The 72,089-nt window shown below is 38.4% G+C and overlaps 6 protein-coding genes, 1 long non-coding RNA gene and 1 pseudogene across 7 annotated transcripts; 3 read left to right on the forward strand and 5 right to left on the reverse strand.

The window, feature by feature from the left end:
* Positions 1–18,536: 18,536 nt before the first annotated feature.
* LOC141588669 (uncharacterized) lies at positions 18,537–19,466 on the forward strand. The gene is made up of 2 exons (XM_074410100.1): positions 18,537–18,671; positions 18,822–19,466. The coding sequence occupies exons 1-2, from the start codon at positions 18,537–18,539 to the stop codon at positions 19,464–19,466; spliced, it is 780 nt and encodes a 259-aa protein (XP_074266201.1).
* Positions 19,467–20,617: 1,151 nt separating this feature from the next.
* On the reverse strand, positions 20,618–25,539 carry LOC141588670 (thaumatin-like protein; annotated as a pseudogene).
* LOC141587279 (uncharacterized) lies at positions 21,436–25,070 on the forward strand. The gene is made up of 4 exons (XR_012519738.1): positions 21,436–21,790; positions 22,974–23,136; positions 23,518–23,785; positions 24,809–25,070. It is a non-coding gene; the product is annotated as an uncharacterized LOC141587279 (long non-coding RNA).
* A 9,455-nt stretch (positions 25,540–34,994) lies between the features above and the next one.
* Positions 34,995–35,675, reverse strand: LOC141588671 (uncharacterized). The gene has a single exon (XM_074410101.1). The coding sequence runs from the start codon at positions 35,673–35,675 to the stop codon at positions 34,995–34,997; it is 681 nt and encodes a 226-aa protein (XP_074266202.1).
* Positions 35,676–45,116: 9,441 nt separating this feature from the next.
* Positions 45,117–49,909, forward strand: LOC141658997 (uncharacterized). Its single transcript, XM_074465700.1, has 3 exons — positions 45,117–45,495; positions 45,683–45,871; positions 49,075–49,909. The coding sequence occupies exons 1-3, from the start codon at positions 45,351–45,353 to the stop codon at positions 49,404–49,406; spliced, it is 666 nt and encodes a 221-aa protein (XP_074321801.1). The 5' UTR covers positions 45,117–45,350; the 3' UTR covers positions 49,407–49,909.
* A 2,150-nt stretch (positions 49,910–52,059) lies between these two features.
* LOC141588673 (protein FAR1-RELATED SEQUENCE 7-like) lies at positions 52,060–53,052 on the reverse strand. The gene has a single exon (XM_074410102.1). It carries the CDS (start codon positions 53,050–53,052, stop codon positions 52,060–52,062), a length of 993 nt encoding a protein of 330 aa, XP_074266203.1.
* A 292-nt stretch (positions 53,053–53,344) lies between these two features.
* Positions 53,345–53,854, reverse strand: LOC141588674 (protein FAR1-RELATED SEQUENCE 5-like). The gene has a single exon (XM_074410103.1). It carries the CDS (start codon positions 53,852–53,854, stop codon positions 53,345–53,347), a length of 510 nt encoding a protein of 169 aa, XP_074266204.1.
* Positions 53,855–56,402: 2,548 nt separating this feature from the next.
* Positions 56,403–57,313, reverse strand: LOC141658998 (protein P21-like). Its single transcript, XM_074465702.1, has one exon. It carries the CDS (start codon positions 57,257–57,259, stop codon positions 56,582–56,584), a length of 678 nt encoding a protein of 225 aa, XP_074321803.1. The 5' UTR covers positions 57,260–57,313; the 3' UTR covers positions 56,403–56,581.
* Between the last annotated feature and the right edge of the window lie 14,776 nt (positions 57,314–72,089).

Genomic DNA, 72,089 nt, shown 5'->3' on the forward strand with positions numbered 1-72,089 from the left:
CCCCCCCATTTGAAGTCTTTATTTCCTTCAACACTTTGAAGAATGGGGTGCTCTTGTCGGCTGACCGAGAGATGAAACAGGCGAGAGCCGCCATCCTCCCGGTCAACATCATAACCTCTTTTCGATTCCTCGGCTCCGGCAGTCCAGATTGCTTGGACTTTTTCGGATTGGCATCAATTCCCCGGCGCCGACAAGCACGCCGAGGAACTTACCGACCGGACACCGAAGTTGCATTTCATTGGGTTAAGTTTCATCTTGTATTTCCTTAGTGAACAAAATGTCTCGTGTAAATCGGCTAAGTGCTCATTTGTCGGACTTGCTTTTTACAATAGCATCGTCGACGTAAGCCTCAATGTTTCGCCTTTTTGATTTTGGAACACTTTGTCCACCAGTCTTGTGTAAGTTGCGCGCAAGCATTCTTCAAACCGAACGGCATCATTTTATACATGTATGTGCTGTTACCGGTGATGAATGCGCATTTAGGCATGTCTTCTTCAGCCATGAATACCGATGATACCCGAGAAGGCGTCCCAGCAGCTCAAGATAGTGTAGCCTCTTTGTGGCGTCGATTAAACTATCTATTCGAGGCAAGGGATAGCAATCTTTGGGGCACGCTTTATTAAGATTGGTAAAATCTACACACATCCTCCACGCCCCCGATGATTTCTTCACCATTACAACATTAGCTAACCACTCAGGATAAGTACAAGGCATGATAAAGCCCGCCGCTAGTAATTTATCTACCTCGGCTTTGATGGCCTCATCCTTCTCTACCGAGGAGTTCCTCATCTTCGCTTGACGGGCGAGCGGTGGAGAGTACGTTCGGCTTGTGAACAATTACCTTCCGGCTCACACGGCATCTCGGCCGCCGAGTAAGCGAAGATGTCTTTGTTCTTCCTCAGCAGGTCTAGGAGAGCGGCCCTGAATTTTGGCTCCAGGTTGACACCGACAGTTACGGTGCGCCCTTGGTCAATTTCCACTTCTTCGGTCTCGGCTCCTTCGACCATGCCGACAGTGGCATCCATGAGGTCGCCCTCCTGTTGTAAGGATGGGCTTTTCCCCTTCTCTGACTTCTTTGCCACTTTGAGGGATTGCATGTTGCACCCTATGGCAGATATCTGGACGTTGACTACTTCGTCTTTTTCGTCCTTTGAGACGAGCTTATGCGCTTCCCCCCGGTCCGAGACATACATCAGTGTCAGGGCCCGGATGGACATTACTGCATCGGCCTCGCTCAGAGTGACTCGGCCTATGAGAAAGTTGTAGGCGGACGAGCCGTCAATGACCACGAACTCAGATAGGACATTTTTAGCCGCATTCCCCTTGCCGAACATCACCGGCAGTCTGATTGACCCCAGGGGTACCAGGCCGGCCCCGGAAAAACTGTACAACGGATTGGTGCAGGGGCTCAAGTCCTCAATCTTCAGACCGAGATTGAGAAAGCACTCCCTGAACATGATGTTCGTGTAGGCGCCTGTGTCAATCAGGCACCTCTTGACCAGGTGGTTGGCTATGTCCAAGTGGACTACAAGTGGGTCATTTGTGCGGGGCGATGACTCCCTCGTAGTCCTTCTTCCTAATAGTCATATCGGGGATGTTGGAAGCGGGGATCGCTGTTTTGGGCACAAAGTTGATGGCCTGATATAGCTCGTTCAGGTGCCGTTTGTGCCCATGAGCGGACCCACCGTTCTCGTTGCCCCCGATGACAACATGGATTACTCCTATCCGTTCAAAGACGGATTTTTTATTTGAGCCGCCGGTATTAGTCTTTTGGCCTCCGGCAACATATTTGCTGAGGCTCCCCTTCCGGATAAGCTCTTCAATGGCATTCTTTAGATGCCGGGAGTTGTCAGTTAAGTGACCGGTGTGGCCGTGGTACTCACAGTACTGGCTCGTGTCACCGTCCCCCCTCGCCTTGGGAGGCCTTTCCCACTTCTGACCCTCGTTCTTGCTCAGGGAGAAGACCTCGGCGGCAGATACGACCAGGGGGGTGTGACCATTGTACCGCTTTTGGTAGTACGGTCCTGAACTCCCCGGCGCCCGCCGAGTTCTGTTTCCTGGCGGACTTGTCAGACCGTGACCTATTATTGTCACGGCGTCCTTCATCCGGGTTGTCCTCCCGGCGGCTCTTACTCTCTGAGTACCCGGCCTCGCTGGGGCCTACCCAGGTTTTGTGATAGTCCTCCACCTTTATGGCTTGGTCGGCCATCTTCCTGGCGGAGTCTAGGTTCAGGCCTCCGCACTTGATGAGCTCGTTTTTTAAGTCTCCTCTCGGGAGGCCTTTCATCAGTGCGAAGGCCGCCAGTTCGCTGTTCAGCTCACGAATCTGCTGAACCTTGGCGTCGAACCTCTTCACATAACTTCGGAGAGACTCGCCTCCCTCCTGTTTGATAGTCAGGAGATCCGATGTCTCGACGGCCCTTCTCTTATTGCAAGAATACTGGGCCAAAAATATGTCCCTTAGGTCGCCATAACAGTATATGGACCCATTGGGTAGCCCCTTGTACCAACTTTGTGCCATCCCATGCAGGGTCGTTGGGAAGACTCGGCACCAAACCTCATCAGGCTGCTCCCACACCGACATGTAAAATTCGAAAGCCTCGGCATGGTCGGTTGGGTCGCTTTCTCCTTTGTATGATATGGGCGGCAACTTTAGCTTAGTCGGCACCGGGACCTCTAGGACATAGGGGTTGAGGGGTCGTCTGACCACGTGTCGAATGACACGCGGCGATCGGCTCCTCGCATCCTTAGTCCGGCTCCTCTCCCCGTGGTGGGAAGGGCTTCTTCTCCGACTCTGGTGAGTCGGGCTTCTTCTCCGACTCTGGTGAGTCGGACTTCTTCTCCGACTCTGGTGAGTCGGACTTCTTTCACTCCTCTGGGGCAGGCCTCGTCGGTGCTGCGGCGACACTGTCCTCCCGCGAATGCGGGAAGGACTCAGGTCTACCACTGGCACTCTGGGCTCCCCCGGCGTCTTGACATGGTCAACTTCCTCCAATGCTCCGTTTAAGTTTCTCGGAGTCACTTTTTGGGCCCTGGTCTCTTGTGGGGGTGCCGCCGCTCTTGTCGTTGTGACAGTGTGAGTCGGCGTGCTACCCATTAGTTCCAGGAGTAGCTTCAGTTTAGCTGCATCAACCACATGTCCCATGGTAGTGACTTGGTCGGCGGGCAGCGGTGTATCTTGTTCCTTTGGCATCCCGTTCGTCGTATCAGTGATACGGCCGGTGGGGGACTGCCCGATTTCAGAGTTGTGGAATGTGTCATCTTGGTAGAATTCAGTTTCCACAAGCACCATCTCTGGTTGTTTCGACATCTTTTTAGCTTGTTGGGTGGGTTTTGTTTTGTTTGGGAATGAATGTGACTAGCTTCTAGTATCTCTTCCCCACAGACGACGCCAATTGTTCCGGGTGTAATTCCAGAGCAGTGTTGTTTACCACGCAAGTTTGGTGAATGGATGTCCTTCCTTGCCTTGACTCTTCCTCTCGGTCTCTCCTGAAACGATGAACAAACTGAGGGCTCGGCTTTGCACCGAGCGTACTCACTCCGACGCTTAAGTCAGTGAACTTAAAGGGATTAAGTTGTATGTTACTTGACAAAGTATATTGTAGAGAGATAAGGGAGTTTATACCAGATGAATAGTGAGTTTTAGGTTAGATTGTGGATCCTTTCCTCAATGACGGTTGAGGAGTATTTATAGACTTCCACCTTTTGTCACGTAGTGGCCAAGTGGCCAAGTGGCTAGCAGGTGGAAAGACTGATCTACCCTCGGCCGAGGGACCCATGGCAGGCCGGCGGGCCCTGTTGACTCCATGCCGAGGGGTCTTGGATATGAGTACGCGGATATGTGCCCCGGCTGGCTAGTTGTCCCAGCCGAGACCCAAGAGACAGGCCGACAGGCTGCGTCGGTTAGACTGTCTAAGTCGTTGACTTGCTGTGGATATCTTTGACCTTGCTCAATATGTTGACTCGGTCAGCGGGTGCAGAATATGCCCCATCAATAATTCTTTGTATTGTACGGATTATGTTTTATGAATAAGTGAAAAAAAGGAACATACATTGTACTACCTCCAACTTTTTTATTTTTGAGCATATATGTATATTTTTTGAGCTTATTACCTCAAGCTTTATTTGTTTTTGAGCATATATATATTTTTTTTGAGCTTATTAAAATTTATAAGTTAGATTTTAATTTTCTTCCATCAAAATTAAAATTTTACTAAATTTATATGTAATGTTTTTGAGTTTTATTGTAATTTTTTTAGAGCTGAATGTTTAAATGAATAAACTCAGAAACTTTATAGTAAAACTTGTAACTTTTAAAACAAAACTCAAAATTTTTATTATAATGATAAAAAAATATAGAATTGGTGGTAATACATTAAATGTATGATCCATGAAAACCATCAAACCTCCATTGATGAAGGAGAAGATGAAGATGGCTATTACAGTAATATTGAAGTATTTAGAGAAGGAAAAGAGAGAGAAAGCTTTGTATATTATTGATACAATATTATGTGTAAGATATATGGATTACAATGAATGATCTTGCTTATATACTAAGACCTCTAACCGACTAACAAACTTAGTTGGTGGTTAGTTACATGATCATTGACTAGTCAACTAACACCTAACTTATATTGTCTACATTCCCCCCTCAAGATGGACTACAAGAGGACAATTGTAGGCCAAGCTTGGCAGCCAGAATATGATGTTCACTGGTACCCAGAGGTTTAGTCATTATGTCAGCTAGCTGCTTCTTTGTGCCAACATGCTGAGTTTTCAGAAATCCTTCCATTTGCTTGTCCCTAACAAAATGGCAATCAACATTGATGTGTTTTGTCCTCTCGTGAAACACAGGATGCTGAGCTATGCACTGTGCAGCTTTATTATCACAGTACAATGGAATTGGAAATTTAATAGGAACTTGTAGCTCTTGTAACAAACTAGCAGTCCAAACCAACTCACTTGTTGTGTAGCTCATACTTCTATATTCTGCTTCAGCAGAACTCTTACTCACGGTCTTTTGCTTTTTAGTTTTCCATGAAATTAGAGAAATACCTAAGAAAACACAGTACCCACTCAGGGACCTGCTGCTAAATGCACAGGTTGCCCAGTCTGCATCAGTGTAGGCCTGCAATTCCAGTGAGGCAGATGCTGAGTAAAACAGTCCTACATTAATGGTACCCTTCAAGTACTTGACCAAATGTTGTGCTGCAACATAGTGTTCATCTCTTAGAGCACTTAAGAATTGACTCAAATGTTGGACTACATATGAGATGTCAGGTCTGGTCAGACTAAGATACAACATCCTACCAATCAATCTCCTATACTTCTCTGGTTCTGATAGAAGTCTCCCTTTGTCAGTGGACAACTTAAGGCCTTTCTGCAATGGAAATGATACTAGCTTGGAGTCTTCAAAACCAACATCTTGAATTATGTCAATGATGTATTTCCTTTGATTTAATAAGATTCCACGTTCATTTCTTGCAACTTCTAAACCCAAAAAATACCTCATTAAGCCCAAGTCTTTAATTGTGAATTTGGAATGCAACTGATCCTTCAACTGTTGTATTGTCGCAGTTGTCTTCACCAGTCACCAACACATTATCTACATAAACCAATACAACCAAAAACTTCTTTGTAGTTGAATCAATTCTTGTAAATAAAGAATAATCCAATTTGGACTGAATGAATCCCAAATCTATGAGATACTTAGTCAACTCAAGGTTCCATTGCCTTGATGCTTGCTTAGCTTAAGGCCATACAATGATCTCTTGAGCTTACAAACTTGCCCCTCCTTTGCAAGTGTATACCCCAATGGAGGCTTCATATACACTTCTTCATCCAAAAAGCCATAAAGAAATGCATTGTTAATATCAAGTTGGCGCAATGGCCAACCCTTAATAGCTGCTAATGCCAATAATATCCTTACTGTTGAGAATTTTGCAACAGGAGAGAAGGTCAATTTATAGTGTCTATCCTTGACTTGATTATAGCCCTTTGCTACTAACCTTGCCTTATACCTCTCAATAGACCCATCTGGTTTATACTTAATTTTATAAACCCATTTAGGCCATGTTCTTTCTGGCTTTTTAAAGCCGAATCGAATCAATCGAATGGAGCCGAGCCGAATCGAAACTCGAGAATAATCGAATCAATGGAGTGAATCTGAATCTGAATCAATCGAATCGAAAGTGAATCGAATCGAATCAAGCCGAGAAATTTGAATCGAATCGAATAAAGTCAATTAATTTAATCGAATCGAAATAATTATATTAATAATAATAATATTTAATATTATTGTTATAATTAACTATAATAATAATAATAATAATAATAATAATAATAATAATAATAATAATAATAATAATAATAATAATAATAATAATAATAATAATAATAATAATAATCATAGTATAATACTAATATTAATATTTATAGGAAAAAAACTATAATATTATATATGAATAATCATAAATTATAATAATGAAAAAATAGTAATTTTTACTAATAATATTCTTAATAACAATAATAAATAATAATGTCAATATTAATAATGATATTGGTAAAAATAATTGTTTCGATTAAAAACACTCAAGTAAGCGTTGCTAGAATCCGGTCAGTCAACGCGCTCCTTTCGAGATGACACCTCGAGCCTATGCTTGCTCTCTTCGAATGGATCTTGCATGCGTAACAAAAAGGGCCTCGAGAGGGTTCGCAAGAGGTCCTTCTCTCGATGCCTTATGGTATTGGTGGATAGTCGGGACCTTGCTTGAAGCTAAGGTCTCTGTTCCCTCTCATAGTAGCTCGAATAGTCTTACTTCTAGAGAGAGGAAGTTGTTGGTGAGAAGTATTTTACCATTAATTGGTGAATAATGAGGTATTTATAGTTTTCTATGTGTACCTCAAGTGATGGCTTGTCAAGCATGGTTACCAGATTCGCTATGAATACGCCTTACCTATTCGCGATTCGTTTATAGAAAATGTGTTATATGTATTTTCAGTAATCAACTTGATAGAAGTCGCTTTTAACGATTCGTGATTCGTAGGATACCAATTCAAGCGAATCCGTAACCATGTTGGCAAGTGTGTTGACTTGTATGACCCCGTATTGGCTAGTGAGTCAAGTCGGTTGGATGTGCCCCATCAATAATATTTATAATAAATGTTATTAATTTTAATAATAATACAAATAATAATTATAATAACAACAACAATAATAATAATAATAATATTAACATTAATAACATTATTATTCATTTTAACAATAACAATAATAATACCAATAATAATTATAATAATAATAACAACAACAACAACAACAATAATATTAACATTAATAACATTATTATTCGTTTTAATAATAATATTCATAATAATAATGATAATAGTAATTATAATAAATAAATTATTATCAATAATATTATTAATTATAATTATAATAATAATAAAGAATAAAGAATAATAATATTTAAAAAATAGTATTATTGATAATAAAATTAGTAATAATTATTAAATTTAAGATGAGTAAAGCTGAAATGAGCTGAACTTAATAGAGTGAATCGAATCGAATCGAATCGAATCGAATCGAATCGAATGGAGTTGAGCTGAGCTAAATCGAATCAATGGAGCTAAATGAATCGAATCGAATGGAGTCGAATCGAATCGAATCGAAATGAATCAACTAAAAGAAAGCCGAAGCCGAATCAAGTGGGTGAATATAAGCTAAAAAGAACATGGCCTTACTCCCTATAGCCTTTTTATTTGAAGGCAAGGTAGTTAATTCCCAAGTGTGATTTGCCTCAAGTGCCTGCATCTTTTGATTCATTGCTAGAACCCATTTATCATCTTTACAGGCTTGATGATAATAACTTGGTTCATGTGACTCAACCACATTACACAAGGACATGACATAATCCTTGTCAAATGTAGTCAGCTCGCTTAGAATAGTTGCTTGAAAAGCAGTGGATTTCTTTGTCTTCTGTGGAGGGCAATGATAATCTGAGAGTAAAACAGAAGGAATCCTGGGTCTAGCAGACTTCCTGATGAGCTGACTTTGCTGATTAGACATAGGAGCTAAGCAACATCATTATCAGATGTGTTGTTGTCCACAGTAGTTGTTGTGACAGACAACTCAGCTGTTGTGTACGCAGCAGTAGAGACTTCATTAGTCATAGTAGTGACCACAGGGTCTTCTAATATCTCAGATGAACTATAAGAAGCTTCTGTGTTGATAGATTGTAAAAACTCAGCTGGCATAGCATACTCTGCAGAGGAAACAGTAGGTGCTTTGGCCTGTATTGGAACTTGAAAAGGATACACCCCTTCCCTGAATATGACATCTCTGCTGGAAAAAATAGTGTGTGTATCTAAATCATACAACTTATAACCCTTCTGGTTATAAGGATACCCAATAAACAAAATATTTTTTGGCTCTCTTTTGAAACTTGTCCATTGCTGTAGGAGGCATAGAAGCAAAGCACAAACTACCAAATATCCTAAGTTCATCATACTTAGGTTTTTCTTTGAACAAAATCTCATAAGGAGTTTGCCAATTCAATACAGTAGTGGGCATTTTATTAATCAAATAGGTTGTTGTCAGTAAACACTCACCCCAAAATTTAATAGGAACTTTAGACTGTAATTGGAGTGCCCTGGCAGTGTCTAATAAGTGCCTATGTTTTCTCTCCACCCGTCCATTCTGTTGTGGTCTACCAACAATAGATCTTTGATGCACAATCCCCTTACTAGTAAAATAGTCATTACAATATGTTTGAAGAAATTCTGTCCCATTGTCTGATCTTATCACTCTAATGTTTTTATCAAATTGTGTCTTAACATAAGATATAAACCCTTAGCCATAACAGAATTGACTATCCCTTGAACAAAATCTGGTGAAACATGAACATTAGAAGGCACTGATTATGCCAGAATATCCCAAAGAACTTCCAAAGAAAGATACTCATGCATCGGTGGTTGTGCAAACGAAAAGGGGGCAACATCCCGATAGTGGCAATCTTGTTCGGAGGAAACAAGTTCAAGATTATGAGCGACTTTAGAAAAACCCGCTCTATATATATTCGAATTACCCTTCTTGGCATTATAAGCTTTAAACTTATAACATCGTTCTTTGATATGCCCTTTAGTGTTGCAGAAAGTACAAGTCTTGCGTCTCCAGCACTCATCAATAGTGTGACCAGACCTGCCACAAAACTCACAGTATTTGTCATCCTCAGAACCAGCATAAACATCATCTTTAGCACGTTTCTTGCTACCCTCTTCTTTAGCAGAGTAACACTGAGTTCTTTTCTTAGCAGCATAAGCAACTGACTCCACAGCAACACCAGAAGTTACATCATTAATTGACTTCTGACGTTCAATATTTTGAAGCATCCCTAATGCTTTGTTGATGGGAGGCAAAGGATCTAGGGTGAGAATATTAGTCTGCAGTTGTTCAAACCCATAATTTAGCCCCATCAATAGCTGGATTAACTTGGTCTGAGTTTCCCTATCCAACAACCTTTTAAGCAATTGACATGTGCAATTCTTCATGGCACCACATGTACACTGAGGAATAGGGTCCATAGTATCAATATTTTCCCACAAATTCTTGATTTTACCATAATAATCAAGAAGTGAGGAAGTATCTTGAGCAATGTTACTCAAATCCTTTTTAAGAGCATATAAATCCAGGACATTCAACTGACCATAACGCTCAAGAATATCAGACCATAAAGATGAGCGGATGCATCATACTGTAGATTGTTTATTAAAGGCTTAGCAATTGAGTTTTTAATCCAACGAGAGACGAGAATATCGCATCTTACCCAGGCATTATGCTTCTTATCAGAGGCAGGTGGACAAGAAAATTCTCCAGTTATGAACCCAACTTTGTTTTTGGAAAGAAGAGCAGAGATGATCTCACGCTGCCACTGAATGAAATTGGAGCCATCAAAGAGAAAAGACGATAAAATTAAGCTCGACTGATCAGTTTGAGAAAGAAACAAAGGATTGTCTAATGGCGAATACAGCGTCTCCTCAGACATGATTAAGGAAAGAGTGATGTAAACTGGAAGAAAAAAATAAGAGATTTATGAAGAATTTATTGTGCGGAAGCGTTAAAGAATAGGATCTTATAAGCTGATACCATGAAAACCATCAAACCTCCATTGATGAAGGAGAAGATGAAGATGGCTATTACAGTGATATTGAAGTATTTAGAGAAGGAAAAGAGAGAGAAAGCTTTGTATATTATTGATACAATATTATGTGTAAGATATATGGATTACAATGAATGATCTTGCTTATATACTAAGATCTCTAACCGACTAACAAACTTAGTTGGTGGTTAGTTACATGTTAGTTACATGATCATTGACTAGTCAACTAACACCTAACTTATATTGTCTACAATCCACCTACTGTGAATAAGAGGTTACCTTAGGGGATCAAAGACTCGGAGAGGTATTTTGAACACGAGTATGATTTCCTATATATAAGGAATATAATATTATTCTAATTTAATTGAAGTCATAATATGGTAATATTGTGATTGTCTTAGAACACAACAATATAAATTTAGAAATTATCTTTAGATATTCTATTAATTATAACTTTCTATTTGAGTTAACCTTAAGAAAAGGACCTAAACTATTGATTTGTTTCCAGTTAAAGATCTCAACTATTAAATTTTCCAGTTAAGGACTTCAATGCTTAAAGCGTCAACTTTCCGTTAACTAATCTACTTTTTTGTGTTTAGAGCATTATTCGTCACCTTGATAATTCTGCTTTTGAAAAATGTCGTTGATATCACATGCTATTATAGTGCATTTCTTTAATGAGTTCAATTATTCATCTACTCTAGAGAAATGTTCATATTACTTGTCAATTAATTTCTTTGTTTCATCTTTTCAATACTATATATTAATTTAAACTAAGGAACTTCAATGTAATTAAAGAAAGTTATACAAATTAATTATACTATATAGTTTTAAATCACTAGCACCGTGCGATGGACTTGAACAAGGGACTTCAATGTAAATATTATATAGTTTTGGTTGAAGTATAAATTTAGAGAACCCGGAATATGGTAGTTTTCCTTAAAATAAACATGGCCCACTTATGTTATTAATTAGTATAAAGATGTTAATTATTTTAAAATAAACAAATATAATATAAGTATATATTATATTTTGGAAACTATTAAAAAGTAAATAAATCAAGCTAAATTTCCAAAGAATATAATATTCCACAATTATTTCGACTTAATTAATTTAATGCATATATGTAATATATTTACTGCATATATGTAATATATTTAATGCATATATGTAATATATTTATTTTGAGTAGTGAGAGTAATAAAAGTAACCTTAATTGGATATAGTAATCACTCATTGGATACTGAAAGAGTAAAAGTAATTATGTTAGTAGTGAAAAGAATTGTAGTAACATTAAATATAGTAATATGATAGTAATCACTCATTTGAATAGTCAAAGTAACATATTAGCATCGAGCGGGAGTCGTGAAAATAACAGAAATAACAACGGGAGTAGTGAAATTATCAATACTAATGTACAAATAGTGAAAGTAACAATAATTAGGTAACAATAATTACGGCGGGAGTAGTGAAAGTAAAACTAATAATAATGAATGTAATAAAAGTTAACTGTTGTGCGGAAGCGATACGGAGTAGATGCAAAAATAAAAGACACAAAGATTTAAAGTGGTTCACTATCAATGCGATAGCTACATCCACCAGGGCGAGGGAGAATAATTCACTATGTCGGGAGAATTACAGATTACAAAAGATGAGCACAGAGTTTTTCTAGATCTGCCTCTTAAAACTCTCAATGTGTTTGCCTCACAAATCTCTCCTTTTAAAGAATAGCTAGGTTAGGGTAGTGTTTATATATTAAACTACCCTAACAAAGACCAATACGATTAGGAAATATAATAAACAAACTTATTAAAATAACCTAAGGAACCGTCGTTTAGCCAAGCTAAAAGACCAAAGACAAAAAACATAGGAAAAAGTCTAACGGGGCCCACTAACTTTCCTATAAGCAAAGTAAAGTTGCGTAGCAAGCTAGAGTGCATGAAATAAGTCTTCATTTACCGAAACAGGTGCGACCCGCAGCACTATCGCCCATCTTTTATCTTATTTTCTTCCTTAGTCTAATTTTCCCATCTTTAATCTTACTCCGACATATTCCTGTAAGCGACATACGAGTCACATACTAACAATTCTCCACCTTGACTCGCATTTAGCAAACGACTTCCAAATCACTCGACTACTATACAAGTCACTCAAGTAGACTTATATCTGCCATGTTCTAGCAAATTGAGCTCTCACACTAGAACACCATAGACTCCACCTTGAGTCTATAACCATCCAATATACCCTGGACTGGGTCTGCCGTCCAATAAGCCCTGGACTAGGCCTGCGTCCATTTAGCCCTGGACCGGGCCGCTCAAGGATGCTCCACCTTAAGCTCAACACCCCGAAGGGTCAGAGACTTCTTTTGTTTTATGAACACTCTTGCTAAATTTAAATCTGTGTTTCTTACCAAACACACGCTGCTCATTAAACTCAAGGTTATTCACCTTAACACCCTTAAGAAGATCCCTCTTGCACACTTGTTGTATCCCTTTATCACCCATATGACCAAGCCGCTTATGTCAAACCTTAGTCTTCTTCTTGTGATTTACGGATGCACAACTTGCAAAATTAGTCAGTGTTTCACCTTGTAATACATACAAGGAATTTTGTTTGACACCTTTCAGCACCAAACTAGAACCCTTCGTGATAGACAAAATCTCCCCTTTATTCTGGAACTCATATCCTAAATCACTTAATAAACTAAGTGATATAAGATTCTTCCCTAAAGCTGGAACATGTCTCACATTAGTCAAAGTACACTTCTTACCCTCAGCCGTCTTCACCTTGATTGACCCAATACCCACTACCTCACAAGTAGCATTGTTACCAACAACAACGCGACCCTCATTAAAGGACTCATAAGTATTAAACCAATGCTTGTGTGGACACATATGATAAGAACACCCCGAATCTAGAATCCAACGATCAATAGGACGAACAGAATCAACCACAAGTGCATAGTCCGCCTCAGAATCGTACTCCAAATTCTTACTTTGAACTACAGCCGCATTAGACTTAGCTTTCAACTTAGGACAACTAGGTCTTTTATGCCCGGGTTCTTTACATAGATAACAGATAACAGAATTATCAGCAGTATTGGTGTCTGGAATACTAGCCTTAGCCTTTTTCTTTCGAACTCCACCCTTTTTAGTATTATCAACAACTAAACCTGCCCCTGGTCCGTTTTCTAAGTCAACAGTTGCTTTTTGTCGCAACTCCCTAGTGCAAAGTGCTGACTTCACTTCCTCTAGGGTCAATGTTTCTTTACCAAGAACAAAAGAATCCACAAAATTCCCATATGACGCAGGTAAAGAAACCAACAGAATTAAAGCAGCATCTTCATCCTCAATCTTAACATCTATATTACGCAAATCTAGTAATATAGTATTATATTTGTCTAGATGATCACGAAGTGACATACCTATCTGCATCTTGAAAGAGAACAGACGTTGTTTCAACAACAACTTATTGGTGAGCGACTTTGTCATGTACCAACTCTCTAATTTCAGCCATAACCCCATTGCAGTCGACTCATCGGCTACCTCAGTTAGGACATCGTCTGACAAACTCAACAAGATCGATGAATGAGCCCTCTCCTCCATTGTTAACAAGGCAGGATCTTCCGTCTTAGTCACCCTAGATTCAACACCTGCAGCCGAAGCTTCAGTCTTCGTCACCTTCGTGGAGAAACCCGGCGTCAAGGGTTTCCAGATGCACCGCTCCTTTAGCAAAGCCCTCGTCTTTATCTGCCATAGTGCAAAACTATTCCTCCCGTCGAACTTCTCAATCCTTATAGTGTCAGTTGCCATCTTCTCCTCCCTGGATTCAAAAACCTAAGCTCTGGTGCCAATTGTTGTGCGGAAGCGATACGGAGTAGATGCAAAAATAAAAGACACAAAGATTTAAAGTGGTTCACTATCAATGCGATAGCTACATCCACCAGGGCGAGGGAGAATAATTCACTATGTCGGGAGAATTACAGATTACAAAAGATGAGCACAGAGTTTTTCTAGATCTGCCTCTTAAAACTCTCAATGTGTTTGCCTCACAAATCTCTCCTTTTAAAGAATAGCTAGGTTAGGGTAGTGTTTATATATTAAACTACCCTAACAAAGACCAATACGATTAGGAAATATAATAAACAAACTTATTAAAATAACCTAAAGAACCGTCGTTTAGCCAAGCTAAAAGACCAAAGACAAAAAACATAGGAAAAAGTCTAACGGGGCCCACTAACTTTCCTATAAGCAAAGTAAAGTTGCGTAGCAAGCTAGAGTGCATGAAATAAGTCTTCATTTACCGAAACAGGTGCGACCCGCAGCACTATCGCCCATCTTTTATCTTATTTTCTTCCTTAGTCTAATTTTCCCATCTTTAATCTTACTCCGACATATTCCTGTAAGCGACATACGAGTCACATACTAACATTAACAATTCTAAGAACAAAAAGAAGTATATATGAAAAATTAGCTAAGCTATCGATTTAAGTAAAATATTAATAGCGGGAGCAGTGAATTTTTCTCATAATTTATTTCACTGTAATTTTAAGATATACTCCGTATCATAGAAAAATATATTTATGATATTTATGAGTTATGCAACTTTAAAATAGTTTTACTTAATTGAAAATATATTTTAATGCTAAATACATGTAGCCCGGAAAAAGCCGGGTACCCATACTAGTCAATTTTAATTATCAAAACCACTAGCCACTCTCTAATACTTTTAGATATTAGGGCAACACGTCGAAACCCTGAGTTGTGACCTAGTTACTAAATTTTGAGATTAACTCGGCGGCTACATTTTGCCACGCATTTGACCATTGCCCTATTATTCTTAAGACTTCCCTTCCCCTTCACCCTGTGATTAAGTCCTTTAAATTTGAATCCTTTTGGACGTGCGAACCCTCTTTTTACCCTCTTGTCGCCCACACCTGGCCCTCCCTCACTAATAGTATCCCTACTAAGCTTACTAACCTTAGTCTTACTATTTCTGACTGGGCTAATGTGGTTTTTGGAAACCTTCCCAGTATGAAGCGTAAGCTTTCCTCCCGGCTTCTCGGGGTCCAGCGTAACCTTTGCATTCACCCTAACTCTGACTTCCTTCGGGGTCTTAATGATGCTCTCACTCAGGAGCTCAACTCCATCCTTGACCTGGAACACTTTTATTGGAAAGACCGGTCCCGTATCAGTTGGCTTACTGATGGTGACCGCAACACCTCCTTCTTTCAAAAATCTGTTACTCTTAGAAGAAGCTTCAACCGCATCCTCTCCCTTACTAATGATGTCGGCCTGGTTATCACTGGTCATGAGGCTTTGAATAAACACATCACCAGTTATTTTACTAAACTCTTCACTTCTGGCAAGGAGATTGCCTACCTCGTCCCCCCGGGTAACCCTTCTACTGCTGCCCCCCCCCCCTTCATCACCACCTTTCAGATCCCTTCTGCCGATGACATTCGCGAAGCCCTCTTCTCTCTTGGTTCCAGTAAGGCCCCCGGGCCGGATGGATTCCATGCCGGTTTCTTTAAGAAATGTTGGCCCATCATCAAAACTGATTTTATCCCCTTCATCCAAAGCATTTTTCATTCAAAAACTATTCCTGATTCCATTAACCAAACTTCCATCTCTCTCATCCCTAAAGTCCCCTCTCCTCAGTCCATCATTAACTTCAAGCCCATTAGCCTTTGCAACACCACCTACAAGACCGTCACAAAGATCATAGTCAACCGTCTCAAGCCTCTTCTGCCGTCCCTGATCTCCCCTAATCAGGGGAGCTCCATTCCTGGAAGAGGAACCGATTCTAACTATATCATTGCTTCTGAGATCCTCCACACCATGCACACTTCCAAGAGTAAACTTGGCTGGTTTGCCCTTAAACTTGACCTTGAGAAGGCTTTCGACAGACTCGAGTGGGACTTTGTCAGAGCTTGCCTTATCTCGATTAACGTTGACCCTGAAACTATCTCTCTTATTATGAGCTGCATCTCTACGGCCTCTGCCTTTGTGACTTTCAATGGCACACCCCTTGATACTTTCTCACCTTCTCGCGGAATTAGACAAGGTGACCCTCTCTCCCCTTATCTCTTTATCATTTGTATGGAAGCCCTCTCTCGTCTCATCCATCAAGCCTGCAACAGCAGTGAGTGGACCCCCTTTCCTCTTGGGAAAGGTGGTGTCTCCTTCTCTCACCTCCTCTTTGCCGACGACATTCTGGTGTTTGGCAGAACTTCTGAGATGAACTTGTGTGCCCTCCAAGACACTATCCTCTCTTTCTGTTCCAGCTCTGGTCAAAAAATAAATTGCTCTAAGAGCAAGATAACCTTCTCCAAACTCACCCCCCCTGCTGAGGCCACCCTCTTTGAAGATGCCCTTGGCATCAAGAAAACTAATAACCTCGGCACTTATCTTGGTTTTCCCCTCCTCAGTAGGAAACCTAAGAGATCTGATCTTCATTTCATTCTGGACAACATCAAGTCTAAGCTTGCCTCTTGGAAATCCCGTTTTCTCTCTAGAGCTGGTAGGATCTGCCTCATCAAGTCTACGATTAATGCCATCCCAAACCATGCGATGCAATGCATCCGTCTCCCCTCCTCCATCCTCCGTGACATTGACAAAACCACCCGGAATTTCCTTTGGTCTAGTCAGTCTGCTCACAAACTCCACCTTGCCAACTGGGATCTTGTCACTCTCCCCCTCTCTCTCGGCGGTCTTGGGATTAGGGCCGCCGAGCCACTAAATGACGCTCTCTCTTCTAAATTAAGTTCAAAAATCTTTCTGAATAAATCCTCCTCTGCCGCTAAGGCCATTATCAGCAAATACTGCACACCCTCTCGTCGCTCTTTCTCCAGGGGCTCCCATATTTGGAAGAATCTTGGACGAGGGTGGAACATCCTGAAAGATCATCTCATCTGGTCCATTGGAGATGGCTCCGCTATCAGCCTTTGGGATGACCCTTGGCTTGACCTTGGCCCCCTAAGAACCCTCGTTCTTGGCCCTCTCAATCTTTCGTCCTCCTCTGCCAAGCTTTGCTCCATTATATCCAATAGGACTTGGTCTCTTGGTTCCCTTGATTTCGTCCTCCCCGAGTGCATCATCAGCTGCATTCTCACCATTCCCATCCCGACTACCCCCAGACCTGATATCCTTACCACATCCCTTGCTCCAAAAGGAAAATTCTCTATCAGTGGCACCTACTCCTCTCTCTGCCAGCCTATCCTCCCTCCTACCCCTTCCTCCTTCCCTTCTGACCTCGGCTGGCTCTGGGGCCTTCCAACCCAACCTCGTATAAAAATTTTCCTCTGGCTCGTGTGGTGGAACAAATTGCCCCACAAAGCTTCCCTCTTCGCCAGGAGTATCTTGCCCAGTTCGTCTTGTACTCTGTGTCCCAATCCCTCTATACCTGAGACTTCCCTTCATGCCCTCCGCGACTGTAGCTTCGCCTCTCTCTCTTGGTCCGCTTTAAATGTCTCTAACTCTTTCTTTGACTCTGACCTCCATCATTGGATTTACGATAACTGCACTTCTCACCCCCCTAGTTGGACTACCCTCTTTACCTTCGTCCTCTGGCGTCTTTGGCTGAGACGCTGTGACTTGACCTTTTCCACCTCTAGCACCCCCGTCACCTCCCCCTCCACCTTCTGCGCCTCTGTTGTTTCCCAATCCTTTACCTGGACCCGCGCCTCTGACTGTTCTCACTCTGCCCCTGTTACGATTACCACCCATCATGATGCCTTTAGCTATCCTTTGAGCTGGGCCCCTCCGCCGCTTGGTTGGTTTAAGACCAACGTTGATGCGGCTTTCTCCCCCTCCTCTTCTTCTGCTAGCCTGGGGTGTGTCATCAGAGACGGTTCTAGTTCCTGGGTATTTGGTTGGTCCACCCGCTTCCTTGGTCATAACCCTTACCTTTGTGAGATCCTTGCCATTCGGGATGGGCTTTTGCGTTCTAGAGTCCTTGTGAACAATGTCTTAATTGCTTCTGATTGTCTTGATGCGGTTACCACTATTTTATGCCCCTCTGCCCCCATTGGTCCGTTTACTAAAGTCATTCTTGAGTGTAGGGCCCTCTTGCAGGATTTCCCTCATTTGAAGCTTGTGTTTGAGAAGAGATCGGCCAACCGTGTTGCGGATGCCATTGCTCATCATTCCATTAGAGACTCTAGCATCTTATTGGGTTGTTTTGAGTGGGATCTTCCCCCTCCGTTTGTTGTAGATCTATGCACTTTAGACTGTGTTTTGGCTTGCACGCCGCTTTCTCCCGAACCCCGGTGATGTATTCGTAACTATACTTGACTTGGTTTGGTTTGTTATTTATTTCATGCTCTTTTCTTCCAAAAAAAAAAAAAGAGAAGAATACTGATTGTAATAGGCGAGAAATATGCGCTTAGAAGTCGGAATTGTAGAAACTAATGTAGATGAGATAAGGAAATTCTCGGAGTGTATTTTGGAAATTGGAGATGGGTTGGCCGGGGGTCCAAATGATGGTGATCTTGACATAAAGTTCCCCGACGATGTACTTATTCAACACGTGACAAATCTAATTGCCTCCATATTAGGTATCACTTATCCAGCTCTTTAAAACCGGTTATGGGACCCTGATTATCTTCAGGAAAGGGCAATACTTGCACCGACTCATGAAATAGTTGAAGATGTAAATGATTAGGTGTTATCACTTATTGATGGGCAAGCGAGACTTTACTTAAGCTTTGATGAGATGAGTAAAGATGATGCAGCTATAGGTGAGCCTAACCTTTTTTCCACAGAATTTTTGAACAGTATTAAATGTATTGGCCTCCCTAACCATGAATTGAGATTGGAAATAGGTGTTATGGTTATGTTGCTTAGAAATATTGATCAATCACGTGGCTTATGCAATGGCACTAGATTAATAGTGACAGTTTTAGGGGCTCGCGTAATTAGATGTACAGTTTTAACTGGTAGTCATAAAGGTGATCAAGTGCATATTGCCCGTATTACACTTACGCCTTCAGATTCCAGTAAATTTCCAGTTCGCTTCAGTAAAAGGCAGTTTTCCATTGCTGTTTGTTTTGCAATGACGATAAACAAAAGTCAAGGACGGTCTTTATCTCAAATGAGCATTTATCTGCCAAGACCAGTCTTCAGTCATGGACAACTTTATGTCGCAATATCCAGGGTTACAAGCAAACAAGGCCTGAAGCTTTTGATCTGCGACAGTAACAAGCGCACATCGAATACGACAACCAACGTAGTTTACAATGAAATTTTTGAATATTTATGGAGTCATATTACTTTTACATTTGTAGCATATTTTGTTGTCGTTTGGTAGTACTTAGTAACTTCAATTATATGTAAGTCAAATATCAAATTATGGACTATTTACATTGTCACCGCATTGCACATTTAATCACGTTCATTTATATATTCCCGTATCCAATAATAGCGCATGTAGTTACGACCCATACATTTGTTACACGGGTTTAAAACTAGGATAAACTATTAAATCATCAATACAATTATCAAACTATGTCATTCTTTACAATTAGGACAAGACGCAAAACAGGAAAGGGAGATAAGTAGCTCATCTTGTTTCTTAATTGTTTGTAGGAGCGAGTTTTGCGAATTTGTACGTACTGTGGATAGTTTGGTTTATGTAGAAAAATGGCAAGGAATGGATCTTTAGTCATGGTTCGACTTTTTTATTTTCCATTTTCTTCTTTCATTTATTATTTTGTACGACTTTGCAAGTCTCTCTCCTTATTGTTTTCGTGTAAAATCGGCTGTCAAGGTTGAGTTAGAGTTAACTGGTTGATGTTTGGATATCGTGTTGTGGAGCTGAATAATTTCGTGACTCACCCAATAAAATTTCCAGGTCACTATTCTAAGTGTCAATTCGAGTTTATATTTTAAAAGGTATATTTTTCAACCGTCAAAAATAAGCCCAAGCGAAAATTCTAATAGTTCTCATATTTAAACCCCTCTAAAATTAAACAACTACGACTTCAAATAGATGTACAATTGTACGGAGTATATAATACATCATCAATCTAAAGACTTTTGAATAATACTCCGTATAATATACTAGTAGTTTGATAATACAATAAAGGATAATAATATTCGCAACAGTGGAGTTCGGTAGTTAAAACTTGGGTGAAATAACTGATACAACGATTTTAATTTTTTTTTTACGACTTTGTGTAATACGTCATATGTCAAACGGGGAATACCATCCTAGACTCTTAAAGTCTTAAGAGTATTTTGTTCCATCTTTAAAAGAAAACGCACTCCGTTTTTAACATATAGCTGATTTCTTATTCTCTTCATAATGTTCTCATTTATCAATACACGCGAAAGTGGTAACTAATCCCTTTAACTTTGGCCAAATACTTTGATAAAAAGTGGAATTTAATCCAATAATAGTATCTATTCATCAATGTTACCCCACGTAAGATTTCAATGACTCACTGAAATGCAATAATATTACAATATACGGTAATATTCATTTATTCATACATAATATTATCCTTTTAAGATTCTCATACATAATACTCCGACACATACATTCCCTTCAATAATCAATAAGTAATTAATTACTCAAGGGCAAAAAGTTACTGCATAATTAGTACCACTGGGACAAGTAAAAGTACTAGTAGCATCATCTTTAGGGTAACTATAAGCACTAGGGCAAGCATTCTTGAAATACCGTGAAAATGGTGTAGGTCCACAACTACCTGAATTGCAACAATATTGGTCTGTCTTGAAAACTGTGCATGGGTTGTTACACCCACCTGGGGCCTGTAGCTGACTTGGGCACTGCTCAATCAGGTTGGCCCGGAGGTGCAACCATTGGATACGGGCAGGAATGTCATGGGCACGTTAAAACCGTCGACTAACGATATGTCAAAAAAGTCGAGGTTGTTAAATTGCTTAAGGGCGTATTCAGCTAGGGTGTTCGGTGGTGTACCGTAACCGGTGCACTGGAGGACCCCACCGCAGTCTCCGGTGGTGCAGCGGAGCCCGTTGCCCCCGGTTGAGGTGCACCCGGTCCGGGCCCAAATACGGGCTCCTGTCTGGCCCGGGTTGGCGCTGATAGTCCAGCACTACTACAAATATGATATTAGGTAACACTTAATAGAGAATGGTCAAGTTGTACGAGCGTTCTCTAGAAGAGAAAAAAACGCTTATCCGAGTTAGGTGTTTTCTATAATTCTATAATAGAAAACAGTTACATTCTTAGGGCGTTTTGTAAACAAATAGAGAATGCATATTCAATTTGACAGTTCTCTAATCATAATAAAATAATAATAATGACTAATCCCAACATGAGGATATGTTTAGCGTGAATCGTATAATATTTTTGTACTTCTCACTACCTTTGGCCTTCCTCTTTTTTCCTTCAATTCCCTTTCTCCTTCGCCCATCCCCCCAACTATCAGTCTATCACCAATCTGTCAATCACCATGACAGCGACACGACGACCACCTGCAACAGTTCCCTTACTCGACATACCTAATAGCCTGAAATCCCCATTCTCATTTCATGGTATTTGAGACAGTTTTTTTTTCATACCAAGCGAAATCTCCGGTCACAGATGCTTGCAAAACGCCGCCGTTCAGGTACTCCTTGCGCACTACCGTCGCCCACCATCATAAGGTAACCTCGATTATAATTTTACGGTTTTTTTGAAATAATTTATTGATCCCAATTTATGTAATTCGATTCTAGGGTTGTTGATTTCCCAATTATTGGTTTTAATTAATATGTATGATTATAAATTCTTGTTTCTATTTATTAGTTACTGAATTTGAAAAATCCTTGTGAACATGATTTGAACATGATTTTGTGGGGTCTAATCAATTAAATACGGAGTAGTTTTTTGTGCGATTGAGTAATATCACTAGTGAAAGATTATGTTTTTACTGATATTTTTTACGACAATGTACCTCGGGTCGAAAACAAAGATATTTCATTTTGGGAAGGAAGGTGAAATTGATTGTTTTGAGAATCATGGTGACAGGTTTTATCAAAATTAATAATGTCGGTTGTCTGATGGTGGCAAGTATTTTACAATGTACAATGCAGTGAACTCTGAATTTTGTATTTGACAGCTGATTTCCTGTCCCAAGTCCGAAAACTCACCTTCCTGACTGTTGATGTAAGACCATCCCCAAGCAAGGTCAATTGCTTGGTCGTGACCTTGCTTGGTCACGGTTAATCAAGTAATTAGGAGTGTTAATGTGTGACCAAGGGTGGTTAATTTGTGACCAAAAACAAGAAATGGTCAATTTGTGACCAAGGTTGATCAAAAGAGGGGTCTTATTGACCTTCTACGTGTCAATTTCTTATTGGTTGAACAATTATAAAACAATAAAAAACAATGATTGAGAATGTTGTAAAGTGGATAATGATTGGGTTGATGACCTAGGTCGCGACCTTCTGCTTGGAAAGGTGAAAATGGGTCAAGGTTAATAAGTTAGGATTAAGAGTAAAATCGGGTCGCGACCTAGTTAGCGCGACCACTGCTTGGGGATGGTCTAATCGCTACTTGTGATAACTACCATATCAATTCATAGGTCCTCTCAGCGTGACTGGTGAAAGTTGCCATGCTTTGATCAAATGTGCTGATTGTACGCTTTAACTTTTATCATAGGGAATTTCAGAGCTGTATGTTATGACTTGACAAATTATTACTGAAATAATCAATTAAAAGTGACTAAACATTACTATAAAAGGGGCAACCTTCAATATGCAAAAGATTCATCGAGTTGATGCAATCTGAACTCCGAAGTCTAGGCATCTCTGTAAGTACAAATGATGTGATTATTGTTTATGACAGGTAACTGGTTAGCTAATATAAGGACTGCACTATGATTAGTTGCTGAATTTGAAAAATCACTTGGCTATAGGCGGCCAAATAGTCACTTTGCTGTAACTCGATCATGGATTTTCAGAGGGCTATGACCAAGTCCCATGGAAAACTTAATTCTGCCTGGGATGATGTATGTCTGCTAAACTTCAAACTTTTCTCTTTTCATTAGTATTTCTCTCTTCTTAACTGTGTGTTTATAATGAATTTAGTGATCTAATTGTGTGATTATTCGAATCTCACCTGGAGGATGGTGTAAGTTTGTTAAGAATTATCCTCATTTTATCTTTGTCACTACTACAAAAAACCTCTAAGGAATCACTAATAAGAGACTTGTTTGATATTTAAACCGGTTTCTAAACATAAGAAACCTGTTTTGTATTACAACCGGTTTCTTAAATTCGACATAAGAAATCGGTAATCTAAAACCGGTTTCTTTGTTTAGTTCATTTTGATAAAGCGCGTTAAACCCTCCTTCAACTGTTGGTTTATTTTTTATTTTTTTTATGTACAGATAACTACAGAAGTCCATGGAAACAAACATCCAGCCAACCGCCATTTTGACTCACTATACCACTCGCAGAGACTGGTGCACATCAGATCGAGCATTGCCCGCCACTGGAGATTTGTCAACCACCCTTCCTCCAATGGAGTGTTGTCCATCATTCACCCCCTCTTGTCGAATCGCCTAGATACCCAAAGCCCGCCCAGACCGCGCATGCCCAGATACCGCTCCAACGGTCCTCGTCGGACCTCTGTTGCACCACTGACTTCTCCTCCCTGTAAGTTCTCCTTGGAAATTATGTTTTTTTTTTTAACTCTCCTTATTTCCTTTTTTAGGGTTTCTCTTGCAATTGAATGCTATAGATCTAATATGCAATGGGGAATATTATTAATTATCCTAATTATATGATTAGTTATCCTCATTATATAATCATCAATTTTGTGTCTAGACGGCAATTGATAGTTCTTATAACTTTTGAATTGTTGTAGTCACTAGTCAATATATGTCATGGATATTCGGTGCTACCATTTTATTATTTTTACAGCATTCTTTAAAATCTGCCAATAGAATGTTGCAGTCTTTCGCCTTCTCAGAAGTTGAATAACCTTTACTATCAGCCCCACAACCATCTTTCTACCACATGATGGTCACTCTCTTTTATTATTTTGTATGGGGAAGATTGCTTCAAATTAAGGTACTTATTGGGTTGGTGTGATGAATTGTTCTCGGTTTATGATTAGATTCCTCACTTCTTATATCTACATATTTTTTTTACTGTCATGGTTTCTCATCACTTTATAAAGATCAGTTTTGATTAAAGTTACCAGGTTTTAGGAGTATGATTTTTGAAGTCCTACTCTGTCAGAAATTATGCCCAAGTCCAAACATTTTAGTCAAATGCACTTCTGTACTTGAAGCACACATCTAAACATGTGTTATTCTGACCACTCACATCTTTGAAGTATTTCGTTATACCCTTGTGGAGAGGAACTGGATGCACAACGATGTTCTCTCAAAGTCTGTTTTTACATTATGTCGTATAGTATTTCTATACTCCACTAATTCCGTGCTAGTCTTGGTGTTGATCTATTCAGACTAATTATAAATGTTGAGAGCTTTGCTTGAAATTTTTTCCCCGTGTTTGGCTTCATGTGAGTATTGCTGACTTGCACCTCCTAGTCTAGTCTCCAGTTTTTTACCTTTTAGAACTATTTATACTTACATCTTTATTGTACTCACCGCCTCTTTTAATTCTCCTTTCTACTACTCATATCTTACATATGGTTGTTCTTGTTATTAGTGACAGGTTATCACTTAAAACATTTCACCCTTTTATTTCTCCTTTCTTCCAAGTGGATCAATTGACGTTGCTGCAAGATGTGCGGTTGAAGTTACGACATGAACTAAAGATGAGATTATTTGTGCATGTAGTGCTATGTTTTGAAGTTATGTAAAAGGACTTAGTCAAATTTGCTGGCTGTTTTATCTTTGGTTGTGAAACAAGTGTATTGGTATCGGTACTTGATTTTAATGAGAATAATTAAATATATTAATTTTATCCAAATATCATCAATATTTTTTTTTTAAAAACCAAGAGGGATAGAGAACTGTTGTTAACCCAACCGTTCTCTTTTCCTAGGAAAACAAAACGCTTATCAGGTGTTCTCTAAAGCTCATTTCAACCGTTCTCTATGATTGTGAATAGAAAACGCCTATTCTAAGAGTTCTCTAAGCTTTAGAGAACGGTGAGTTGGAGAACGCCTCTAAAGCGTTCTCTAAAGCTAATTTCAACAGTTCTCTAAGCCTTTTTTTGTAGTAGTGCAGGTATCACCCTGGTTCATCTGTCGTCCACCGCCTGGGACGGCAGCGGCCCAGACTGGAAAATTACAATTACTTTTAATTGTGAATGTAGCAGCATGGGTGTGTGTAAGGAAGAGAGATGTCACTAAGACGAGACACAAAATTAGGACGGAGTTCAAGTGACTCATCTTTTGTGACTAGGGAAGAAGTATGTGAAGTGTTTTTTCTAAATTATTTTGAGTGTAAGAATTATCATATTAATTCTCTATTATGTGAACCTAATTACTGACGTCAGTCACTCTAATAGATAATAGCTAAATATGATGTTTCGGGTTTTTAGTCGGAGTAATAGACTAAGTGGATTACGGTTAATGTTTACAGGCCATTAACATATTAGGCCCACTTATCTAATTATGCCCCTCCTGCCACCTATATAATAAAAGCTACACCTGTTTGTGGTTTTAACCTAATTCATATTCATTAAGAGAAACACACAAGAAGAGAATTAGAGAATAAGGAAGGCAGGAGAAGGCAAAAGATTGAAGTTTATCTTCTTGTTCATTTCAAGGAATCTCCTTATCAGATCTAATGACTACTCCACGTAAGTATTCATCTGTAATTATTACTGCAGTCAAGATCCTCTAAATTTATGTTTACATGTGGTATCAGAGCAGGATTGTGATTGCAGTTATAGTTCTGATTAATGTTTCAATTATGTCTTTTGAATGAAATTAATGTTTAATTATGATGTTATTATTTTCATTCATGGTTGATTGTTTACTCGTTTGATTATGATTGTTTCATTCCCCTAATTGAATTATTTCAATTCTTATGATGCCCTAATTGAATTATTTCAATTCTTATGATGTCCTAATCGAATTATTTCAATTCGTATGATGTTTGTATTTTATTGTTTATGGTTCTTAATCGTACATCTACATCGCATTCACCGACAAAGACTATTCACGTGCAATCGTTTCTTGCAAAATTCTTGTTCATCGAGTTTTGAGTGTCGGATTTTGATGTTGTAATAATGTTTTTCGAGTGTAAACGGTGTTCTAAACCAGACTGCGTAGCAGGGTTAGCGTGTTTAAGCCTAATTCTGACGTCTTCATTGGTTTCAGGACGTTTTTGGTTAAAAATTATGTTTTTTTTTGTAATAGTTCTCGATCGAGCTAATGTTTCACTCGATCGAAGCTCTTAAGCATGAATAAGTACCTTCTCGCATTATAGTTTACGATACCTTATGTTTTATTATGTATGCTCGTGTGATATTTATATTATTAAGTACATAAGTTAATATAATTATCATATTGTTGTTGTAAGCCTACATATTATTTGTGTAAATATATCATTTGATATCGAATGTAAGAGACTTTCGCGTTATGACAAGTTGAAATTCACCACAGTGATTTCATCTCGTACGTGATCAAATCTCGTAATGGAATCATATTGAACATTCACATTAGGTTGAGGTTCACCACAGTGGACTCAAATTATGTAGTGAATTTCCGACTAAGCATCTAATAGGGTAAAGTAACTTGTATTAAGGTTTTACCCACAAGTAACCTGACATTAAAGTAAAACACCCATTAAGGAGAGTAAAGTAACTTGTATTAAGGTTTTACCCACAGGTAACCTGACATTAAAGTGAAACACTCATTAAGGAGAGTATACTCTATTATGTAATTAAACATGTGTAGGTTGTCCACAGATACTATACTTGCCTGATGAATGTTTATGAGTTACTCATTTAAGTTTCAAGTCTTAGTCATAATTGCTATTGTGTGTTAAACTCAAAGCCTAATGTTTTGAGCATTGTTCATAATGCAGTACCGTTGCAAAGCTCTCTCAATAACTATGTCCAAGCTATTCCACAACTTGATGGTACTAATTACTCAGAATGGAAAGAGCATCTCGAGTTCTATTTAGGGATCCTTGAACTCGATCAAGTGCTTATCGGGTCACTCCGGTGAACCAGCTTACGATGCGAGTAAAGAAGTACTTGAAGAGTATAACGGTGGAAGAAATCGATAGTCTTTGCCTAAAGTTTTTGCGTCTTACCACCGCACCAAACATTAAGTCCTCCATTTCGGAGACAGTCAGTAACACGGCCCGTAAGTACATGGAAATCATTAAGGAACGCTTTCGGACTACCGATAAAGCGGTAGTGGAAGGCTTATGTCCGAACTTACCCTTCGCTAAGTATAATGAGAGTGTAACCACCATGCAAAAAGCATGTGTTACACATGACGAATCTGGCGACTAAGTTGGGAAAAGCGGGCATGAAGTTGAGGATCCGTTCCTCGCCGGTTTATCATCTACTCTTTGCCTGATAAGTTTGATGCTATCCATCTTCATTACAACACTGTTAAGGAAATTTGGAGTGTTAATGAATTGACCAATAAACTGGTTCAGGAAGCAGCAAGAATCAAACAGAAAGATGAGGCTGATGCCTTAAGTAAGAGTACTGGCTTATCCCAGGCACATCATGTAAGCGGGAAATCTAAGGGTAAGTTTGGAAACAAAAAGGGCATGAAGTCTGGCCCTTCTGATAAGCTGTCTGGATCTGGCATAAAGAAGGATATCAAGAAGCAGGAAAGTTGTTTTTTCTGTAAGAAACCTGGGCACTTTCAGAATGACTGCATAAAGCGTAAGAATTGGTTCGAAAAGAAGGGTAAGCCTTTGGCTTTAGTATGTTTCGAATCAAATTATGTTGAAGTTCCTTCTAATACATGGTGGCTAGATTCAGGCTCTAATGAACATATTTCGAATTCCTTTCAGGGATTCCTTACGACAAGAACCATAAATCCAAATGAGGCCTCCTTATACATGGGGAATAAAGATAAAGCCTCTGTAGAAGCCATTGGAAGGTTTAGCTTGGAATTAAGCACTGGATTTAAGTTGAAGTTGGAGGATACCCTTTATGTTCCCTCCTTCGGACGCAATTTAATTTCAGTTTCTAAGTTAGATAATGATGGTTTTAAATTAAGTTTTGGACAAGGTTGTTTCAGTATGTTTCGAGACAATATTTTTGTTGGTTCTAGAATTTTGGAAAACGGATTGTATCGAATTTATTTAGATAAATTGTTTTCAGAATCTCTTTGTGTTTCTCATAATGTTTCCCTGCATAATAATGTTAGTTCGAAACGTGGAAGGTCTAATGAAAGTTCCTCCTTCTTGTGGCATAAACGTTTGGCCCATATTTCAATTGAAAGAATGAGCATATTGGTTAAAGACAATATACTACCTTCTCTTGAGTTTACGGATTTTGGGACGTGTGTGGAATGCATTAAGGGTAAGCAAACCAAACACACCAAGAAAGGGTCCACAAGAAGAACTGCTCTTTTAGAAATTATACATACAGACATATGTGGTCCATTTGATGTTCCCTCCATGAGCGGAGAGAAATATTTCATCATCTTTATTGATGATTATTCACGTTATTGTTATCTTTACCTTTTACATGAAAAATCTCAATCAGTAAACGCTTTAGAGGTTTACATTAAGGAGGTGGAAAGGCAATTGGGAAAGAAAGTGAAAATCATAAGGTCAAATAGGGGTGGTGAATATTATGGCAAATATGATGAATCAGGACAACATCCTGGTCCTTTTGCAAAACTCCTTGAAAGTTTGGGTATTGTCCCTCAGTACACAACTCATGGTTCTCCTTGGATGAATGGTGTTGCTGAGAGGCGTAATCGAACCCTATTAGAGGTTGTGAGGACAATGATGAGTAATACCAATCTACCCATGAAGTTGTGGATACATGCCCTTATGACTGCTGTGTATGTTGGAAATCAGGTTCCCAGTAAAGCAGTTTCAAAGACACCATTTGAACTGTGGAAAGGATGGAAACCAAGTCTTCAACACTTACATGTATGGGGATGCCCAGCAGAGGCATGCATTTATAATCCACATGAAAGGAAGCTTGATCCTAGAACCATTAGTGGCTTCTTTATCGGCTATCCAGAAAAGTCCAAAGGGTATAGGTTTTACTGTCCTACACACAAGACAAGAATTGTTGAAACCGGAAATGCCAAATTCCTTGAGAAGAGCGAAGTTAGTGGGAGTGATCAGGTAAGGGATGTCGTCGTCAATGAGGTTAGGGTGGCAATTCCAGTTCCTTTGCCCCCAATTTCTATTGATGAAGTTCCACATAATGATAATGTTGACTCAGTCAATATTGTGGAACCTAATGTTGATGATCCTCCACTCCCGAATGATAACATCGCCACTGAGGTTGTTGATACAGCACCTAAAATAACATTAAGAAGGTCCACAAGACCTAGAAGGCCAGCTATTTCAGATGACTATGAAGTATATCAATGTGAATTTGACATTAGTGTGGATAATAATCCGGTTACGTTTTCACAAGCTATGAATAGTGATGATTCCGATAAATGGATTAATGCCATGAAAGAAGAGATGGAGTCTATGGCTAAGAATGAGGTCTGGGAGTTGGTCAATTTACCAAGAGGTCATAAGGGTTTGTCATTTGCAAGTGGGTCTTTAAGACCAAGCGCGACTCCTTAGGTAATATTGAACAACATAAAGCCGGACCGGTAGCTAAAGGCTTTAATCGTAAAGAAGGCATTGATTATAATGAAACCTTCTCTCCAGTTTCTAAGAAGGATTCTTTACGGATCATTTTAGCTTTAGTAGCTCATTTTGACTTAGAGCTACATCAAATGGATGTGAAAACGGCATTCTTGAATGGGAGTTTGGAAGAAGAAGTCTATATGGCTCAGTCTGAAGGCTTCATTATTGATGACCAAGAGGACAAAGTCTGTATATTAAAGAAGTCCATTTATGGGCTTAAGCAAGCTTCTCGACAATGGTATATTAAGTTCCATAATACCATCACCTCCTTTGGGTTTCAAGAAAACACTGTGATAATGCCGCAAATTGTCTTCTTTTCGAAGAATGATAGGTATTCTAAAGGTATAAAACACATGGAAATGAAATACCTATCGCTTAAGGAGGAAGTTCGGAAAAACATCGTGTCAATTGAGCACATCACGACTAGTGCCAATATAGATCCTTTAACTAAGGGGTTACCTCCAAAGACATTTTTAAAGCATGCTACTCGATATGGGTCTGGAGGATAATCATTAAGGCTTTTCGTTTGTATTTGGATCATGCTAGTGTTTTGTAATGATGACACTTATGTTTTGATTAATCAACTTATGTTTTCTTATGATGATGATTTTCGAACGATTTTCTGTATCGTATTATTGTTATTGTATACATTATTATTGCACGATTAACAGAATCAGTTCTTTTCCTCAAGGACATTATCGGGGATTATGTTTGCTCCTTGTACAGACTGATTATTCTACTTGATTGGTCCGTAGTACATGGAAGGACCACTTCTCTTGTATAGTAGTGTTTCCGCCATGACTCAACCAGTTGTTCGGAATGATCAGGGTAATTAAGATAAACCCATTATGTATTCATTTAGTTTTCTGCGCGACTTATGACTCTGTTTGCACGTGACATTATGTTTAGGTCAGTAATATGGTCCAAGTGGGAGAATGTAAGAATTATCATATTAATTCTCTATTATGTGGACCTAATTACTGACGTCAGTCACTCTAATAGATAATAGCTAAATATGATGTTTCGGGTTTTTAGCCGGAGTAATAGACTAAGTGGATTACGGTTAATGTTTACAGGCCATTAACATATTAGGCCCACTTATCTAATTATGCCCCTCCTGCCACCTATATAATAAAAGCTACACCTGTTTGTGGTTTTAACCTAATTCATATTTATTAAGAGAAACACACAAGAAGAGAATTAGAGAATAAAGAAGGCAGGAGAAGGCAAAAGATTGAAGTTTATCTTCTTGTTGATTTCAAGGAATCTCCTTATCAGATCTAATGACTACTCCACGTAAGTATTCATCTGTAATTATCACTGCAGTCAAGATCCTCTAAATTTATGTTTATAGTAGTGAGTAGTGTGAATTTATTAGTTAAGATGGTTTGGTTTATATAGAAAAAATGGCAAGAATGGATCTTTGAATATGCTATGTTTTGAGTCCTCTATCTGACATTCTGACTTTTCTCTACTTGGACTTGTTTAAATGTGCACCTCTCGTCATTTAAAATCGTTGCCAATAACTCTACTCCGTATTTGTTTACAAGATTTATTTGTTCTATATAAAATTAGTGGCGTGATCAATTGTGATAACACTGATCAAAAGATTTCTAGACCTTTTTTAATGTCAATTGAATTTGAAAGATAATGATAAGGTCACACCTGGTGGTGCTTTCACAATCTCAGCAGTAACAATACTAACAACAAGAAGAAGGTATATATTAACAATTAGCAAACCAATCGATTTAATTAAAATATTAATAGCGAAATGAGAAATGAATTTGTCTCATAATTTACTTCATCGTAATTTTAAAATATGTCATAGAAAAATATATTAATGATAAATTTATGAGTTATGCAACTTTAATATAGTTTTATTTAATTAAAAATATATTTTAATGATAGATAGAGATAACTCGGACAAAATTGGGTACAATACTAATCAATACTATATATTAATTTAAACCAATGGACTTTAATGTAATTAAATAAATTTATACAAATTTATTATACTATATAGTTTTAAATCAATAAGATGCATGCGATTGACATGAACAAGGGATTTCAATGTAAATATAATATAGTTTTGGTTGATGGTATAAATTTAGAGAACACCGAAATATGATGATTTTCCTTAAAATAAACATGCCCACTTATGGCATTAATTAGTATAAAGATGTTAATTGTTTAAACATAAACAAATGTAATATAAGTATATTATATTTTGGAAAATATTAAAGAGTAAATAAATCAAGCTAGATTTACAAAAAAAAATATAATATTCCATAATTATTTCGACTTAATTAATTTATTGCATATATGTAATGAGAGTAATAAAAGTAACCTTGGATATAGTAATCACTCATTGGATACTTAAAGAGTAAAATTAATAATTCTGTTAGTAGTGAAAAGAATTGTAGTAATAAAATTGGATATAATAATATGATAGTAATCACTCATTTGAATAGTCAAAGTAATTATATTAGCAGCGAACGGGTGTAGTGAAAGTAACAAAAGTAGCAACAGGAGTAGTGGAATTATCAGTATTAATGTACAAGTAGTGAAAGTAACAATAATTACGGCGGGAATAGTGAAACTAAAAGTAATAATAACGAATGTAATAAAAGTAACAATACTAAGAACAAAATAAAGTATATATGAACAATTAGCTAAGCAATCGATTTAAGTAAAATAGTAATAGCGGGAGTAGTGAATTTGTCTCATAATTTATTTCATTACAATTTTAAGATATACTCCGTATCATAAAAAATATATTAATGATAAATTTATAAATTATGCAACCTTAAAGTAGTTTTAGTTAATTGAAAATATTATTTAATGCTAAATAGTGTAAATATTATATAGTTTTGGTTGAAGTATAAATTTAGAGAATATCAAAATATGGTGATTTTTCTTAAAATAAACCTGCTCCACTTATGTTATTAATTAGTATATCATATAATTATACAATTATTTAACATACACAAATATAATATAAGTGGGTTATGTTTTGGAACTATTAAAAGTTAAATAAATCAAGCTAGATTTCCAAAAAATACAATAATCTATAATTATTTCGATTTGATTTAATGCATATATGTATTATATTTATATAAATAGATAACCTCTTAAAATTGCATGACTAAATAGTAAAAGTAATTATGTTAGTAGTGAAAATAATTGTACTAACATTGGATATAATAATATGTTAGTAATCACTCATTTGAATAGTTAAAGTAACTATATTAGCAAGGGGAGTAGTGAAAGTAATAAAAGCAATAACGGTAGTAGTGAAATTATCAATATTCATACAACAGTAGTGAAAGTAACAATAATTACGGCGAGAGTAGTGAAAGTAACCGTAGTAATAATGAATGTAATAAAAGTAACAATATTAACAACAAAAGAAAGCATAAATGAACAATTAGCTAACTAATCGATTTAAATAAAATATTAATAGCGGGAGTAGTGAATTTGTCTCATAATTTATTTCATTGTAATTTTAATATATGGTATAGAAAAATATATATTAAAGATAAATTTACAAATCATGCAACTTTAAAGTAGTTTTATTTATTATAAAGCTTAGAATTCTATCACAAGTTTAAGCCCATCTTAGAGTGTTTAAAAGATTCTAGGAACGGGAGATCAAAAGACAAAGGGTCCCTCATATATGTTTCAATGTAAACAAGGTAAAGTCATTGTTGTTTTTAACAAACCACGAGGGATCAATTCCTGGTGCTGCACATTTGTTCACTACCATTTTCTCAAGAATACATATTTGTTTTAAATTAATATTTTTTTTTTGGAGATAATTTGTTGGATACTTTTTACCTTTTTAATTGAAGATTTAAAAATTAATTTTACAATTAAAATAATAGAAATGAGATGTACCTTTTTTTTGGTCACAAAAAAATAGTCATAGATACTAGGGATATCACAGGGACGGGTTTTGGTGAGTCTCGCGCTCCACACTCATCCCACTTAGGGAGGATGCTGATAATGATTGGTGGGTGGTGGGACGGAGATGGGTATCAAAAGCATCATCTGATGACTGTCGCGGGTCGTGGGACCGGTGCGAGTATCACAGTATGACATGAGACCCTCGACACCCTCCCCACGCCCACTTTGCAAACTTTGCGGGCTTTACTAGTAGTTAATTAAATGTTAACTTGTTTCAGACCACTTTGCGAACTTTGCGGCCTTAAAAACTACTACCCGCACGGGTGGTAAGGCGGGTGTGGGTACACATTTCAGTTCGCGAATACTGGTGCGGGACACAATTCCTCTGCACCCACCCCGTCTCAATGACCTCCCTACTCACGATAATTACCAATATACTGTATTCATCAACAATATAGTCGTACTATATTGTGAACGGTTTTTTTTATTATTTAGCAAGAATAAAAACCGACCCTATACGGCTATACCACTTGTTTATTAAGTGTATAAGGCCTTATTCCGTACCCTAACTTTAATTTGTCACAAGGTAATTACGCGTTGTACGATTTGAGCTGTAGGACAATGAAGGCTCATTTATTAGTCCGAGACTACAAACGTTGTCGAATTCGTTAGCTTATGGAGTTATCATCGTGTTATTTCATCCACTCAATCTCAGTCCTGTCCAAATGACTTTGATTAATCAGTTTGACATTTCAAAACATCTTGAGGTTTACGGAAACGTTTTCCACATCCAATGTCGAATTTTTCCATTCCTGAGCACGACTGGCTTGACAACTACTCTATACGAGAATATAAAAAAAATACTCCATAAAAATAGGGCGATGCTACCATTATATTTAATGTAACTCAAATACAAGCTAATTTTATGCTTATTTTATCTCTCACAACTAAAATGACACTAGAAACGATAGTTGATTTATGATCATTACCCTAAAAAGAATAGCATATGAATTAGAGAGTTTCAGATTTTGCTGTTCCAGCACATCCGATAGTTTTTTTTTTTTTTTTTTTTTTTTGGTAAAAGGTAAGTATATTAATATCAAAAAATATAATTACATCATGATGGTTCTTATAGGATGAGGCATTCCAATGTACAATTAAAACAAAAGACAAAGAAACTAGGTACTAATCTTTGTGATCCAGTCAATATCTCGAGTAGTGAGTACACTAGTATTCTTTGCTCTAAATCTGGTAATCACGTCCTGAAGAATATGATGAACAACCCACTTAGGCCGGCTGACAAAGTGATCCACTCGTGCTTTGTTCCTTGCTCTCCATATAGCATAAATAAGTCCCACATGACAGGCTCTGATAATCCTGCGTTGAAGCTGACTCCATCTCCCTCCACGAGCATTCCAGTTACAAAGTTCAGAAACTGGGAATTGCACTCCAAGTTGATGTTGAAGCAGGTTAACACATTGAACACTGAATGGACACTGACAGAATAAGTGAGTATGATTCTCATCAGCTCCATCACAAAGGAAACAAGTAGAGTCATGTCCAAAGCCCATACGAATCATACGGTCTTTGGTAAGAAGTCTCTGGAGTTGGACTGCCCAAAAGATGAAGCACCATTTAGGTACATTAAGGGAGCTCCAACAAACATGGTGCCAAGGAATCTGAGGATTCACAGGACACAACCATTGGTAGCCATCGGCAATGGTATAAGCTCTGTCTGATGCTAACCAACAGTCACTAGTATAGGCTTGCTTGAAGGTGAACATGGTGTGTGCAATCTTCTTCCAGGCCCAGCTGCAATCATTTGGAGGATTGTAGTTGGACCAGTGAACACCCTTCATATAGATGTGATTAACCCAACGAACCCATAAGTGATCCTTTTTATTAGCAAGCCACCAAATATACTTTCCCAGCAAAGCTTTGTTCCAAAGCTTAGAATTTTTAATGCCCAGTCCCCCTCGTTTTTAGGATCGCAAAGATTTACTCCAATGAACACTAGGAGATCTTAAGTAAGAATCTTTGCCACACCAAAGAAAATTCCTACAAATAGAGTCAATTTTGTTCATAACACCATTGGGGATAAGAAAGATGCTAGCCCAGTAAGAATGCAAGCTAGTGAGCACAGAATTGATCAGAGCAAGCCTACCAGAGTAAAAAAGCTGCCTGGCACCCCAAGATCTGATCCTCAAAGTAATCCTATCAACCAGTTGCATACAATCATTTTTGGTCAGTTTTTTGGAGGAGATTGGCACTCCTAAGTATTTGAAAGGCAAAGTGCCTTTCCTGAAGCCAAAAACCTGAATAATCTCATCCATCACACCTCCAGAAACTCCATTAAAATAAATATCAGACTTTTCTCTATTAAGGCAAAGACCACTAGCATTAGAGAAGGTAGAGAATGCTCTTAACAACCACATAATTGAAGCAGTATCCCCCTTGAAAAATAGAAGTAAATCATCAGCAAAGAGGAGATGGTTCAGTCTCATGGGCCTACAAAGTGGATGAAACCTAAAATCCTCTTGACCAGCCACCACATTCAGAATGCGTGAAAGATATTCCATACATAATGTGAAAAGGAGCGGGGACAGAGGGTCTCCCTGTCTGAGTCCTCTTTTACCATGAAAAAATCCAAAGGAATTACCATTTAGGGCCAAAGAATAAGTAGGGGAGGTAACACATTCCATAATCTTGTCAATGAACACCTTAGGAAACTGAAGAGCAAGTGACATGTGATGCAAAAAGTTCCACTCAATAGAATCATAAGCTTTTCTGAGGTCAATCTTGATCAAACACCTGGGAGAGGCAGATTTCCTATTATACAGTCTAATCAAGTCTTGACAAATCAACACATTTTCAACAATCTTTCTCCCTTTGACAAACCCACCCTGATTAGGACTCACAATGTCAGGAAGCACCTCACCCAACCTAGTGCACAAAAGCTTAGAAATGCACTTGTAGATGAGATTACAACAAGCAATTGGCCTAAATTCAAGTACACTAGTTGGATTGTCCACCTTAGGGATGAGGGTAACAAGTGTAGCATTCAACTGTTTGAGAAGCTTACCAGTATGAAAGAAGTCCATAATAGCCTCACAAACCGCAGTGCCTATAATTGACCAAGAATCTTTAAAAAATTGACTGGAAAACCCATCAGGTCCTGGAGCTTTTGAGGCAGGGATAGAGAAGATACATTGCTTAATTTCATCATGTGTGACTGGTTTCAGCAACAAAGGTAAATGTTGACTAGCAATGAGGTTTCCTGTTCTGACAGTGGGATAATGGACAGAATCAGTCACCTTACTAGTCCCCAACAAATCATTATAATACTCAAGGAAGGCAGCTTCAATCTGGACAGGTTCAGTCTGGAGAGAACCATGGATGTCCTTAATACTGAGGACCTTATTGTGCACATGCCTAGCTCTAATATGCCTATGGAAAAAGGCAGTATTCTCATCACCATCTTTGAGCCACTCCACTTTAGCTTTCTGCTTCAAATAACTCAACTGAGCTTTGTGGAGATGAAAGTATTTCTGAGAGGCATCCTGCTCCTGTTCTCTGATGGAGATATCATGAGGATGAAGATGCATTTCAGTTTGAAGCTTGTCAAGGAGTAATTTAGCCAAATCAGCAGCTTTCTCAATATCAGAGAATTTCTGTCTATTAAGTCCTTTCAGAGGTTTCTTGAGAGTTTTTAACTTGCACACTACCTGATACATTTTCACACCCTTGACTACTTTGTTCCACTCAGAATGAATGATATCAAGGAACTCAGGAGCTTGTCCCCACATATTAAAGTATCTGAAGTGGGATTTCCTGATAGCACTACCAGGTTTCCTGTAACATATACAGGGGTTATGATCAAAAAGCCCCTCATTCAAAAAGTAATCATAACTATCAGGATAAAGGTCCATCCAATCTTGATTGATAAGAAAACGATCAATTCTGGAGAAAACTCTAGTATGAGGACCTTGCTTGTTATTCCAAGTATAGAAAGAACCTTGAGCCTTAATATCCAAAAGTTCACAATATTCAACACAACTCCTAAAGTCCTCCAATTCCTTCCAAAGAACTGTGCTCCCAAAACGTTCATTGAAGTGTAAGACATTGTTGAAATCCCCTCCAACACACCAAGGCCCTAAACATCTGTCCTTAAGATCAGTAAGTTGATGCCATAAGTGTACTCTATCAGTATCAGAGTTGGAACCATAGACCACAGTGAACCAAAATTTCACACCAGAAAGAATATCAGTGACCTCTACAGTGAGTTGTTGATCAGAACTATCCAAGAGAAGGACATGAAAAACCTGAGGAAGCCAAATAATCCAAATCCTCCCACCAGGATGATGAACATTATTATTGATACCATACCACCTTTGCCCAAGATTATTCAAAACAGACTGAAAATTAGCAGATTTGATTTTAGTTTCTACCAAACCATAAAGACCTATTTTATTTTGGTGCAAAAACCACTTTATATCTATTTGCTTATTTACATTATTCATGCCTCTGACATTCCAGCATCCTAAATTATCCATATTCATTAACATTAGTGGTTGAGATTCCTTCCTCCCTAGACTCCCCACTTGTCCTAGTCACAGTTGCAGTAACAGTTAAAACCCTGGTTGGAGATTTAACAGGAGAACGAGGAGGAGACCTTACAGCATCAGCATATGAGAGATCAGCATTTATTCCTCCTCCCCCTTCAGGTGGGTCAGTGTTCACAACTGTGACAGTAGTGTAAGAATGGAAAATCTTGGTACTAGCCAAAGGTGCAGTAGTAGGAGGTTGAGTCTGTATGGGCACAGAGTTTTTGGGCCTCCATACCTGAGTCACCTTAGGCACAGTCACCTTAGACTTTCTGCACACAGTATGGCTATGACCAATACCCTTACAAGCCGAGCAAATCAATGGTTTCCATTCATATTCAACCAACACACTATGCTGATATCCATGTTCATCATTAAACAACAATTTCTCAGGGAAATCATGTCCAACCTTAACCTCAATCATTAATCTAGCATAGCCAAGCCTTGTTTTCTCAAGAGTAGCAGTGTCAGCCCGAACAAAACGACCTAATTGATTTCCTAATTTCTCCAAACAATTCGCCCCCCAAAATTTCAATCCTAATCCACACAGACGAATCCAAATTGGAACAGATTGAACAGTAGACTTATAGAGAGACGCATCCTCAGTCCAAGGCTTGACAACAATTGGTTTATTGTCAAACATTGGAAAACCTTGCTTAAGAACCAATTCCATACATTCCAGGGTGGGGAAATGGACAATGAATACGCCGTTAGGTAAAAAGGATAGTTTATCATATTTATATTTCCCCCAAATACGCTTCACATGCTCAGAAATTAAGTTCCAGGGAGGGTTTCCTCCTAGGACATAACAGATAACAGCAGAACTCCAATAATCAATTTCAGGCTTCACATCATCAGCAGTAAACTGGAGAATAGAAGGAGTAGGAGTAGATTTCTTACCATGGTGGACTTCAGTCCAACCTTCATCAGGAGCTTCCTCACTACCAATTTCACTCGCATCTTCAACAATTATTTCATCCTCATCGCCAACAATAGGACCACCATCAACGAGATCATTCTCAACAATTGTATCCAGTTCTATAGCAGGGATTCCAACCATCTCATTTCCCGATTTAGTCAATTTTGCTTGAGAAGACTGTGGAATGTTAGGGTTAGAGGAGGATGCACCCGGAGAAGACATAACTGGAGAGTTATCTAGAAATTGATCGCGAATATTGGTAAAAGAAAGACGAATTCGTGCCGAAGATTTAAGTTTTGATTTAGATTTCGATTTGTTTTGGGATTTTTTGGAAACGACTTTCCTTGCCATTGTGCAGGGAAACCCTAGAATCCTAGAGAGAAGTCAGACCCCATCTTTCTAAAAATCCCCAAATACTTTACTAGCACATCCGATAGTTGAGCCGAGTTAATATTAGCACCTCGAAAAGCTTGGGATCGGTGTGGATTGTATAATATTTTGCTCTTATTTTAGAGACACTAGAATTTTGGAGAAAGGATGCCTCTAAATTATTGAGAGATCACTTTTATCGTACTTCTTCATGTATTTTACTCTTTTTATTATTTATTGTAACTCAAAATATTTTTTTATTTTATTTTTATTTAATTTGGTACATGCATGTTTCAAAATTCCATAATAATCATACCTCTTTTTATCATATTGTAACCATTTTTATTAGTACTTTATGTTAAAGTATACATACCTATTTTATTATATTTTGTACCATTTTAATTTGTAATCAGTACCCCATTAAGTTTATTCAGAAACCGTCTCACTGAAGACCTAATCTTGTATAAAAAAAATTATCGTTCATATATATTTGTTTCACCCTATCTGTTGTAACGGAGGCGTCCCGTTACCCAAACAGTTAATTGATAAGGCGATAAGAACAATAAATAACGAATGTAAAAAGTTGACACAAAGATTTACGTGGTTCACCAGTAAAATAACTGGCTACGTCCACCCTGCGAGGAGATCAAATTTCACTATTGTGGAGAAAATAGTACAACAGTAGACCGGTACACACACGCTCAATATAAGCCAAAAGTATACCCTATTCTACCAACAAATATAGTAGTCTCAAAGGAACAAAAGAGACTACCCAAGTAAGACGAAGGACAAATAATCTTGAGGCCTACCAAGATCTGAACAAACTCCTCCGATCTTCAAAGACAGACGAACAACAATAATAAAGCCCGGAACAAACTGAGTTTTCTTCTTCAGAAGGAACCTCACAAATCGACCCTCTTTATTGTGCTCTCAAATCTCTCTCTCTTAATTAACCTAGAATAAAACTTGGGTCTTTATATATTTATTCCACCCAAGATAAAATATCTAGACTAATAAAGAAATAAGTTAATAGGAAATTCTAAAACTAACCACGTACAAACAGAAGGCTAAAAAACCAACCAAAGTCAAACACTAAGCTTATTATATTAAGAAAACCTCTAACTTTCCTTAACTCTAACCAAAGTCACGTAAGGCACATTAATAGCCAAACGCACTTAATTGAGCTGCTAGTATCAGATGTACGTGCGACTTGCAGAATCAAAAAACGCTACTTACGTGAGACTGAGATAGCTCATCTTCGCTCTTTTTCTTGCCTTACATTAATCCGTCTTCGACACAAATTCAAGGCACAAATTCCTAACAAATCTCCACCTTGACTTGAATTATTCAAACACGAACCCAAACAAGAACCAAACCCCAAATCAGCTTTAATAGAGTCGATCCACAAGTCACTATCTGTCCCGATAGTCTCCACTGACTTGAACACAACCCACAAAATGGACAAACGAACCAAGTGTGCAACAAATGTGACCAATATACGAAGTACCCAATGTAGTAAGCTGAAAACTATCAATTGTACTAAGTACCCAACATATCTTCATACCAATAGGAAGGCCAAACGCAGCAAACTCCGAAGAGGACAAAAGTTACCAAAACGCCAACCAAATATATGAGATACCAAATGTCACTAAGATGGAACGGTGTACCAAAACAACACACACAAGACTCCAAAACAAAATCTCCTCCAAACTACATGGCTAAATGTACCGCCGTACCAAACTGTCCAAAAGAAACACAAACGCCACGAACAAAACAAATGTCTCACTTGAGTATACTAGGTGTCATGACCACCACAAAAATGCCTACACCAAGGCAACAAAACTCAAGTCGAAACCAAAACAAAAACAATATTCTAAGCGAGCACAAATTACCTCCATCAAAGGTACAAATTGTTAGACAAGATAGTCCAACCCAAAAGCTCCAAAGAATAAACTCCCGTCGAAGTTCCAAATGACCCCTTATGAGGCCCCAAACGGTTCTCTTTCAAGAGCCACAACAGCTCCACCTGGAGCCCCAAACCGCCCCACCTCTTGGGGCGCAGACCGCCTCATTGAGGCGCAGAGACAAAAGTAGATAGCTTGTCTTGAGAACCTTGTAGCTTGACCTGTACCGGAATAGACTCCATCTTACTGTCAACACTACCATTCTCACTAAAGCTATCCAAACCCGAATTATCCAGAATATCACCAAGTGACCCAAGTGACCCAAACTGGATGTGCTTCAAAGTATCATTCACATATCCAAGTTGCATATGCCTCAACTTAGACTCGAGAGAGACAGAAGAATGATTACCTGATGCTCCAACAGTCAGCACGGTGCCTTGAAGGACATAAATAGTTCCTTCCTTAACACCCCTCCAAGTAACAGAAGAACCCTTACCAACGCACAACGATCCACCATCACCTTGAAAACTGTAGCCCTGATCAACTAACATTCCAAGTGATACAAGATTTCTCTTCAAACGTGGAACATGCCTAACACCTTCTAGGAAGATAACAACACCATCACATGTCCTAACATGAACAGTCCCAACTCCAAGCACCTCACAAATAGAACCGTCACCCATGGCAACATTAACCCCATGTGAAGCTTCATAAGAAGTAAACCATTCTCTAAAAGGACACATATGATAAACGCATCCCGTATCCAAAATCCAACTACCCGAAGAACGTGGAACAACATCAACAATGAGAGCATAATCTTCCTCAAAATCGTATTTAGCAACCTTTTGTGCAAATGTTAGAAACAATGACTTCCTTCAACTTAGGACACCGATTTTTCCAATGACTTGGTTCTTTGCGTAATTGCAGACATTCTTACGAGGACCCTTAGACTTGGCTTTACCCTTACTAGAACCCTCCGAATTCACAACAAGCCCCTACAGACTACCGTCTACAACACCACCTGACGCTACTCGGCGCAAATCCCTAGTGTGAAGCGCTGACCTCACCTCCTCTAGGATCAAAGAATCTTTACCAACAACAAACGACTCCACAAAAGTCTCAAACGAATTTGGCAAAGAAACTAACAAAATTAAGGCGGCATCCTCGTCATCTACCTTAACATCTAAATTACGTAAATCAAGTAAAATAGAGTTAAGACGGTCTAGATGATCCTTGAGAGACGTACCTTCTTGCATACGAAGACCAAACAAACGCTGCTTAAGAAGCAACTTGTTGGTTAGAGTCTTTGTCATATACAAAGATTCCGACTTCAACCACAAACCTATAGCAGTTTCCTCATCGGCTACCTCAACCATAACATGATCAGCTAAACATAACAGAATTAAAGAATGAGCCTTCTCCTCCAAGACTACATCTGCATCTGTCTTTTCTTGTCTTTTTGCCGCATCGATTTAACTACCGCTGAATTTGCCTTTGAGATAATGAGACCAGGACGCCTTGCTGTCTAAGCAAAGCTCTCATCTTTAACTGCCACAGCCCAAAACTATTTCTCCCAGTGAACTTTTCAACATTCAAAACATTCGTTCCCGACATCTTTTCACCTGAAAATCAAGAAACTCAAATAACGCCTAAAAGACAACTAATGCGGAAGCAGATCCCAAATCAGAACCTTAGCTCTAGTGCCAACTGTTTGGGTAACGGGACGCCTCCGTTACAACACTATCAAATGTGTGTATTAACTCCCCCAATAATACTTTAAAAAATAACCTTCAAATCCTAAATTACTAAACTATATCAAAAGAAAGAAAAAAAGAATTCAATAACAGTTATATATAAGCGCGAGTACGTTAAGCTTAAATTCAGTTCAAGTTAAGTTTAGTTTAAGTTTGCATGCTTGATAATGAGTTCCAATTATTTCAAACTCGAATGACCTCAAGATCGTTAACTCGAGTTTTGTTTCATGGTTATGAATCGAGCAACATTTGACTTGGTTCATTGTCATCTCTAAAAACGATATGTGGTAGAATAATACGAACGAATTTGACGGTCCAATTGCAATTCAATTTTATTGATTACACATTCATACGCTTGTATAGTTGTATATATGGTTCGTACTTCTTACAACTTTTGTTATCTTACTACGTATAAAACAGTACATAATGCGGAAGAATCAGAAAATCGACAAGACGACAACTAAACGTCTAGATAAATTACGTACGGAGAATATAGTAACATTTAGAAAAAAAAAAATTGTTTAGTTACATTTACTCAGTTGATTTTATTTACATTAATTTTTCTCATTAACAAAAATATATTATTAGTTTCACCACATCAACAAGGTCACTAACAATACCATTGCATCAAAGTTTTAAGGGGCATTTGGTTGAAGAAATTGGGTTGAGGTTGTAATAAATTATTAAATTTGATCCATTCTATTATTTGATCCTTACAATCTATGTGCTTTTGCCAATGAAGAGTGTCATCTAATGTTACCAATCTTAATCCTCCTATAAAACTCTCCAAAGTTTTCCCTCCAATATATATCAAGCTAAATAAGAAAACAAAAATACTTCTTTCCTTAAATTATTATCATTTCATCAAAAATATAACCTTTTAATCAAATAATAGTATTTTCTTTATAATCTAAATTACAATATTTTAATTAAAATAAGATAAATTCACTATAATTTTATAAACTGTAAATTTCTAAATTTTTGTTATGTATTATTATATATGAGACAATGACTTGACATATTTTGTATAAAACAAAACATTAAACTGATATAATTAGCTTCATCACAAAAAAAAAATCATTAACATAATTTGAGAAAAATTATTATTTGTAATCATTAGTTTTATGTTAAAAAAAAAATCATTAAACCTATTTTATAACTTTACTAAATTCTCTTGATTAGTTCATAGTTCATGTTTTTCTCGTATCGAAATACGATGAGGTATATGACAAATATGAACAATTAATAATGTATCAATTTAAAATATTTAAATAATAACTAAAAATAAAACCACTATATATATACCGCAAATGTGCGGGATCTACACTATTAAATACTAGTATAATTGTTAAATTTTCTAATATCTCTATCTATACTAGTTTTATGTCAAGAATGCAAAGAAAATATTTATTTAAAAAAGGAAAATTCATGCGTTAGCCTTGATAATTAACATTTTGCATGAAATACAGACTTTTTTATCCGAAAAACTTTAAAAAGCCATAACTTGTGTTTACAAGTTCAGAAAGTGTCATTTTTTTTTATAAATCGATCATCTTTCCAAGTACTAGGATTTGAAAAAAAAAATTGTCGTGTTTGGAACTTGTGGGGAAGAGATCACACAAAGTTTGTTAGGTAAAAAAAACTTTGACATACAAAAAATCCTAATAACAGGATCTAAATACGATAATTACAATAGGTCTTCCTTAAGGTATCCGTCTTATTTATAAGACGGGTGGGCTTGATACTGGATTGCTAATATGGGCTGGGAAATGGATCTGTGGTGGGGTTGGTAGCATTTAATAAGTGAATAGTTTAGTATCCAGAAAAATCTTGCCTCGTTTCTCCCTCCCAGCTGTATACCTCGTTTCTCCCCCTCCATTATTTTCATTTCTACCTTTTCCATATCTACCTTTTTCAATTTCTCTCATCAATTGCTCTCTCCTTCTTCACTGTTGATGCAAAATAATTAATTAGTACCAAAAAAATGGGGAAGAAGAAAATGGCAACAAGAACCACTCCAAAAAAGGCGACAACTACGACGGTGGAAGATGTACCAGCGAGGGCAAGAGCCACCACCGGGAGGAAGAAGGTTGTTATTGAAGAAGAACCTGAAGAAGAGATGGAAATGGGTAAATGTTTGAGAAATCTGGCCAACAATTTGGATTATTGTCTCAATATTTTGTGGTTTTTGTTTTTTTTTTTTATTTCTGGGGTCATTATTTGTAGCGATTTGAACATGCATTTGGATCAAATGTTGTAGATCTGGTTGAATATTTGGTGAATATTTATGTTTGTTAGTTTGGTTTTGTCTTGTAGAACAAGATGCAGTGAAGAACAAGGAAAAAGTCGGTGTGCGGAAAAGAGGGAGGCCGAAAGCTAATTTTGGCAAGAGGAAGGGTGTGGTCATTGAAGAGGAAGTGAGTGAATCCGACATTGAAGAATCTGAAAGTGAAGAATTGGAGCCACCACCAAAAGTGTCGTTGAAAAAGGCGAAGGGAAAAGGAGGTACAATGTCAACCCTTTTGAAGTTAATAATTAAATTGCTTTAATTCGACCTATGTGGACAGTTACTTTAATAATGTGATGAGTTGTTTAAAAACACAATCGATCTGAAATGGTAGGACAAATTTCAGAGATACCTTGTCCTTTAGTTGCTTAGTTTTTGTAATTTGTCCTTTAGTTGTATAGTTTTTGTTGCATTATGTCACCATCTCTTATTATTTAAACACATTAGTTGAAGCCTGATGATTTGTACATGGATAATATATGTAATTTATGGTTAAGATGTTTACCTGTTTTTCTACTATGTTACCATAACTCCGTTTTTGAAATCCTCATAAAATGCATGACTTCCATATGTTTACATTTGGGTTTAATTTGAAACCAGTTATCAAATATCTATTGAGTTTGCAACATGTATAAAGAATGGTGAAATCAAACAACATAGAACTGAGATCTTCATGAAATGCACGGCAATAATGTTTACTGAGGTGTTAAGTATGTAACCACTGAACATGATTCTGGTATAATTGATAATGTGGTCACAAGAAGTAGAATTTGTACTACATCTAACTTTTAATTTGTTAATGTAATGTGTGGTTCAAATGTTTTCTCTGTGGTGAAATATGTCACCATTTCTCATTTATTAGATGGATGTTGTAAGATGGCTACAATTTGTTGAAATAATATAACAAAGTGGAAATTTGTTGTTTTGAAAAATGTAACCACTTTTCATCAATATGTCAACATCCGTCCATAATTGAATTAATTTTGCTAATTTGGACACAAATTATGGGAAAAAGACTACATATACCTTAAGTGCGCACATGTTGATTTATTTGTAGTAGATGTTACCATTCCTCCGTCATTGAATTGATAATGATGTTGTGGTCACAAGTAACAGAATTTGCAGTACATATAACTACCACTTAGTTAATGTAATATGTGCTTGAAATGTTTTCTCTGTGATCCATTATGTTACCATTCCTGCTATATTCAGTTGATATTTTCAGATGGTTACAAATTGTTCAAATATTTAAACATTATGAAAATTTGTTGTTACTGTAAAATGTATCCACTTTTCATGCAATATGTAACCTTTCGTCATAATTGTATTGATTTTGTTAATGTGGTGACAAATTATGGAAAAAACACTACATACACCTAGAGTGCTCACATGTTGATTTATTTGTACAAGATGTAACCATTTGTCCTTCATTTAATTCAGATTGTTAGATGGTGACATTTTGTTGAAATAATTTAACATAATGGAAAGAACATGTTGTTGTAAAATGTTTCCATTTGGGTGGAATATGTAACCATTGCTCCATAATTGAAATGATTTTGGTAATTTGGTGTCATTTTATGGAAAATACCCAACATATACCTAAAGTGCTCACATGTTGATATATTTGTACAAGATGTTACCATTCCTCCATAGTTGAATTGTTATTGATAATGTGGTCACAATTAACAGAATTTGTACTACATATAAGTAAGATTTAGTTAATGTAATGTGTGCTTGAAAAGTCATCTCTGTTGCCCAATATGTAACCATTTCTCCTTTATTTATTTGAGATTGTTAGATGGTGACATTTTGTTGAAATAATTTAACATAATGGAAAGAACATGTTGTTGTAAAATGTTTCCATTTGGGTGGAATATGTAACCATTGCTCCCTAATTGAAATGATTTTGGTAATTTGGTGACATTTTATGGAAAAAACCCAACATATACCTAAAGTGCTCACATGTTGATATATTTGTACAAGATGTTACCATTCCTCCATAGTTGAATTGTTATTGATAATGTGGTCACAATTAACAGAATTTGTACTACATATACCTAATGTAATGTGTGCTTGAAAAGTCATCTCTGTTGCCCAATATGTAACCATTTCTCCTTTATTTATTTGAGATTGTTAGATGGTTACATTTGGCTGAAATAATTTAACATAATGGAAAGAACATGTTGTTGTAAAATGTTTCCATTTTGGGTGGAATATGTAACCATTGCTCCATAATTGAAATGATTTTTGCAATTTGGTGACATTTTATGGAAAACACAGTACATATACCTAATGCTCACATGTTGATATATTTGTACAAGATGTTACCATTCCTCCATGGTTGAATTGTTATTGATAATGTGGTCACCATTAATAGAATTTGTACTACATATAACTAAGATTTAGTTAATGTACTGTGTGCTTGCAAAGTTATCTCTGTGATCCAATATGTTCCCATTTCTCCTTTATTTAATTGAGATTGTTAGATGGTTACATTTTGTTGAAATAATTGAACATAATGGAAAGAACATGTTGTTGTAAAATGTTTCCATTTTGGGTGGAATATGTAACCATTGCTCCATGATTGAAATGATTTTTGCAATTTGGTGAAATTTTATGCAAAACACAGTACATATACCTAATGCTCACATGTTGATATATTTGTACAAGATGTTACCGTTCCTCCTTAGTTGAAATGATTTTGTTAATTTGCTGACATTTTATGGAAAAAACACTACATATACCTTTGGTGCTTACATGTTGATATTGTGGTTGAATATGTTACTAAACCTCCATAGTTTTGAATTGATATTGGTAATTTGGTGACAAATTATGGGAAGAACACTACATATACCTTAAGTGCTTACATGTTGATATTTTGGGTGGAATATGTAACCAAACCTCCATAGTGTAATTGATATTGGTAATATGGTGTCAAATTAGGGAAATAATACTACATTTTCCAAAGTGTTAGAATGTTTATGTTGGGATACAATATGTTACCATGGCTCCATCATTGAGATGATAATGCTAATTTGTTGACATTTTCTGGAATTGAACTGCATATAAGAAAGTGCTTGGATGTTTATTTTTTGGTCCAATATGTTACCATTACTCCGTAATTGAATTGATATTGCTAAATTGGTGACAAATTATGGAAATCGTAGGACATATAATAAAGTGCTTGAATTATGGCTCAATAATTCAGTTGATATTGCTAAAGAGGTGACAAATTATGGACATTGTATTTTGGTAAAATAATCTTTTTCCCATAAGGAAGTGCTTGAATGTTTATATTTTGTCAAAATATTTTACCCCCCTCCATAGTTTAATTTATATTGGTAATATGGTGACAACTGTTGATGAAATGGTTGCCATTTTTGTTTTTAAGATTAATAATCTACACTTTCAATGTTTACAGGTACAAATCAGGAACCAAAGCCGCTCCAAAGTGTGACGCCAACGTTTGAAGTTGGGGAGGCTTCAACGAAGGTGAAAGGGAAAATGATTGTGCGCTTGAAAAAGCCAGTAGAAGATGAAATGGAGGTTGATAATTCTGATGTGAACAGGGTGGTAACGAAGGAGAAAGTAGTAGAAGGTCACGGTAACCCGAGAGCATTGTATGAGCTGATTGAGATGTTGACACCGGCTCAGAAAAAAAAGCGTAGAGGATATAGGGTTTGGGGGGCTTTTGGAGTTGAAAGCAAATGCTTTCTATCATCTAATGGCGGACTGGTTGATGGAGTGTTATGATGATGTCTCCCAAATGTTTATGTTCAGTGAGCAGACGAACTTTGTCATCACAAAGCATGATGTATACGACGTTTTCATGCTGCCATGTACAGAGAGAGCTGTCCAGTTGACATCTCCAAAGAAAAAGGACAACCCGGATCGAGGTTTAGTAATGTCATGGAAGGCGAGGTATAATGTGGCTCCCGCTCTTGAGATTTCGCTAGACAAGGTGAAGAAGGAAATGATGGGGTTGGTAGAAGGTGGCAGTATGTTTAAGAAGTTATTTGTGCTGTTTTCGATGGGGTCCTTCTTAGTGCCCACGGTGCACAGGCGTGTTGATCTGAGGCTGCTCCGAGCGGTGGAGAATGTCGATGACATAGTGAAGCAAGACTGGTGTTCCTATGTTATCTATAAGTTGAGCGAGGCCGTGAAATCGTACAAGAAGAATGACACCACAAATGTTGGTGGCTGCCTGTTCTTTTTGCAGTTGGTTTACTTCCACCGCTTGAGCTGGAGAGGGGATCCCGCACCCCGTGAGTGCCGTTCGAAGCATTGGACCTACGACGAAATCGGGGAAAGGGTGAAGGAGGAGAAGGTTGCTTACGGTAGGAATGGCGGGCACTTTGGTATAGGCGAATGGCAGAATGAGTTCTACCCCATATCCCGACATCGGAGTTAAGGTCTTGTACCGCCCTTTGCTGTGGAGGACCCAAACCAGTTAGAAGATAACGCGCAATAGACCATAACCCTCCCACTCCCCATTGGATCGATGAATGATGAGGAACTTGAGGCGAAGTATCCGGATGTAAGTATCTTTGCTAGTGTGTCTCAATAAGTATCCATTTATTGAAAATGAATCTTTCCTAATTCTCCTACTTTCATGTTTGCAGGTGCGGAGACTGAAGTGGATGACCTCAAAACGCAACCTGGAGCTGGTTTCACGGCTCCATAATGAAATGACCAAGGAGTTGGAAGCATTCTTCTCTGTCGATGTCATTCTTTGCGATGAGGTGCTTCGGTCCAGGAGGTAGAAGATGGCAAGGAGCCGACCCAACAACATTCTCAGTTTTCATGGACCCAAGCTTTGGAGAACAATGAAAGCTTCCTCGCTGATTTTCATAGGATGGGACAAGCGGTGGACAACGCCGTGGCAAATTTGCTCTTATAGAGCCCCTCATTTGATCTAGGGTTGGATGACATAGGTTTACCAGGGGGGGGGGGGGCTAAGGGATGAAAACAGTGGAAAACCCCTTGCCCGAGACTGCTAGCGAGGCTGCTAGCGAGGCAGTTGTTGAGGGGCCGCCTAATTCTGAAACTACGACAGTGGTGACTGCAACTTACAGGAGGGGGGGGGGGGACCCGAGGGAGAAAACGTGGTGGTAAGTGAAGGTAGTTTGTGAAGGTAGTTTGTGATGACAACATTTTGTTAATATCGCCTACAATGTTATTAGTCGGGGATGGCATTTGATTGTAGGTAGTTGTTATCAGTTAAAAACAAGGCTCTCGTATTTTGAAGCATGTTTGAAACATGTTTAGTATGTTGTAAGTAATTGACATGAATGATGCTTCATTTTGTATTCATGTCATGGAAGTAGGGTGTAACCTGGACTAGTTGGTTGTGGTTGACTTGTGAATATAAGTTAATGTTGCCTTATAAACTTGCTTTGTTAGCAATTTATCGTTTCGTATTTTATTGGTCTATCTGATGGTAATTAGTCTAAAAGTGATGACATTTGGTTTGAAGCAAAATATGTCCCCATAAAAGTTGAAGCTGTCACAAAGACGCATATGATGTTGCCATTTCTGTAGTAAGTTGGATAAAGGATAAAATGGTTACAAATTGGTCAAATAACGCAACATAAAAGAAACTATATTGTAGGTGTAATATGTGACCATTAACAAGTTATTGTAGGTGAAATATAGGGATATAAAGTTGCCATTATGAAATATGTTGGATAAAATGATAATATGGATACAGATAAATCAAATGACTCAACATAAAAAGATTTATTCTGATGGTGTAATATGTCAGCATTAGGAGCTTATCTGACCTTCTTTTGAAATAACTTGTATACATGATACTATGGTTATAAAAAGTTATAAATACCACGACATAAATTAATTAAATTATGTGAGACTAATTTTATTCATTAAATTATAATGTTCACAGAAGACAATATAATGTCGCCATTTATATAATGAATTTGATGAATGATGTTTTGGTTACAATTAGTTGAAATGTCACAACATAAAGAAAAAACATGTAGGTGAACAATGTCTCCATTAGGGAGTTATATGAGACCTGTTTCTGAAGTTGTGAATTTGACGCCATTCATGCAAGTTATATTGGACTGATAAACACCAAGTACACATTTTGGACTGATAAAAACAAATTTCAGATTATTTGCACTGAGTTATCTGAAAGATGTTAACACATTATATTACAATGTCACCAACTTCACCTGTGTGATCACAACAATATTAGGTGGTTAGAACAGTTCAGAGATTTTTGCAAAATGTGATCACATGGATAATAGATGGTGACAAATAGTTCAGAGATTTGCACAAGATGTAACCACATTATAAGATAATGTGGTGACATCTTCTCCAAAACGCTGTATACCCCAAAAATTACACAAAATGTCCAAAATATTATCAGGCAAGTTCAGGAGACTTATATAAGTCGTGGAACTGGAGTGTACAACTCCGCATTCGAAGCCACATTGTTACTTCCTTTTTTCGACCGCTTCTTTTTGCCCACACTGCTTGGTTTACGCTTACTCCTTCCCTTGGTAACTGATCGTATGGGGTCGAGAACGGCGGTAGCATCTAGGACTGGTTCTGGTTCGCTGCTCATTTTATCCTTAAATAGTTGTTGAACCTCATCATTGGCTGTGGAGTACAACTTGTCAACAATTCCTCTTGCATCAGGGTCGTTTTGGCACTTTGCGATTAGATTGTACAGCTTTGTCATCACACATCTCCGCCAATTTAAGGCTCCATTGGCAACGGCTCTACGCATATCATTAGGAAGAATACGACTCCACACTTCCCTTTTAGCAAATTTAGTCCACCTCCTTAAGATGTACGTGGTAGGGATTTCATTAACTGAGTGCATATGGAACACGCGGAGAATGTGGAAGCAAAGCATACCTATTTCCTGGAATTTCCGACAAGAGCACTCCACCATATTGTTTACGCAATCAAATGTCACATGATGAGTACTTCCTGACACTCCAGGTGGATCAACACCATACAGCAGAACTGAATTTTCAGTTGAAAGTATTACGGCCCTTGTACCCATAGCCACAACAAACTCTTTCTCGAATAACCGAAACAACTCAATTGTGTACACTTGAGAGGCATGTTGTAATAAGTCGACTAGAGGATACACGGAAGTAGGGGTCGACCTAATACAATTGAATTCTTTACGCTCCTCCTCATCTCTCCACCGCTTAACTGTGCCTTCATAAATATGGTAGAAATCAGTCAGTGAAGTTGTCTTCGTCGCTTGAAAACCCATAGCATGATTGGTACTCTCACTCCTTTGGGAAGATAGTATGCCGGCAGAGAAGTACTCTTTGTTTAATGCGGTTGACCACATCTCTTTTAATCCATACAATCTTTTGAACCACTCATTATTTTGAAGGCCATAATCTGATATCATCTTCCTCCACGTTGTTTCAAATTCAACCTCGCTATAGCAGCCATTCAAGCATTTGTTGAATGCATTCTGAAATACTCGATCATGTTTTAACAAGCCAAAGTGGGAGATCGTATTCGCTTTGTATGTGCCACCGGCATAATCTATGTCTTGATGTTTTGTACACTGCGACCACAAATGTCATGGTAATGACGTGAATTAATAGCAATGAATGTAAACAATGACCGGGAAGTTGTCCGTGCCCATATCAATTAATAGCAATATATGTCACCATTTCTCGCCGAAAGGTACCTCGTCAATCGTTCTTCATTGCTAAGTCTTGATCGGTGAAGATAGTGACCGGGACAGTGTCCGTGCCCATAGACTCATTGAAGACATTGAACAACCACTCAAATGATTCTTGTTTCTCATTAGCCAAGAAAGCAAACCCGAACATAACATTAGACCAATGATTGTTTATACCAACAAATGCACCACATATGAGGTTGTACCTATTTGTTCGGTACGTGGTGTCAAAAATCAAAACATGATGATATAACAAGTAATCCTCTTTCATCATAGAATCCCGCCAAAACACGTTACATAACCTCCCATCTTTTCCAAACTGAACTCGGAAGAAAAAACCAGGATCCTCTGCTTGTCTACTCGCCAACAACGTCATTAGTGTTGACGCATCACCACCCTCAATAGCTTTCATCTTCAGTCTATGCACAAAGTTAATATGGTCTCTTTTTGAGTGGCCCACTAGATCATCACCCCCCACCGTTTTGGCTGCAATCCTATATTGCACGGTTGCGGGGACCATGGCTTCGGTCATGACCTCTATAAAGTCACCCTCTGCTTCCGTTATTTTTCTCTCAGAACGATGGTGGTGCTACCACTGTGGGGGAGTTAGTGGGTGATTGTGTTCAATGACATGGCTCAACACTTCCCATACTCCCTTCTCCTTATTCATTTGGACTCTTACATTAGCTTTGCACTTGCATCGTGTCACCACATTTTTCCTCCCCTGCCCGTTTATGCCAGCACTTGCCTCTCCCTTCTTCCCGTTTCCATGGGTACCTTCACACGAGCAAACAAAGTATCTCTCACGTTCAGGAGCTCCAGGAGTATCAGCCCTACGAAGACCGCTTTTCCTAATGCTAACTCCAATAGCTTGAGAGTGCTTTTTGTATAACTCGTACAAAACCTCCCACTTATCAGCCACAGCCCCTACTAAAGATCCGGCACTGTCACTCGCTGAAAAAAAAAAAAGAGTGGTAACATAATTATTAAAAGTGTATACAGTCAGTATTGAGCTATATCACGTAACATATTAACCATAATTGGTGACATATATCTCAGAGAACGAATTAAATGCAGAAGAGAATTAATGTCCAATCATGAGATCATCATAGTACAATGACTAATTTCATTTAATGCAATGATTGGATGAAATGGTAACATAATTATACAAGATCCATAAAAAATAGCATTGCTTAAAATATTCACCAAACATGTGAACTAGAAATGGTGACATATGTTTCAGAAAAATAAAATCATAAAATAATATCGTCATTACATTAAATATTATTATCGAAACATCATACAATGATATCATCATTACATTAAATGCAATGATTAGCTTCAGAAAAAAAAAATGTGAATCAAATAAAAGTATCAAAAGATTAGTTGCACACAAGATAAACATAAGTGACCACATTGTTTTTGAATTTCTCATAAAACCAACGTCATTGTCTGATTAACAGTACACAAAAAAATCATAAGTGGCGACAAGTTTGGAAAAAGTCTAATAAGTTGTTTTAGAACTACTAATAAACCATATAAAAACTACATGGATATTAACCATATGAAACACACGAGATTTAAGCTCATTCGAACTACTTTCATCATCTTCATAAACCATATAAAAACTACATGCATATTAACCATCTGAAAACCAATTGAAAATTACATGCAAATTAACCATATGGAGACAGTCTAACTCACCATCATTGCTAACCACAATAGAGTCCCCTGGTACGACATCGTCATTGCCAACCACAATAGAGTCCCCTAGAACGACATCATCACTGCTGACCACACTAGCGTCCCCTATAACGACATCGATAACTTCATCCTCAACGGTGACAATAGTCATGCCTAGATTATTGGCTTCCATGTGTGACTTTTTTTTACTCCATAACTAAATGTTATGAAGTACGAAACAAGAAGTAGAACATTGATACGAAGACCGTCACATTTTGTTTGATGATAAATTAAATAAAATGAGTGATTGAGAATTATAATTGTTGTTGAAAGTTGATTTTTTGATCTATGTGATGAAATGTGATGAAAATGGAGAATGGTTGAAGAGGAAGCCGTGCAGTATGAGATGGTGAAGGTTTAGGTTAGAATAGAAAGAGAAAAGGAAGAATGGTACTATTGTTATTATTATATTAAACAACTCAAATCAGCAAATCTTACACAATCACTTTTTAGACGGCTCATTAATGACTTGTCCCACAAATTGCATTTCCGGACGGGTTGTTTAATGGAATATGGGTGGGTTTGACCCGTCTTATTATTTCAGACGGATCGGCCGGTCTGAAATAAGAATTAGTGAATTTCTTTTTCAAATCGTAGGTCAAGCTAAGAAAGATGATCGATTAGAAATAAAAATCGTCATTTTTAGAACTCGTAAATACGAGTTATGGTTTCTTAAAGTTTTCCGGACCAAAAAATTGAATTTATTTGTGCAAAGTGTAAAATCTCAAGTGTACCGTGTGAATTTTGGAAAAAAAAAATTCTATTACTTTCATCACAATTTTAAACCAAATAATAACGAGTTTTTTACTTGATTAAAAATAAACAAAGTTAGGGATGTTAATGAGATGAGACAGCTCACGAGCAAATTGAGCTTGGCTCGTGTGAGCTCGGTTTGGGCTCGACGTTAGAGCTTAATGATTCAAGCGCTAGTCGGCTCGAAAAGCTCGTAAGCGGCTCGAAATTGTGTAATTAGATAAGATATTACTCATATTTTATAAAAAAAATTTGTCATGATTATATATTTGTATCACAAATATAAAAAATGTCTCATTGATTTTCCAATATTTTTATATAAAATCTTTGAGCCTTGTTATTGAAAATATCGGAGAGAAAAAAAAGGAAAATTCAATTATTATATATAGGCTCAACTTGATCAGCTCGAGCCAGCTCGTGTTAAAGCTCGCAAGCTTGATAACGAGCATAAATTTTTCAAGCTCGAGTTTGGCTGGAGCTCGAGTTCTACTTTATGAGCACAAGCCGAGCAAGACTAAGCTCATGCTCGGTTCGGCTCGTTAACACCCTTGACAAAGTCATCTCACCAACAATTCAATATATAATAATAATTTTTTTAAATGGAATATCAGCAATAACATACATACTCCATTTATCAATTTATTGTGATATTGGCTATATGCAATTCAATGGCTCATTGAATCCCATAGCACTACAATTTATAAATTACCCTTGTACGTATGCACGTAATATTTTCCCTTGAATTATAGAATCAAGGGCAAAATGTAACCGCGTAATTAGTACCACTAGGACAAGTAAAAGTACTTGAAGGATCATCCTTAGGGTAACTATAAGCAGTAGGGCACAAACCCTTAAAATACTTGGAGTAATCGGTGGGTCCACAGCTACCGGAATTGCAACAATACTCATCCGTCTTAAACACCGTGCATGGGTTGTTACAACCTCCATTAGTCTTAAGCTGACTAGGGCATTGCGCATTGACATCGGCAGTACATGTGGGACCTTTGGTGCATCCATTAGAGACGGGTAAGAATGTCATTGGGACGTTGAATCCGTCTACCAACGAGATGTCGAAGAAATCCTGGTTGTTGTATTGTTTGAGGGAGTACTCAGCTAAAGTGTTAGGGGGTGTACCATATGCGGTGCACTGTAGGACCCCACCGCAGTCTCCGGTGGTACACTGGAGACCATTGCCCCCGGTTGAGGTACAACCTGTTCGAGCCCAAATGCGAGCACCTGTCTGGTCTGGATTGGCTGTGACGGTCCATGTGTCACCAGAGCTCATTTGTTGGCCACCGCCTGGGACAGCCCCGGCCCAGACAGTGTAAGGGCAATTATTTTTTACCATAAAGGTTGCCGCATTAGTGGTAGTAGAGAGTATGAGGACAAGTAGGGAATAGAAAATTGAGAGGCATTTCGAGTTAGTCATATTGAAACAAAGGGAGATTTTTAAGCTAAGTTGTTTGATGATTTAGCAAGCTAAGTTTGTGGATTTGGGGTGAAGATTGTTGGGTTTAAATAGGCATTACGGTTTGAAAGATCAAAGATGGTTATGGTTGTGCATGGAAAATTGGATATGCTTAAATCTTAATTACTTGTGTGACTTGTGCGCCAAGCCTCTTCTTTGTGACTTTGGCCTAACTGTAATTAAGATTATATATCTTCTACTGAAATTGATTAAACCACTATTAATAAAATGAATTAATAATGTACATTTCATGATTCTAAATAATAATAGTAGTGTTGTTAAATCCATTTGTTCGGTAAGCCACATCATTACTTGAGGGCAGAGCTCAAAGGGGAATACGAGAGGGCTGGGTACGAGAGTGACATGCTCGAAGTCTAGGAAGCGTAGCCTCTGGCCATAAATAATTCACAAGATTGCTCTTGAGTAGGCTTGAATCCAAGACCCTTACGAATGTCACCGAAATTTTAACCACTCGACTTTACCCTTGAGAGAAACTTTATTTATTTATTTATATATGTGTGGGGCTGATAATTCATACTGTCCGAAGTTATATAGCACAACCACCCCGATCGGGTAAAATTCGAGCAACACAGAATATATCACAACTATCAGGCACCAGGTAGGAGATCAGGATACAGGGCAATGCAAGGTGCAAGGTTGAGTATCTGGCCAGGAGACTATATCGGTCAGGCCCTAGATAATAAACCAATTGAGCACATGTTAATTGACTACTTCCAAAGTGGTTCATATTTTAATGGAGCGTTAACTCCACATCATTTGAAGAACGAGGAGTAGAATAAAAAAACCCTAGCATAGAGAGAAGGAGCGACAGTTAACAAGAAGAACGAGTCAACTATTTTCATAGAAGGTGACCTACAAACGTACAACGTTCACCACTTACTAAGAGTGACGTCCATCCGTTGAAAGAAGGAGGTGGCTATAAATAGAATGAGGGACAAAAGAAGTGACACACAACATCTCCCACTCGAGCAACCCATAACTTAGCAATTATTCTACGAAATTATTCGTACAATTGTGCAATTATTCTACATACATAGTGAAATTCTCTCCTAACTTGGTGCCAATAACTTTTTCCCATTCAAAGATTTTTAATTTCCACGTATAAATCTCTTTGTCTTCCATTTGTTTATGTTTATTTGTTCATACTCTTAACAACCTCGCATAATTATTCTAGCATGCATAATAGTCAGCCTACTTTAGAGTTATATAACCCTGCTTAGGTTTCCTTGGTGTTATTTATGTTCCGCGCAAAATACTCCAAAAACAACTAGCGTGTACCGTGTGGCATCTAACACAAAAACAACTTTTTTTCCTTCACTGCAAAAATACCTTTAACCTCACAAAATGACAAACCAAACCCTTGAACAACAACTGACCATAGCCAAGCAATAATTGGTAAAAATGGAAGCTTTGAAAGAAAAGATGGCTCAGACTGAAGCTGAAGTTCAAAAGATGAAAGAATCTGAGTCAAGCCTGAAACAAAAGTTGGAAAGCAAATCTCAGGGCTTCAACTCTAGAATCCAACCAGGAACCCCGTTCTCATCTATCATAAAGAATATTGACTTGTCCAATTTAGGAAGGCCAACCCCTACAAAAAAAGAGGGACTTATCAATACAGAGGAAGATGACATTCCTGATGAGAATGCCGACACTGACAAGACAGGGACGGCTATCATGATGGCAATGGTCCAGGAAATCCATAAATTTCATGAAAAGATTGAGAAAATACCTATAATACATGCCCGCATAAAGGAAACTAACCCTGAGAGCTATGCTTACTCACGTTTCTTAGACGAGATAACAAAGATGGATCTCTGATTCCCAAGAAATTAGTTTGTGGTCTCGTCCATGAAAACTTATGATGGAACCACATATCCACAAAATCATGTAACCTTTTACAAACTAAATGAAGATGTTGGTTGCATCGATCCCAAGTGAGTTTAGGCTAGTATGCATGTGCAAATGATTCGGAACAACCCTGGCCGGACCATCACTGCAATGGTACATCAACCTGCCTAATGGTTGTATTAAATATTTTGCTCATTTGGTGAACACCTTCACCCAGTAGTTTGCCAGCAGCAGGGAACTCGAGAAGCGATCCAGTGACCTGTGCAGAGTGACCCAGAAAGCAGATGAGACTCTAAGGACAAGTCCTCGCCATACTCCACAAAGAAATGGTCTGCATTCCCAGGTGTGATGTCGGGAGAGCCTTGGAAGCATTCAGGCAAGGATTGTTGCCTACCAGTGATCTCTACATCGACCTTACCAAATATCTCTGTCATGCTTTCATGCAGCTTTTGAGGGGATCTTTCGATTCGTTGTAAAAGGATAATAGCTCTTATGGGTCCGAAAATCAGTTTGAAATTTCGAACATCTTTTGATAGTCAGTCCAAACGGAAACGTTTTCCACATCCAATGTACTCCGTGTATTTCAATTCCTGAGCACACCTGGCTTGACAGCTACAAAGTACAATACTCTATACGAGAGTATAAAAATAAAACGATTAGAACATGAATTAGAGAGTTTAAGATTTAATTTTGTTGTTCTAGGACATCAATGGTCGAGCTGGGTCTAATATTTAATTTTCGTTATTATATATTTGTTTCACTATGTCAAACGTTTTCATTAATTTGCACAATATTTTTTAAATATAACCTTCAAATCTAAGTTACTAAAATATATCGAAAGAAAAAAAAAAACTAAAATCTAACAATTATATATAGGCAGGAGTAGTTAAGCTTGAGTTCACAAGGTTGCAGACGTTATTGCCAAGTTCGCTTTCAAAGACACTGGCTCTCGGAATGGATGCTTTATTTGGGCTCATGCCCCTTCTTTTGTATTTGATTATTGTAATTTGGAGTTTCTTTCGGCTTGTATGGTACTAAACCTCGACCCCCCACCGTGATGTACTTGAACTAAAATCTAACAATTATATATGTGACTTTTTCGTAAAAAAAAAAAATTAATAATTTTATCGGTGTTCTTGGTCAAAGTTTTTGAAATATGACCACTAAAAAAGTACAGCTAGTCTTGCTTGTGACGGGCTAATCTCGTCACAAGCTTGTGACCTCTCACAAAAGGGGACAAGGTGAGGCACTCTCCATGTGCTTCACACTCACCTCTCAATGGGTATTTGTGAGAGAAAACGATATCCGTCACAAATTTGTGACGAATATCGCCCGTCTTTAATGAGATTTTGTAAAAAAAGTTATTGTAATACCGCCCTTTTACAGACCCTTTGACCAGCATTGACTGACCTTGGGAGCGGTAATAGTCCTTATAAATGCATGCCAAAGTTACCTTGGATTGCGAGTTATGTGTGGTACTCGATAGAGTAGGGGCTACTCGATCGAGTAGCTTGGATACTCGATCGAGTAAGGGGACACTCGATCGAGTATGTGGGCCACTCGATTGAGTAACGGGTTTTCAGCGAGGGTTTATAATCGCGTTTTGTTAAATCCGCAAATCTTTTCCACCTCATTCCTTCAGATCCTTAGGTCGCCTCTTTCCCTTCCCTTCACCATATAACCTCCATGAAAGCCTTTGAAGGTTCTTGTGCCTTAGGAGAGCATAGCTTGAGTCGGGTAGCGGTCTTTTGCCAGGTTCCTTCTTGTAGGTATGTCGTCATCATCATCCGTATCCTTGTCTTTGCAGTTAGGATTTGCTTGGTAATGATAGATGATTGTGTTGTGGATATAGGTGTTGCTTGATTGCTGGATATTTCGTATGTTGGCATGGAGTGGTTGCAGTTGCTTAAAGGTAGGTTCGCCTACTCAGTTTCTGTGGATAGTCTAGTGTGTCGATTTTCGTGTCATTGTTGTTGTATTGTGGTTGTGTTTGTGTGGCAGCGTATATGCGGTAGTCAGTTGGTATATACAGATTTGTTGGTTGTGGTTGTATTGCGGTATCATTGTTGCTGTGATTGTTTGTCTCTAATTCTCGAGGTGCGTCCTCGGCTGAGTGAAGTCACTTGCGGGAGTGGCTTCACGCCCTAGTTTCGCCCTCCGTGGAACCCGCCACGGGAGGGGATGTGCACATTAATGGGACAGGGTTATCGCTCGATATGATGAGCGGGGATTTGGTGGGTACGGCTGCGGTCCCCCACTGGCAGGGCTGGTCCAGTGGACTGTCGGTGACGGAGATTGGTTGGAGTGGGTGTGCTTGTGTGTGTGTTTGATTGTGTTGTGTCGTGTTGATAGATGTTGTTGGTTTGTCATGTCTTATCTCAGTACTGACCTTGTGTGGTTGTCTTGTTGTTTTATGTGTCTGCCGTGATCTCTTATGGTGAGCAGTCTGTCTTAGCAGGTGTTGATGTCGTTGATAGCTGGAGTCCGGGCAGGGATGAGTCTTCACGAGTTTTGATAGTAATAGAGTGTAGCCAATGAGTTGTACCTTTATTTTGTTAAGTTGGTTGTAACGCTTGTAATATAACTATAATTGTTCTTTTATCGACTTTTGATGATTATTTACCTCGGGCAACCGAGATGGTAACGCCCTTATATGCTAAGGAAGGCCTAGTTAAGGCTCCTCTGGATATGGGGGTGTTACAAAGTGGTATCAGAGCGACGATTTTGGAACCTGTAACCAATGAAAATAATGAACGTAGTGAGTCTAATAAAATGAACCTGGTGTATGTATGATGAGAGCCCCAGCTGATGCTAGGTTTTGGGTGAGTAAGCGCCCTCATTTCAAAATCTTGGCCTCATTGTAGTTAAGCCAGTCACTGGGTATGGGAATGTGGAGTCCGTGTGTATGTTAATTTCGTTGGAACTACCTGTGGATGAGTTTTGTTGAAGTTGGTATAAGCATGATAGTCGGACTTGAATCGTATATGGTGAAGTTGGATAGAATTAGTGAGCTTATGCGATGTAGGTTTTATTTAATAGAAATGCGTGAAAGTGCGGGAGTGTATGCTGTAATATGAAAGGTGGACGTGTTGGTGTTTACTTTAAGTTGTTAGTAATAGCGAACCTATATGAGTTTATAATTTCTACCGTAGCTATAATGATGATAGTTAAGGAAGTGTTGAGATATAGTACGAGAATTGGTAATTAGTGATGCGTATATACAATGCTTGGTGATTGAAACTTTCCGCTTACGTGGTGTTTAATTGTGTGGAATAATTTGTTTATATTGGAACTTGATTATGTAGAAAGTACTTGGATGACATGAGAATAATTATCGTTGAATATATGTTTTGCATTAACATGAGAATAAGCCGATAACAATGTGGTAAGACGAGTTTAGATATGGTATGATGACGTGATTATGCATATGAATGACTCGGTAGCAGGTAAACCGAGTTGGGTAAATTTGTTGTAGCGTAATGTGACATGAATTTTGTCTGATGAGATGGTATGATAAGCTTAATACATGAGTAAGTATGATAACTAGTGACGAATTCCGAATATAGTTTGGAATCGACACGCGATATTGTTTTTGCAGGAATCTTCAATTCACTTCGCAGTCCTGACCGAGTACTCAACCTTACTTGACCGAGTGCGAGTGCTTACTAGACCGAGTAGACCTCACTCGATCTAGTTAGGAAGCTATAATGTCGGGATGTGGAAATTTTCTGCAGATACTCGACGAAATAGCACCTACTCGATCGAGTAGAGGGCACTCGATCGAGTACCCCGGGCACTCGATCGAGTAGGCTACAGTACAGAGCCTCTTACGGGTTTCTTAAAACCCTTATTTCTTCTTATTCTTCTCATTTTACCCCCTTATTTCGAACCCTAAGCCCTAAATCTCTCACAAAACTCTCCTCTCTTCTTGTGTTGGTGGTGATTAGTTGGGTTATTTGCTTGTTAATTTCGTTCTTTTACTTTCCTATCTAGCCAAGGTATGAACTCCTTCCTTATTTGTATGTTTTTATTACTTTGGATTTGTTAGAATGATGGTGTAATCTGAAATTTTCGATTCATATAGGCGAATTATTGCTTTTAGTTGTTGTAATATGATTCACATGCTTCCCTTCCATGAATGTTGGTGATTAATTGCTGTAGAGTAGACTAGAAATTGCAAAATTGGGGACGAATTTTCTAGGGTTTGCAAAATCAAAATTGATTTTTGGTTGTTTTCTACATGTTGGATGATGAAATTGAGTACTATAGGTTACAGATACCATGTTAGAAGTTGGATTTTGGTGATTTTCACCTTAAAACTTGCCTTAAAACTCCGTCTTAAAAGTGCCCCAAACTGAAATTCGTTTTCTATATTTGGAATTTAGTGTTGGATATGAATGTATATACAAGAGATGAAATTTAGTATAGTAATGGTGATGCTAATTCTTGAGGAATATGTCAATTTGTTACAGCCGTAGAGACCGTCTGATTAGTCCAATTGAATTGTTTGTTTCTAAAGTTGAAGGTCGATGATGGCATGTTTTAAGTTGCCTTTCTATGAACATATATGAACATTTCACATGTTATCAAGTATGTATATGAAGTAGCATGGGAGCCAAGCCATGATAGCTGAATTGATTGAGTAAATTATGTTTATTAGGTTAAACTTGTCACAGCCATAGAGATCGTCTGAATGCCATAAACTGAACTTATACATATCAAATTGGGAATTTGTTGGTGAAAGTGTGTACCTAGTTGAGTATTCAAGGTTCAATTGTATGAATTATGTGCTTTACATGCCTATGCAAGTTTGTTTAAATTGTATGCTGAAACAGATGCCGAGACTAAACATAGGGACCCGTCGAGTAAGAGGGGAAGGCTTCACGGCCCGAGCTTGGGGAAGGTAGTGGACCCGTAGTACCGCTGGTACGGAGTACCCTTCGGTGGTGTTTGTAGATTTTAAGCAGAGGGAGCGATTTGTGGCGTTACAGAAACGCAAAATGAGGCCTACCCGTTGTGTGGATACCACACTTCATACTGACTTGGGAATTGAGACGGATGTCCGTCACATCTTTGAGACTTTGAGATTTACGGGGTTGTATCGACTGAGGAAGCATTCTTACCCTTTTTTTACCTTGGAGTTTATGAGTTCGTTTAATTATGAGCCAGCTGCACAAACTGTTGAGTTTCGGTTGATGAGCACTAGTTTCCTGTTGACCATGGACCTTTTGCGTCTCACCTTGGGTTGGCCAAGCCTCCCAAGGATTCCATCAGTGAGATCCCTTCTGAGTGCGGTGTCTGCCGCCTAATGCCTTGTCTTACCGGAAAGCCAGCTCCCACCTCAAACAACATGATTAATGATGTTCAACATGTTACCTTGAGGATCTTTCTTCGTTCTATTTCGAACCTCCTTTATGATAGACCGGATATTAGTAAACTGAACAATCATGAGATGCTGCTTCTGATGTCTTACCTCAACCCGGAGCGGACCGAGAGGGTGGTCTTTAATGCTCCCGCCATGGTCGTGCGGCCTTGCCTTGATGGCTACGCCACTACCCAAGACTTGAGTTGTGGTCTTTGTCGCCACTCGATTAGCTGAAAAGCTCGCCTCCTTTGAGGCTTCTTCTGAGTATGTTCCTCTGGCTACACTGGTGCCTATTATGGACCGAGACTACTACCTCGACCTGAAATGGTTGAGAACTTAAGCTGATGGCAGCCTAGCTTGGAGGGTGTGGGGCATGAGCTGGATGAAGATTCTGGCTCCTGAGCACCTCCCACCGACAGAGCCCTTAGACCCGGTGGTAGTAGCTGTGGACTCCGATGAGGAGGAGGATGATGATGGACCTCGACAGTTGAGGACGTACCTCATTGATGACACGATCCTCTAGGTGATGCCCGAGCCGAAGAAGGGGGAGAATGCTACGGCAGTGGAGGAGAGGCCTAGGTTGGGGAGAGGACCCCGTCGAGTGAGGGAGAGGACCGCTGAGACTAGACCACGACCGGCAGCACCACCGCAGCAGCACCCTTTTCCTTGTTACCCCTACCTCGACACCCCGGAGACGCGTTTGAGCTACTTGGCAGAGAGAGTGTCATCCACCTTGACACTCCGGAACATGCATGAGATGGCGTATGCTCAGGGGATTGGCACCGAGGGACCGCATCCGATGTGGTGGAGCGGAGTTGGGGACTATAGTGGGGTTTTCCACTCTTACGGGGTGGATCAGTCAGCTTGGGGGACACCTCAGTCCTTTGCTTTTGGTGGCTTGACCCCATGGTATGTGAGTCCTGGAGCTGGAGCGGGGGTTGATGCGGGTATTGGGTCATCGAGAGCGGGCACCTCGGGAGGAGATGGTGGTGGAGATGAGCTGATGGAGGAGCAGCAGCAGCAGGAGTGATACTCCTATTCTTTATCCTTGTTCTAGTCGATGGTGTTGGATGTTGGTAGTTTTCGTTAGTTAGAACTTTTATTTTGGGATTTGTATGGATGGCCATAAGGCCGGATTCGCTAGTTTGACTTTATTGCAGGGTTTTGGGAGTCGGGAAGTCATCTCGACTCACGTTATGTGACATTTATATATGCATATATGTGGGTTATGATAGGTATTTTCCAAGATTTTGACTAAAGTAGGTACTCGACAGTACCCCATACTCTGGATCGAGTAGTGCAGTGTGACAGAAATGAGGCATTCTGATCTCAGGGCTACTCGATCGAGTAGCCAAGACACTCGATCGAGTATCGGGCACTCGATCGAGTACCACTACATACTCGATCGAGTAGCAATGTTACAGGAACTTTTCACTAATTAAAATTGTTTAAGGGTCATATAATTACATGTTTGGTGTTTAACATGGCTATTAATGATTAGTAACATATTTGAACCGTTAATATCATACGTTGGAGGTCGTACTTCGTTTTTAGAGGCGTATTTGTAACGAATCGTGAAGTTGTAATTGTTTTTATTGCATTTATTTTAGATCCGTATTGTCTACTAGTTATATTTCACCGAGAGTGCGTCCTTTCATATATACAAATGCAAATGTTATACACATGCCTTCTTGACGGTGGCTAGTTATTCGAATATGGTTGAATATATCTTTATGGTTTGCTGGTTGTACGAGTAATATGAGTAATGTCAATAATGAATAATATGGTTTGGATATATGTCAAGATGTAAGTAGTAATTAACATATGTAGTAATTTAATGGTGAACTTCGGGGACAAAGTTCCTTTTTAGAGGGGAAGAGTAATGTCGCAAAATAAAAAGGGCCGATTTTGAAATTATGTTGTTGTTTGTTTATAACGTTTCCTATGACTTTAGTCATATCTCTGGTATGGAAGTATAATTGTTTGCACTTGTTAGCGGAAGTAACTTGTATGTTGAACTAAAGTTGAATAGTATACTTAAAAGGCGGTCATAGAAAGATAGTCATGAGGTCGTGCGTTGGAATAGAATTATATTATTGAATACATTAGTGGTGCTAAAGTGACATGTTTCGCGTTGTTGGTTGTTGCTGGTGAAAGTGTAACCTCGTAGTGTGTTGGGTATTTCAAGTAATATTTTGTAGGAGTGGGTCTATATGGAGTGTTAGACAGTTGATGATGATGACATGGGGGAGGGTATTTCCGGGGAGTGGTAACCTATGCAAAAAAAAAAAAAAAAAAAAAAAGATAGTGATGTTGTTTCGTTTCCGTTTTGTGTGCCTTGGTTGAGTGAGTTGAACTTCGGGGACGAAGTTCTTTTTAGGGGGGGAAGACTGTAATACCCGCCCTTTTAGAGACCCTTTGACCAAAGATTGGTCGATCTTGGGAGCGGTAATAGTCCATAGAAATGCATGCCAAAGTTACCTTGGGTTGCGAGTTATGTGTGGTACTCGATAGAGTAAGGGCTACTCGATCGAGTAGCTTGGATACTCGATCGAGTAAGGGGACACTCGATCGAGTATATGGGCCACTCGATCGAGTAACGGGTTTTCAGCGAGGGTTTATAATCGCGTTTTGTTAAATCCGCAAATCATTTCCGCCTCATTCCTTCAGATCCTTAGGTCGCCTCTTTCCCTTCCCTTCACCATATAACCTTCATGAAAGCCTTTGAAGGTTCTTGTACCTTAGGAGAGCATAGGGTTGAGTCGGGTAGCGGTCTTTTGCCAGGTTCCTTCTTGTAGGTATGTCATCATCATCATCCGTATCCTTGTCTTTGCAGTTAGGGTTTGCTTGGTAATGATAGATGATTGTGTTGTGGATATAGGTGTTGCTTGATTGCTGGATATTTCGTATGTTGGCATGGAGTGGTTGCAGTTGCTTAAAGGTAGGTTCGCCTACTCAGTTTCTGTGGATAGTCTAGTGTGTCGATTTTCGTGTCATTGTTGTTGTATTGTGGTTGTGTTTGTGTGGCAGCTAGGGATGGCAGTGGGTCGGGGACCCTACCCAGACCCTGAGGGTCGGACCCTAATGGGTCGGGTATGGGTCTTAAGAAAATATTTCGGGTTCGGGTCCGGGTCTAAGTTATGAGACCCATACCCGACCCTTAGACCCTTTATTAAAGAAAAAAAATCAAAATTACAACTTTTCTGAATTCATACTGGTAGACTGTAGAAATCCGACTAAAATCTCTTTCTCTTCCCTCATCCCATAAAGTGATAAAACTCAACCAAACCCTTCTGACAATACCACCACTCCACCACTGACACAAGAAAACCACCACCACAGCACTGATACGCGACTGGCAACCACCTCTCTAATAGCCGACGACCGACAACCACCATTAACGGCAGATTAATAAACTCATAATGTTAAAGTAGTATGATTTTTTTTTTAATATTATAGACCCTATAGCTGTTAATCTTGTTACTAAAGTGGCTGAAACTCGGACCCGCGGGTAGACCCAGACCCTACCCTTACCCATAGGGTCCGGGTATGGGTCCTCAAATTTTAGACCCTTGCGGGTCTAGGTCGGGTATGGGTCCAATGGGAAAATCTTGGGTCGGGTCCGGGTCTAGGCGGACCCTACCCAGACCCTACCCATTGCCATCCCTAGTGGCAGCGTATATGCGGTAGTCAGTTGGTATATACAGTTTGTTGGTTGTGGTTGTATTGCACGGTTTGCCGTGATTGTTTGTCTCTGGTTCTCGAGGTGCGTCCTCGGCTGAGTGGAGTCACTTGCGGGAGTGGCTTCACGCCCTAGTTTCGCCCTCCGTGGAACCCACCACGGGAGGGGATGTGCACATTAATGGGACAGGGTTATCGCTCGATATGATGAGCGGGGATTTGGTGGGTACGACTGCGGTCCCCCACTGGCAGGGCTGGTCCAGTGGACAGTCGGTGACGGAGATTGGTTGGAGTGGGATGTGCTTGTGTGTATGTTTGATTGTGTTGTGTCGTGTTGATAGATGTTGTTGGTTTGTCACGTCTTATCTCAGTACTGACCTTGTGTGGTTGTCTTGTTGATTTATGTGTCTGCCGTGATCCCTTATGGTGAGCAGTCTGTCTTAGCAGGTGTTGATGTCGTTGATAGCTGGAGTCCGGGCAGGGATGAGTCTTCACGAGTTTTGATAGTAATAGAGTGTAGCCAATGAGTTGTACCTTTATTTTGTTAAGTTGGTTGTAACGCATGTAATATAACTATAATTGTTCTTTTATCGACTTTTGATGATTATTTACCTCGGGCAACCGAGATGGTAACGCCCTTATATGCTAAGGAAGGCCTAGTTAAGGCTCCTATGGATATGGGGGTGTTACGGTTATGTTAGCTTTGATTTTGGATGTGTGAGAGCCTAATTTCTAAATGACAATTGTTTGCACAAAAAATTCTATACATAGTTAAATCCATATTCTATGAGAATATACTGAAAGAATAGCTTAACGTTTCACAAGATGAGATACTAATATTAGCTGATACTCATTTTATACACAACCTTATATATTTATGTAAATAATGTATCATTGTATTCTCTGTCCTGGTCATTTGTTTGTTCCCTTCCTCTTCCCTTGATCTTTGAAATGATCGGACGAATGAAGTATTTTTTTAAAACTTTTAAGTATATAATATAAAACTTAAGATCGATCAATGTATAAGAAGACAAACATGTTATTTATGGGAAGACAAATTTACAGCGGTAGTATTTATAAGAAGCTTTTATATATACAAATAAGATATTGTGTTGATTGATGAGACGAAAGAGGGAGTGGAGAGAAAGTTGGAATTATGGAGGCATGCCTTGGAGACTCGTGGATTTAGACTGAGTAGGAGTAAGACCGAGTATTTGAGGTGTCAGTTCATTAACATGTCGAGGTCGAGGTCGACAGAGGCAAGGAGTATTATTTTCAATGGGAATGTTGTTGAGGGGTCGGATTTTTTCAGATATCTAGGATCTATTATTCAAAAAGACGGGGAGTTAGACGGAGATGTGGCTCATAGAATTAAAGCGGGATGGTTGAAATGGAAGAGCGCTTCAGGATTTTTATGCGATAAACATATGCCGCAAATATTAAAGGGAAAATTTTATAGCACGACAATTAGGCCTGCCTTATTACTTTACTGTTCCGAGTGTTGGGCCGTGAAACATTGTCACATTCAAAAGACGAGTTTGGGGAGATGCGTATGTTGAGGTGGATGTGCGGCCATACAAGGAAAGATCGATTAAGGAATGAGCTGATTGAGGAAAAGAAAAAGTGGCGCCAATAGAGGACAAGATGATGGAAAATAGACTAAGATGGCTTGACCATGTGAGAAAGAGACCTATGGACGCACTAGTTATGGGGCTGAAGACTTGGAGAAAAGAAAAGGTCCCTAGGGGTAGAGGGAGACCGAGACAGACATGATTGAGAGTGATAGATCAGCACGATATGAGATTTCTGGGGTTTGAGGAGAGTATGGTGACGGAGAGGGCACGATGGAGAGAAAGGATACATGTGGATTTTTAGTTTTTGCTGTTATTTGACATATTTAGTGTTTTTATTTAATTTTTAAAAGAATTTATTTGTTCTTCTCTCCTTTATTACAGTTTTTTTACCAACCACTTTCTTATATATTTTACTTGGTTTAGTTTTAAGGTAGTCCGGATCCTTAACTTCCACTTCGGTTTTCAAAATCGGTTTAATCTTTATTCTCGATTTAAATTTTAAGTTTTTTTATAAAAGAAATCAAAAATTCGATTTTAAAACCTATAAGTTTACCTTGACTTTATATTATGTTTCGCTCTTCCTTTTGTTTTTCATTTTTTCCTTTTTTTTCGCATTGTGAGGTGTGCGTTCACCCATGAACGGTTCTAAAGGATGATTCATGTCAGTCGACCCCAAATCATTTTTTTTCGCATTTTGAGGTGTGCGTTCACCCATAGACGGTTCTAAAGGATGATTCATGTCAGTTGACCCCAAATTATTTTAGGATTAAGGCTCTGATGTTGTTATTGTTGTTGAATAATTTAGTTAAGTTTTTAAATAGTCCGTAGAACTAATTTTATCAACAACCAAACTCTTATAGTCTTCAATTGTAGCACGTCTTCAAGTGTATCACTCGTTTGGTTGCCAACCCAATTCATGGAAATTCTAAAATCCCATGAATTGTGGTTTTGGGAGATTGTTTGGTTACCCCATTTTTTATAAAATGGGGGAGTTTTCAACTCCTACATGATGGGGGAATTGAACTACCTACCCCCCTCATGATCATTGGAAACTCCTAGGAAACTACCTACCCCCCTCATCTATTATATTCTTAAATTTAGCTTGCAAAAAAGAACAATACCCCTTACAGAATTTCATTAGCTTTACAATTCCAATGTGGTTATTTATGATTATGATGAGATAAAATTTATTTTTCTCCAATATATAATTAATTTACATCTTAATTATTATCTCTAAATAAAAAAATAGTTTAATTAGTTTTGAAAAATTGGACTCTCTCTAAGCGTTTGAAAAAAGTTTCTTTATTAATATAGAATGATAGATAGATATAAGATAATAGTGAGCTTTTTTTCTTCTTTTTTTATGACGCGGGGTTTAATCCCCTCGGGCACATGCAATACCTTGCAAACCACGTGGGCCAGGTAAGACATCCCTTAAGATGACAGGTAACCGCAGCACTCCCGTGTAGTGAGTCGAACCCGGGACTTCTGAATTCATTGTCAATTGCAATGCTTTGAGGCACTCCAGCGTTCCACTACACTCAAGCCACTTTGGTTAAAAATGAGCTTTTATTTGATTAAAAATAGAAAAAGTCATCAACCAACAATTTATCAGTTAATAGCGAGTATACAGTAGGTTGTATTTAAGCAACCTAAAAGAGGAAATAAATAGTTAATATATGCATTAATTGTATTGATTTATGTGTAATTACTCTCTAATTTCTAAATTAATGCCAAATATAGAAGGGTATTAAATGTTTAAATACAATCCAATAGGTTCTATTTTTCATTTTCCTATATATAATATCAGCAACATACATACTCCATTTTTCAATTTATTATTACGACAATCATATACTCCGTCGGCTATATGCAATTCAATGACTCATTGAATGCCATAGCACTAACATTTATAATTATTATTTCAACATTCTCCTATAAGAGAGATATATAATGTTAGAATACATTGTGTTGATGATGCCAAGTCCCTTTGTTATTTGATTGTTTGCTCTTAGTTGAAATGATTAGTGATTGAAGCAATCAAATGGACTTTCAACAATGATTCAATATGATCAAGATAATCAAGAAAGTCAAGACAATGATATTTTCTAAGCCTTAGTCGAAAAATATAAGAGTAAGTGCAACATTCTCATTTAAGTCAAGTTATGGCAAAACCATGCAACAGTACATTGTACTGTGGTTTCTTGTACTATCATACGGAGGAGGAATTTCGACCAAAGTGTTTTAAGTGTTAAAACTTTGCAAAACTTCAAACCTTAAACATTTGAATTTTCAAAAGCTT

The sequence above is a fragment of the Silene latifolia genome, chromosome 6 (assembly GCF_048544455.1).
Source record: "Silene latifolia isolate original U9 population chromosome 6, ASM4854445v1, whole genome shotgun sequence".
Taxonomy (NCBI): domain Eukaryota; kingdom Viridiplantae; phylum Streptophyta; class Magnoliopsida; order Caryophyllales; family Caryophyllaceae; genus Silene; species Silene latifolia.

Bases quoted from the DNA above. Each gene is read 5' to 3' on its own strand.
- LOC141588669 (XM_074410100.1), top strand. From the start codon at position 18,537: ATGCGCTTAGAAGTCGGAATTGTAGAAACTAATGTAGATGAGATAAGG. The intron at 18,672-18,821 runs GTACTTATTCAA...GTAAATGATTAG, and splicing joins ACATAAAGTTCCCCGACGAT to GTGTTATCACTTATTGATGG.
- LOC141588671 (XM_074410101.1), bottom strand. From the start codon at position 35,675: ATGAAGGGTGTTCACTGGTCCAACTACAATCCTCCAAATGATTGCAGC.
- LOC141658997 (XM_074465700.1), top strand. From the start codon at position 45,351: ATGGGGAAGAAGAAAATGGCAACAAGAACCACTCCAAAAAAGGCGACA. The intron at 45,496-45,682 runs GTAAATGTTTGA...TTTGTCTTGTAG, and splicing joins TGAAGAAGAGATGGAAATGG to AACAAGATGCAGTGAAGAAC. The intron at 45,872-49,074 runs GTACAATGTCAA...CAATGTTTACAG, and splicing joins AAAGGCGAAGGGAAAAGGAG to GTACAAATCAGGAACCAAAG.
- LOC141588673 (XM_074410102.1), bottom strand. From the start codon at position 53,052: ATGATATCAGATTATGGCCTTCAAAATAATGAGTGGTTCAAAAGATTG.
- LOC141588674 (XM_074410103.1), bottom strand. From the start codon at position 53,854: ATGGTCCCCGCAACCGTGCAATATAGGATTGCAGCCAAAACGGTGGGG.
- LOC141658998 (XM_074465702.1), bottom strand. From the start codon at position 57,259: ATGACTAACTCGAAATGCCTCTCAATTTTCTATTCCCTACTTGTCCTC.